General features: G+C 45.8%; 1 long non-coding RNA gene across 4 annotated transcripts; it reads right to left on the bottom strand.

Moving 5' to 3' along the window:
* Positions 1-14,720: 14,720 nt before the first annotated feature.
* Positions 14,721-48,302, bottom strand: LOC122549784 (uncharacterized). Of its 4 annotated transcripts, none has more exons than XR_015757089.1 (6): positions 47,728-47,955; positions 47,513-47,619; positions 42,945-43,044; positions 25,940-26,057; positions 21,387-21,952; positions 14,721-15,527 (listed from the first exon to the last, which is right to left on the bottom strand). It is a non-coding gene; the product is annotated as an uncharacterized LOC122549784 (long non-coding RNA). The 4 variants fall into 4 exon arrangements; XR_015757088.1 differs by lacking the exon at positions 14,721-15,527 and adding an exon at positions 24,747-24,958 and having other exon boundaries at positions 20,321-21,952; XR_015757087.1 differs by lacking the exons at positions 14,721-15,527; positions 47,728-47,955 and adding an exon at positions 48,257-48,302 and having other exon boundaries at positions 20,323-21,952.
* Positions 48,303-72,089: the final 23,787 nt, after the last annotated feature.

Consider the following 72,089-nt stretch of genomic DNA (forward strand, 5'->3'; position numbering starts at 1 on the left):
TTCTTTCTCTCTTTTCAGCATTGTCTGGGAAGTGGTGGTGCACTAAGGCTGCAGTATGTTTGAAAGAGTAGTTTGGAATTGCCCTGTTGTTAGTTGTGAGATCATGCCCTCGGACTGTCTCACATTTAGCATTCATGCTTCGCTGTTTCTGAAAATGCATTAGGTATGCCAGTTTTGTTTGTGTTCCGTGTTAAATGCTTTCTGTTTTGCGATTCGCCCAATACATTACGAGTTAACAGGGTTTCTGAGGTAACTTCCAACAGCAAAAATCCTCAACTGAGGGTCTGGGAAAATTTCACGGAGTATGGTCAGTCGGAGCAAAAGTAAGGAAGTCGTTCGTTTCTGCAGTGTTTCACAATACTACCTTTCCCGTGAGCAGTCGAACAGACTAAATGATTGTGCCACAGACTGCGACGGCAAGCTCCGCTAAAAAGTAATCCTTTAAAGCCGGTGTAAGCAACCCAACGTTATGGGAGGGTTGTCAACTGAGTATTTACGTGTTTTACCCAAGTTGGGGTCAGTGGAAAACTCGAGAGCATAGGTTTAAGGTGAGTGGGCTGAAATTGACAAAGGACCTGAGGCACATTTCTACACAGAAGGTTTTGCGTGTATGGGATGAGCTACCAGAGGAAGTGGAGGAGGATATTCCACTCAGAAAATTGCAAAGCTAATCAAATGAGTTTCTGGACAGGATGGGTTTAGAGGGCTGGGGGCCAAATGCTGGGGAACGGGACTTGTTTAATTTTGGCTATGTGGTGAGCATGGACGAGATACACCGAAGTATCTGTTTCCACGCGGTGTACCCCAATAACGTTGGGTTGCTTACACCGGCTTTAAAGGATTACTTTTTAGCGGAGCTTGCCGTCGCAGTCTGTGGCACAATCACTGCAGGGAAAGTCGTCCCAGCATATTCCACCTCGCCCTACGGTCCAAACATTGACGACATCTTTGTCTATATTTTGTCATCAATTTTACATGTCTTTTTTTTTACGTTTTCAAGATGTCAATTACACTGGACAACAACGAGCTATTGGAAACAGGAAGGTGAAACGTAGAATGGCTTCAACGTTCAGTGCTGGATGCCACTGAGCCGCAGGAGCGGCGCCGGCATCTTGTTTCTGTAGTGTAGTGGTCATCACATTCGCCTAACACGCGAAAAGTCCCCAGTTCTAAGCTGCTTTGTTCTTCAACTGTAGCCTTTTACATGGACAAGAACAAAGCTTTCTTGTTTGCTTTCCCATCTGCAAACCTGCCTTCGAATTTGCTTGAACAAATCTGCTCTCGTAGTGAAATGTAATGCAATTCCATTTCATTACTGTGCAAAGCATTGCAAAGTTTTTCTCCAACCTGGTTCTGATCATATGCCATTCTGTTTGAGAGTGTTGTTACCGCGTTCTGATCCGTCCACGAAAAGCAGTACCGTATTTGCATTCCTTGCGCAGGCGGCTCGGTTCAAACACAGGGAAGAAGCTGATGCGCTGGTGTCACAGCACACCACGAATTCCTGAACTTGTCTGTTTGTCAAATGTACCCCAAAGTCGTCTCTGAAAGGCCTCATTTGGAAACTATCTGTCGTTATGCAACCTGCGAGAATTGGCACCAGAGGTCCTGAATCATGTTTTGGAGCAGTTCGCACATTAGTGGCTCATTCAATCAGCAACAGCAATGAAAGAAGTTACACTCCCAGAGGAACCTTTGGACTTGTGCTTTCATAGCGTCGCTAGTATTAAGGTGTGCCCCGAGATCTAAGCCATGTTGGAACTGAAACGGAGGAATCGACAGAGAGGCTACAGAATGACATTTGGTTTTCTATAATTCACTGATGAGCAGGAAAATGTAAACGGGGAGGGCGAGTGGGAAAGTGAGGCAGTTGTAGCTCTGGTGAAACTCCTTCTTTGTGATTCACTCAGCACCCAGAAACGTGAAGGTGACTCAGGCATGAGAGTTCTTCACATCGAGAACAAAAAGCACTCAAGTGCAATTAGCACCTCTTTTGGAGTGGGGGTGGGGTGAGGTAATTACCTGTTGACTTCTGTTACTATGTTCAGAAACTGCCTTTTAGATTGATGTGAACAGAAACTGCATTTCTAATAAGCAGCATGGAATTTAGCAAAATTTATTGAGTCGCTTCTCGTCGATTCCCACACAGGTTTCCAACTCAGTTGGTATCCATGTGGCTCATGTCCAGGAATGAACATCTCTGCAGCAAATTGCATGGTTAAGGTAAAAGGCACAGAAAGTGGCATCCCGAACTGGCTCCGAGGTCAGAGCATCCTCACAATGTGATCTGTCGTTCTCGGATTGTAATGCTACCTCCGGTTTTAGGGTGGAGAACATTCTTTGGGACTCTTATTCGGCAAAACAGACACGGTGACTGAAACTATGCTGCACAGTATGATGTGGAAGACGGCCTGCTCAGCTTTGTGCATTTTCCCTGTAGTCCGATGTTGTTTTGTGTTCCGTGTAAACGTGAAAGTCGTCCTGTTTCGAGCAATGGGTGAAATCATTCAGCAAAGCAAGAATCGAAATTGCAGTAATGTCAAGCAGTTCATGGTTATTTGACCAAATCATAAGCGAACGTATATTCTCACGGACTCACAGATACATTTGTAGCTGAAAAGAGTCTGAGGAGATAGACACAGCTTAACATTGGTTTTTGTCTGTATTGATGGGCTATCATTATTGCTGCGAAATTGACATTGTAGCCGGGCATATCCCAGCAGCTGTGCGAGTCGGAGAGGGATCATGGAACCCTTTTCACGTGACTTTTCATCTGTTGTTATGCAGGAGCACAATTGGAATTTCAAGAAAATGGGGAGCATGGGGCCGGCTGGTAGTGTGGCCTAGCGGTCTGAGGTGCGGACTCCAGGTTCCCGTTTTGAAATGGGCGTGGATTCGCCTCCCACCACTACCTTTTCTGTCGATCGATCAATCAACTGCAGCTTGTTAAAATGTTGTTTCAGTCCCCACTTTTTTGATATTGAAAACAAAAGAAAAATGGGTTTGCTTCCCGGGGAATTAACGGTGGTGTGGGATAGTGCCTAATATTTCAAAATATCTCTGCTTGCATGATCGTGTTCGCCTCCCGCGCGGAAAATCGCAAGCAGCTCTGCTGTTCCAGGCAAGTTGAGCTTTTACTGGAACGGAATGGAGACTGTTATTTCATCGCTGTTGTGAAACAAAGTCCTGCGGTGGCTCGACTCGTCATTATTTGGTTTTCTGGCCAATGGGAAAATCGTTCCAATGAATTTCGATGTCGTATGTTATTGAATTTCTCCCATTTCACTCATTTCCGTCGTGGAGACATCGGAAAGGAAAGATAATCTAATCGAGACTGCGATTGGTGAAATTCACTTTTTATGGCCCATTCTTATTATGTTCTTTCTTTCTCTCTTTTCAGCATTGTCTGGGAAGTGGTGGTGCACTAAGGCTGCAGTATGTTTGAAAGAGTAGTTTGGAATTGCCCTGTTGTTAGTTGTGAGATTACTTTACAACTCATGCCCTCGGACTGTCTCACATTTAGCATTCATGCTTCCCTGTTTCTGAAAATGCATTAGGTATGCCAGTTTTGTTTGTGTTCCGTGTTAAATGCTTTCTGTTTTGCGATTTGCCCAATACATTACGAGTTAACAGGGTTTCTGAGGTAACTTCCAGCAGCAAAAATCCTCAACTGAGGATCTGGGAAAATTTCACAGAGTATGGTCAGTCAGAGCAAAAGTAAGGAAGTCGTTCGTTTCTGCAGTGTTTCACAATACTACCTTTCCCGTGAGCAGTCGAACAGACTAAATGATTGTGCCACAGACTGCGACAGCAAGCTCCGCTAAAAAGTAATCCTTTAAAGCCGGTGTAAGCAATACAATGTTATTGGGGTACACCGCGTGGAAACAGATACTTCGGTGTATCTAGTCCATGCTCACCAAACAGCCAAAATTAAACAAGTCCCGTTCCCCAGCATTTGGCCCCTATCCCTCTAAACCCATCCTATCCAGAAACTCATTCGATTACCTTTGCAATTTTCTGAGTGGAATAGCCTCCTCCACTTCCTCTGGTTGCTCATCCCAAACACGCACAACCTTCTGTGTGGGAAATGTGCCTCAGGCCCTTTGTCAATTTCAGCCCACTCACCTATGCTCACCTATGCTCTCGAGTTTTCAACTCACCCCAACTTGGGTAAAACACGTAAATACTCAGTTGACAACCCTCCCATAAGATCATGTTGCAGCCGTTACGCTGCAGGGAATGTCGTCCCAGCCTATTCCACCTCGCTCTATGGTCCAAACATTGGCGACATCTTTGTCTATATTTTGTCATCAATTTCACGTCTTTTTCTTTACGTTTTCAAGATGTCAATTACGCCGGACATTGGAAACTGGAAATTGGACATTGGAAATTTCCGAGCTATTGGAAACAGGAAGGTGAAACGTAGAATAGCTTCAACGTTCAGTGCTAGATGCCACTGAGCCGCAGGAACGGCTCTGGTGGCTTGTTTCTGTAGTGTAGTGGTTATCACATTTGCTTAACACGCGAAAGGTCCCCAGTTTGAAACTGGGCAGAAACTGCTTTGTTCTTCAACTGCAGCCTTTTCCATGGACAAGAACGAAGCTTTCTTGTTTGCTTTTCCATCTGCAAACCTGCCTTCGAATTTGCTTGAACAAATCTGCTCTCGTAGTGAAATGTAATGCAATTCCATTTCATTACTGTGCAAAGCATTGTAAAGTTTTTCTCCAACCTGGTTCTGATTGAGAGTGTTGTTACCGCGTTCTGATCCGTCCACGAAAAGCAGTACCGTATTTGCATTCCTTGCGCAGGCGGCTCGGTTCAAACACAGGGAAGAAGCTGATGCGCTGGTGTCACAGCGCACCACGAATTCCTGAACTTGTCTGTTTGTCAAATGTACCCCAAAGTCGTCTCTGAAAGGCCTCATTTGGAAACTATCTGTCGTTATGCAACCTGCGAGAATTGGCACCAGAGGTCCTGAATCATGTTTTGGAGCAGTTCGCACATTAGTGGCTCATTCAATCAGCAACAGCAATGAAAGAAGTTACACTCCCAGAGGAACCTTTGGACTTGTGCTTTCATAGCGTTCCTAGTATTAAGGTGCACCCCGAGATCTAAGCCATGTTGGAACTGAAACGGAGGAATCGACAGAGAGGCTACAGAATGACATCGCATCCATTTGGTTTTCTTTAAATCACTGACGAGCAGGAAAATGTAAATGGAGAGGGCGAGTGGGAAAGTGAGGCAGTTGTAGCTCTGGTGAAACTCCTTCTTTGTGATTCACTCAGCACCCAGAAACGTGAAGGTGACTCAGGCATGAGAGCTCTTCACATCGAGAACAAAAAGCACTCAAGTGCAATTAGCACCTCTTTTGGAGTGGGGGTGGGGTGAGGTAATTACCTTTTGACTTCTGTTACTATGTTCAGAAACTGCCTTTTAGATTGATGTGAACAGAAACTGCATTTCTAATAAGCAGCATGGAATTTAGCAAAATTTATTGAGTCGCTTCTCGTCGATTCCCACACAGGTTTCCAACTCAGTTGGTATCCATGTGGCTCATGTCCAGGAATGAACATCTCTGCAGCAAATTGCATGGTTAAGGTAAAAGGCACAGAAAGTGGCAGCCCGAACTGGCTCCGAGGTCAGAGCATCCTCACAATGTGATCTGTCGTTCTCGGATTGTAATGCTACCTCCGGTTTTAGGGTGGAGAACATTCTTTGGGACTCTTATTCGGCAAAACAGACAAGTGACTGAAACTATGCATGGTATGATGTGGAAGACGGCCTGCTCAGCTTTGTGCATTTTCCCTGTAGTCTGGTGTTGTTTCGTGTTCCGTGTAAACGTGAAAGTCGTCCTGTTTCGAGCAATGGGTGAAATCATTCAGCAAAGCAAGAATCGAAATCGCAGTAATGTCAAGCAGTTCATGGTTATTTGACCAAATCATAAGCGAACGTATATTCTCACGCACTCACAGATACATTTGTAGCTGAAAAGAGTCTGAGGAGATAGACTCAGCTTAACATTGGTTTTTTTCTGTATTGATGGGCTATCATTATCATTATCTGCTGCAAAATTGACATTGTAGCCGGGCACATCCCATCAGCTGTGCGAGTCGGAGAGGGATCATGGAACCCTTTTCACGTGACTTTTCATCTGTTGTTATGCAGGAGCACAATTGGAATTGCAAGAAAATGGGGAGCATGCAGCCGGCTGGTAGTGTAGCCTAGCAGTCTGAGGCGCGGGTTCCCGGTTCCCAATTCGAAATGGGCGTGTGTTCGAGTCCTATTTCTGCTGATCAATCAACTCCAACGCTGCAGCTTGTTAAACTGTTGTTTCGGTCCCCACTTTGTTGATATTGAAAACAAAAGGAAAATGGGTTTGCTTCCCAGGGAATTAACGGTGGTGTGGGATCGTGTCTAATATTTCAAAGTGTCTCTGCATGAGAGCTCTTCACATCGAGAACCAAAAGCATTCAAGGGCAGTTAGCACCTCTTCCGGAGAGGGGGGTGGGGTGAGGTAATTACCTTTTGATTTCTGTTATTATGTTCGGAAACTGCCTTTTAGATTGAGGTGAACAGAAACTGCATTTCTGTGATCTGTCCTTCTCGGATTGTAATGCTACCTCCACTTTTCAGATCGAGAATATTCTTTGGGACGTTACATCTGCAATACAGATGTCGTAACCATAACTATGCTGCACGGTATGATGTGGAACATGGCCTGCTCAGCTTTGTGCATTTTCCCTGTTGTCCGGTATGTTTCATGTTCCGTGTAAACCAACCTTTATCTTGCAGCAATGGGCGAAATCATTTACCAGGCAAGAATCGCAATTCCAGTAATGTCATGCAGCTCATGGTTTCTTTGTTGAATCATAATCGAATATACATTCTCTCATACAGACATCACATTTGTGGCTCAAATGAGTCTCAGAAGGTAGGATCAGCTTCCCATTGGTTTTTGTGTGGATTGAAGGGTTATCATTATCTGCTGCAAAACTGATGTTGTAGCTGGGCAGATCCCAGCAGCAGTGCGAGCAGGACAGGGATGGGGGAACTCTTTCCCTGTGACTTTGCTTCTGTTGTTTTGCAGGCGCATCATTGAAAGTGTAAGAAAATGTGCGACTGCGGCGGCTGGTCTTGTGGCCAAGTGGTCGGAGGCGCTGTGTTGTGGCTCGAATCTCTAATGAGGCGTGTGTTTGAATCCCACCATTTGTGTACTTTGCAGGTTTTACTACAGCGTGTTGATGTTCAGTGTTTAAATTCCAACACGACTAGCTTACTTTGCTTGTTGGAAATGTATCTCTGATGTGGGAGAGTGCACCCTCTCCAACCTGCCAGTGTCCACGGTGTTGTGATCACATTCGCCTCCCACACGAAAAGTCCGGGCCTCATGCGGTTCCACTACTGCTTCATATTCCGGCCAAGTTGTGTTGTTCACTGTTTTTGCTGAAACCGAACGTAGATTGATATTTCATCGCTGGTGTGAAACAAAATCCTGCAGTGACTTTACTTCTCGTTATTTGGTGTTCTGGCAAATGGGAAAATAATTCCGGTTCATTGTGATGTCATATGGTCTTACATTTCTCTCATTTCTTTCACTTCTGTCCTGGAGACGTGGGCAGCAGGCACTGCCGCATTGTTGATCGGATGGGCTAACTAATCTAAACGAGACTGTGTTTGGGAATATTCACTTTTCATGGCCCCTTCATATTCGGTTCTTTGTTTTCCCTAATTTCGGAGTTTTTCGGGAGGTGACGGTGCACTAAGATTCCAATATATTTTGGGAGCATAATATGGAATTGCTCTGCTGAAGGATCTGGGAGTCGTTTATGGCTGATTGCCCTCGGACTGTCCCCAGAACAGCATTAATGCTTCGAAATCTCTGAAAGTGCATTTTAAACAATTTCTCAGCATTTAGCCCCTATCCCACTAAACCCTTCCTATCCAGAAATTCACCCTTTGAAATCTTCTGAGTGTACTAGCCTCCTCCACTTCATCTGGTAGCTGATTCCATACAGGCACAGACTTCTGTGTGGGACAGGTGCCTCATATCCTTTTTCTATTTTACCTATTTCACCTTAAACCTATGCTCTCCAGTTTTCAACTCACCGTATATTGCCGAAAGCAAAAACTTAAGTATTCCGTTGACAAACCTTCCTTAAGGTCATGCCTGCCGATGAAAGGAAAATTGTCCCAGCATTTTCAGACTAGCCCTACATTCCAAACTGTGCGCCCCTGACAATTATACTTTGTGAGCAATTTCACGTGATTTTCTTATTTTTTCAATGATGCCAGTCACGCTGGAGAACAACCAGCTCCTGGAAACATAAAGATGAAGCGTTGAACGGCTGTAAATTTTAGCACTGGACAACTCTGAAGACCAGCTACTTGCGGGGATGCTTTCTGTCGTGTAGTGGGTGTTGGAGTCACCTCATACACATAAACGCCCCGCGTCAAAATCCGGCACGAATAGCCTTAATCCCGATGGCAGCCTTTCAGACTGACATGAGCAGAGCTTTCTAACTTGCTGTTCATATCAGCAAACGTGACTTTGAATTTTCTCGCTCATACATGCTCGAGTGGTGTAAAATAATGCAATCCTGTTTCATTACTAGGTGAAACATTGTTACGGTTTTCTCCAACCTGGTTCTGAATATGCACAGATGTGTACAACACTGATGACCATTCTATTTCAGAGTTGAGTTACCGTGCTCTGATCCTTCCACTAAAAGCAGTACCACATTTACTTTCCTTGGGCAGACGGCCCGGTTCAAAGCCAAGGAGCTAAGGTTCTCCGCAAAATTCCTCAGCTGAGGACCTGGGCATGTTTCATGGAGAATGGTCAGTGGAGGCAACATTATGGAAGTCCTCGGTTCTGCAGTGTTGCCAAACACTAAATTGAAGCGCGATTGGATTTTAGTATTCTGAGACATAATTTAAACTGATTGGTAAAATAGGAATTGTTTCCTAATTAGAAACCAACTCAGATTTGTTTCACAGCCAAATGTTACATTTTTCCAATTTTCCAGTGCACGCTGAGACTGCTAGTTGGTCATCACAGGTATTTGTCAGCTGTCAGTTCTGAACAGCATTCACTCTCATTTAAAGGTGGAGGGCACACCTTCAATGTCATAACACTGTTCTCATCACAAAATCCTGCAGCTTAGAAGCTGTTTTGGGGACAGCGGTTGGATTGCAGCCGTAACCGTATTAAATGTAAAATTTTCACACGGGAAGCGCCGTTCATGAGGGGGGAGTTTTTGTAAGCTGTGTCCCAGGGCTGTGCAGGGAGCTGCAGTTGCCACCTTTTGTTGACAGCGGGGGGACTGGAGAGAGCAGTGTTTGTCCTTATCGTACTCCGTGTGGGGTCAGGGAACACAGAATCATCAATGGTTTGGATTGCAATTCAATCTTGCCATGGATTTTCCGGTTTGAATGGAGGTAGAGTGGTATTCCCATAGTCTGATCTGGAACAACCCAAGCTCCATACCTGGATGGTCTCAAACTACCAACCTTTATCTTGCAGCCCGCTGCTGCTTATTTGAGCCACACAGCCTGCCACCAACTAGGCATGCCGATTTCTCTAAAGCAGGAAGGTTAGCGGGGATCTGAATGGCGGTGAACAACTGGAGCTCTCGCTGTCTTCAGAGTCTGTCACCAATTTTCTGCTTTCATCACCGAGAGTGTCAGAGAGTTTGAGGGGTCTGCAAACACACAGAGGAAAAGGAACAATCACAAACTGGAAATTACCCAGGCCCATCGATGTGACTATGTGAGGTACGTCACTTGTGGTTCTGGTACTGGGATAATTCAAACCCATGGTTTGACAGAAACTGGAGATTAAATACAGCGCTCCACGATGCTCAGCTCAACTATCTATCATTAAGATACAATGGGTATAGAATCCCTTCCGTGTAACCACTTCATCAAATCCACCCTGTCAATCAGTCCAAAATCTTAACGTTTGTATCTCATCAGTTGATAGGAATAATCTGTTTTCATCTACATTATCTACACCGATCATAAACCCATAAGCTCTGTCAAAACTCCCTTCAACTCTCCAATTCGCCAATGTGGTTGATCTGTTCCTCTCAGGGACACTGCCATCCTTCCCAATTTGCGAGGGATCTGCCCCCTCTCAGGTGCCCTGCCATTCTTCCCAATGTGTGGGTGATCAGTCCCTCTCAGGTGCCCTGCCATTCTTCCCAATGTGTGGGTGATCAGTCCCTCTCAGGGGCCCTGCCATTCTTCCCAATGTGTGGGTGATCGGTCCCCCTCAGGGACATGGCCAACCTTCCCAATGTGGGTGATCTGCTCCCTCTCATGGACCCTGCCATTCTTTCCAATGTGTGGGTGATCTGGCCTCTCTCATGGACCCTGCCATCCTTCCCAATATGTGGGTGATCTGCCCTCAGGGACCCTGCCAGCATTCCCAATATGTTTGTGATCTGCCCCCTCTCAGGGACCCTGCCATCCTTCTCAATGTGTGGGTGATCAGCCCCCCTCAGACACCCTGCCATCCTTCCCAATATGTGGGTGATCTGTCCCTCTCTCAGTGACCCTGCCATCCTTCCCATTGTGAGGGTGATCTGTCCCTCTCTCAGTGACCCTGCCATCCTTCCCATTGTGAGGGTGATCTGTCCCTCTCTCAGTGACCCTGCCATCCTTCCCAATATGTGGGTGATCTGTCCCGCTCTCAGTGACCCTGCCATCCTTCCCATTGTGAGGGTGATTTGCCCCCTCCCAGAGACCCTGTAATCCATTCCAATGTATGGGTGATCTGTCCCCCTCTTAGTGACACTGCCATAATTTCCATTGTTTGGGTGATCTGCCCTCTCTCAGGGACCCTGCCATCATTCCCAATGTGTTGGTGATCTGCCCTCTCTCAGAGACCCTACCATCCTTCCCAATGTGTGGGTGATCAGCCCCCTCTCAGAGACCCTGCCATCCTTCCCAATGTGTGGGTGATCTGCCCCCTCTCGGAGACCCTGCAATCCTTCCCAATATGTGGGTGATCTGCCACATCTCAGGGACCCTGCCATTCTTCCTAATGTGTGGGTGATCTGACCCCTCTCAGGGACACTGCCATCCTTTCCATTGTGTGGGTTTTCTGCCCACTCCTAGGGATCCTACCACCCTTTCCAATGCATGGATGTTCTCTCCCCTCTCAGTGACCCTGCCATCCTGCCCATTGTGTGGGTGATCTGCCCACTCTCAGTGACCCTGCCACACTACCCATTGTGTGGGTGATCTGCCCTCTCTCAGGGACTTGCCATCCTTCCAAATGTATGGGTGATCTGTCCCCCTCTCAGTGACCCTGCCATTCTTCCCATTGTGTGGTTGATCTTCCCCCTTTCAGGGACCCTGCCATCCTTCACAAAGTGTGGGTGATCTACCCTTCTCAGGGACACTGCCATCCTTCCCAGTGTGTGGTTGATCTGTCCCTCTCTGGGACACTGCCATCCATCCGACTTAGTGTGTTATCTGCCCCCCCCACAGGGACCCTTCCATCCTTCCCAATGTCTGGATGATCTTTCCCCTCACAGGGACACCGCCATACTTCCCAATGTGTGGGTGATCTGTCCCCTTCTCAGGGACCCTGCCATCCTTCCCATTGTGTGGGTGATCTGCCCCTCTCAGGGACCCTGCCATCCTTTCCAATGTGTGGGTGATCTGCCCTCTCTCAGGTAAACTGCCATCCTTCCAAATGTTTGGGTGACCTGCCCCCTCTCAGGGACACAGGCATCCTTCCAATTGTGTGGGTGATCTGCCCTCTCTCAGGGATCCTGCCATCCTTCCCAATGAGTTAGTGAATTGCCCCCTCTCAGGGACACTGCCATCTTTCCCAATGTGTGGGTGGTCTCTCCCGCTCAGGGGCACTGCCATCATTCTCAATATGTGGGTGATCTGCCCCCTCTCAGGGAACCTGCCAACCTTGCCAATGTGTGGTTGATCTGCCCCTCTCACGGACCCTGCCATCGTTACCAATGTGTGGGTAAGCTGCCCCCTCTCAGGTACACTGCCTTCTTTCCCAAAGTGTGGGTGATCTCCACCCTCTCAGGAACTCTGCCATCCTTCCCAATGTGTGGGTGATCTGCCTCCTCTCAGGGACACTGCCATCCTTCCCAATGTATGGGTGATCTGCCCCCTCTCAGTGACCCTGCCATCCTTCCCATTGTGTGGGTGATTGGACCCCTTCCATGGACCCTGCCATCCGTCCCAATGTGTGGGTGATCTGTCTCCTCTCAGGGACACCACCATCCTTCACAATGTGTGGTTGATTTGCCCCCTCTCAGTGACCCTGCCATCCTTCATAATGCATGGGTGATCTGTACCCTCTCAGGGAACCTGCCAACCTTCCCAATGTGTGGGTGATCTGTCCTCTCTCAGGGATACTGCCATCCTTCCCAATGTGTGGGTGATCTGCCCTCTCTCAGGGATACTGCCATCCTTCCGAATATGTGGGTAATCTGTCCCCCTCTCAGTGACCCTGCCAACCTTCCCAATGTGCGGGTGATCTGCCCTCTCTCAGGAACACTGACATCCTTCCGAATATGTGGGTGATCTGCCCCCTCTCATGGACACTGCTCTCCTCCCAATGTGTGGGTGATCTGCCCCCTCTCATGGACACTGCTCTCCTCCCAATGTGTGGGTGATATGCCCCCTCTCATGGACCCTGCCATCCTCTGCAATGTATGGTTAATCAGCCCCCATCAGTGACTCTACCATCCTTCATATTGTGTGGGTGATTGGCCCCTTCTCATGGACCCTGCCATCCTTTCCAATGCATGGGTGATCTGACCCCTCTCAGTAATCCTGCCATTGTTCCCATTATGTGGATCATCAGTCCCCTCTCAGTGACCCTGCCATCCTTCCCAATCTTTGGGTGAACTGTCCCCTATCAAGAACCCTGCCATCCTTCCCAATGTGTGAGTGATCTATGCCTCTCAGGGACATTGCTATCCTTCCCAATGTGTGCGTGATCAGCCCCCATCTCAGGTACACTGCCTTCCTTCACAATGTCTGGGTGATCTGCTCCCTCTCATGGATCCTGCCATTCTTTCCAATGAGTGGATAATCTGCCCCCTCTCAGGCACCCTGCCATCCTTCCAAATGTATGGGTGATCTGCCCCCTCTCAGGGAACCTGCCATCCTTCCCAATGTGTGTGTAATCAGCCCCTCTCAGGGGCACTGCCATCCTTTCCAATGTATGGGTGATCTGTCTCACTCTCAGTGACCCTGCCATCCTTTCCAATGTATGGGTGATCTGTCTCCCTCTCAGGGACCCTGCCATCCTTCCCATTGTGTGGGTGATCTGCCCCCTCTCAGGGACCCTGCTATCCTTCCCAATGTTTGGGTGATCTGTCCCCCCTCTCAGTGACCCTGCCATCCTTCCCAGTATGTGGGTGATCTGTCCTCACCTCAGGGATACTGCCATACTTCCCAATGCGTGGATGATCTGTCCCTCTCAGGGACCTGCCATCCTTCTCAATGTATGGGTGATCTGCCCCCTCTCAGTAACCTTGCAATCCATCCCAATGTGTGGGTGGTCTGTCCCCTCTCAGGGACCCTGCCATCCTTCCCATTGTGTGGGTGATCTGCCCCTCTCAGGGACCCTGCTATCGTTCCCAATGTTTGGGTGATCTGTCTCCCTCTCAGGGACCCTGCCATCCTTCCCAATGCGTGGGTGATCTGTCCCTCTCAGGGCACTGCCATCCTTTCCAATGTATGGGTGATCTGTCTCACTCTCAGTGACCCTGCCATCCTTTCCAATGTATGGGTGATCTGTCTCCCTCTCAGGGACCCTGCCATCCTTCCCATTGTGTGGGTGATCTGCCCCCTCTCAGGGAACCTGCTATCCTTCCCAATGTTTGGGTGATCTGTCCCCCCTCTCAGTGACCCTGCCATCCTTCCCAGTATGTGGGTGATCTGTCCTCACCTCAGGGACCCTGCCATCCTTCCCAATGTGTGGGTGATCTGCCCCTCTCAGGGACCCTGCCATCCTTCCCAATGTGTGAGTGATCTGCCCCCTCTCAGGGACCCTGCCATCCTTCCCAATGTGTGGGTGATCTGCCCCTCTCAGGGGCCCTGCTATCCTACCCATTGTGTGGGTGATCTGCCCCTCTCAGGGACCCTGCCATCCTTCCCAATGTGTGGGTGATCTGCCCCTCTCAGGAGCCCTGCTATCCTCCCCAATGTGTGGGTGGTCTGCCCCCTCTCAGGTTCCCTGCCATCCTTCCCAATGTGTGGGTGATCTTCCCCCTCTCAGGGACCCTGCCATCCTTCCCAATGTGTGAGTGATCTGCCCCCTCTCAGGGACCCTGCCATCCTTCCCAATGTGTGGGTGATCTGCCCCCTCTCAGGTTCCCTGCCATCCTTCCCAATGTGTGAGTGATCTGCCCCCTCTCAGGGACCCTGCCATCCTTCCCAATGTGTGAGTGATCTGCCCCCTCTCAGGGGCCCTGCTATCCTTCCCAATGTGTGGGTGATCTGCAACCTCTCAGGTACCCTGCCATCCTTCCTAATATGTAGTTGATCCACAACCTCAGACTATTTTTTGGGATATGGAGTTTATTGGTTTTAGGTGGCTCATGATTAAAATTACTGATGATATGCAGTTGGCAATTTATCACAATTTCCAAAGAATTTATTGAGTTTAAGAATGAATCATTTAACTAATTAAGAAATGAATGATATATGAAGAAAGTATCCCATTGTGACAGTTGGAAATGGTTCACTGATACAGAAGACAAACTGGCTGATGGCGAATAATGGGGCAGTCTTGTTATGGTTGTAGGTCAACCTCCTGCTCTCCAATCTATTTCTATATGCTATTCAAATATATATACCATATCCAGGACTGAACCCTGAAATACTCTGCTTCTCAGGCTGGTTTGTTACTGTGTCAATCAATTATTTGAACCCTCTTGTCTCATGGCTATGTGACATAGAATCTGGATAGTTAACTACTGGTTAACTAAAACTGCATGCTCACCATACATAGCAACAAAACTGCATGCTCACCATACATAGCAACAAAACTTTTATTAACCTGCACCTATCGAGACCAGGAGTGTGCCATTTGATCAACTGCTCCAGGTAATCATGTGCTGCATAATCAGTGTAAAAACACGCACACAATATTTAAACATAATGAAGCAGGTATACTGTTATACCTTATTAACAGTATAAGTTGCTTAAACAATAATGCAACTTTGCCTGAAATAAAACTTTGCTGCCCCGGTAAAATTGTGTGGTTAAGGAACTCCAACTGACAGTAGTTTGCAAATAGTGAAATTCGCATGTAATATAATTCTGGAGTTTAAAAAAGGTTCGCCTCATGGTATCCTGTCAATTGGTTTGAATTCCCATTTGGTTCACTCATACCCTTTCATGAAGGGAAGCTGCCATCTTCACCTGCTCAGGCCGACATGTGAATACTGAGACATGACAATGTGGTTGATTATTCAATATCCTCTGGATAGTTTGAATGGTTGATAAATGCTGCCCCAGAAAGGGATGCAATGATCCTGTGAACAAACAAAATCAAAAATCCAATCATTGTCATTCCGTGGGAACTCGCTGGTAATTAATTCACCAAGAATGACAGTGCATTTCTTCCCACATTCAGAGCAGGGGAACAGTCTCTCACCAATGTGGACCTACTAGTGTGTCAGCAGGTGGGATGTTTGAATGAATTCCTTGTCACACACAGAGCAAGGGAACAGGCTCTCCCCAGTGTGGGCTCACTGGTGTGTCAGCAGGTTGGAGGTCTGAATGAATTCCTTGTCACACACACCAGCAGAATGGAGCGAAGACACTGCTGAGCCAGGAGGTGAGAGGACTTTATGAATGCTTTCCCTCACTTCGACCAGGTGAACGTTTCTCCCTGATCTGACTGTACCAATGTGTTTACAGATTGGATGGGTAATTGAAAGCCTTCCCACAGTCTCCACGCCATATCCACAGTTTCTTGTCCATGTAACATTGGTTTCGTTTCAAAAAGGCACATGTTAACGTGAAGCCCAGACAACACAGAATAAGTACAGTTTCTCCTCACTCTAAATGTTCTAAAAGCTAGCACTATTCATTTTATATTAAATGAAGTATCTCTCTTTGATCTTGGGGTGATGTTTGATCTGTCTGTTAACTGCATGTCCCCATTTTGTAAAACACTTTAGAATTGACATAAATTTTTTCAATGTTTGAGATAAAGAATAAACTGAAAGGCAGCTTGTGAAATCAGGGGGAATTAATGTAGTAATTGGTGGGTTTGTCAGTAAGGAATAGTGACCATAAAACCTATCAGATTGTTGTTTAATTACCAAAGGATTCACTCATGTTCATCAGGGATGGGAACCTGTCACCCAGTCAGCACCCTCACCAATGTGAAAGGAGAGAGCACTGGGCAGGGGCTGAGAACAGTCCATTGGCTTTTTATACAGTCAGTGGGAGAGCTTACAGCCTCTGTATAGCGACCTGAAGGGGCTTCTTCTTTGCTGTTTTCTACACTTAATTTTTAATCCAATCAATTTAAAATAAACCAAAATTTAAAATAAACCAAAATCAGCAACAAAGTCCAAAACAACAGAATGGGACATGGGAAGCTGTCTAATTTAATCAGAATGTGTTTCTCCGTGTCTGTTGGACACCCTGTGTCCTAAGGGTCCAATAGTTCTGGAAGGTATCAAGTCCACTGCTTGTCCCCGCATACTTCATCTCGCTGGATAACCAGGCACAGACAAATGGACAGAGAAGAAGCAAATCCTGCCAGGAAAATGAAGAGAAGGCCACAATTGGGTGAGCTATGACTTTGATGAATGGCAGAGTGGACTTGATGGGCCAAGTGGACTCTCATATTCTCCGCTAACAATTGTTCAGACAGTAACCCGCCTGTCTCACGCTGTGCATTCTGGTTCTACAGATTAGTTTTAACCAAGTGAAGACCCTTCAACATCCCTGTGGCTTCCACCGTGCACAGCTCAGGATCAGGAACATGGAACTGATACGTCACTGAATGTTGGGAAGCTGACCATTCAGGGAACTGCACAGAGGCTAGAACCTGTCACAGTGAATATGTACACTGTCCATGGACTCCTCCTGACTGCAAATATAACCTGCAGCCTGGATGGAAGGGAAGCTGCTAAAAAGGAATCATAATCCAACTGTTCACATTTGTGAAAGAATCAAGAATGGTGAGGCACCGATGCAAGGTAATTGGCAACGATGCACATGCGACATTTAGGTTGAAACTTTATTGCTGGAACAGCACAGCAGGTCAGGCAGCATCCAGGGAACAGGAGATTCAACGTTTCGGGCACAGGCCCTTCTTCAGGCCTGTGCCCGAAACGTCGAATCTCCTGTTCCCTGGATGCTGCCTGACCTGCTGTGCTGTTCCAGCAATAAAGTTTCAACTTTGATCTCCAGCATCTGCAGACCTCACTTTCACATGCGACATTTAGACAAACCATTTTCATTCTGCAAAAGGTTGAGATTAGGAATCCACTGCTAATGGAGCCAGGTACAATGAAGTGAACATTAGATTCCCTACAGTGTGGAAACAGGCCCTTCGGCCCAACAAGTCCACACCGACCCTCCATAGAGCAACCCACCCAGACCCATTCCCCTACACCTAACACTACGGGCAACTTAGCATGGCCAATTCACCTAACCTGCACATTTTTGGACAGTGGGAGGAAACCTATGCAGACATGGGGAGAATGTGCAAACTCCACACAGACAGTTGCTCAAGGTGGGAATTGAACCCAGGTGGCAGGCGCTGTGACGTAGCAGTGCTAACCACTCTGCCACCATGCCTCCCTTCAACATCGGAAGAGGAAGAATGGGGAAAAGATAGAAGAAAAGCCTGAGGGAAGAGGATTCTTTGAGGAGCTGATGAGCCAAATCGCCTCCTTTTACACTATAAAAGTTCTGTGGTCACTTAATTCTGAGCCAAATAAGGGAAAATCAGAGCAGGTGAAGGAAAGTTTGGGAAAGAGGGCAAATTGAAGGAGTGTCTCACTGAGTAAAAGTGAATGACATACGGTTGAGGTTTGGGAATAGAATTCCAAATGGCCCCCAACATTACAGCAGTTAACAATGGGAATGCTCAAGAGTGAAACTGGATGAGCTCAAAAATACACAATATTGATGCAACTGAAGGGGACGCTGGTTAAAGATACCACAGTTAGTGTTTATTTCATTCCAGACACACCAGCCAGGGAGCACATCCTTCCTGTATCGATCCTATTGAGCTCTTTAAAAAAAATATTCATTTCAAGTGTTTCATGTTTAGATACGCTCAAGAAGACAGCCTCATTCTCCTCAATCTCTCCTGAGAGGGCAATGCTGCTGTTAGAAATCAATTCACTGGTGTATGTTACTGGCTGCTTCATGGATTGGAAGTGGCTACTGAGACTGTCAATTTACTGTATGCTGTATTGCCAGGTTGCCAGACATGTCAAGTGTTTTCAAAGAAAAAAACACATTTGGGAAATGAATGCCAGTTGAGGGGCACCCTCTTTCGATACGATCTATTAATAGTTGTTGGAACTGACTTACCTGGCTCCAACCAAGTGGTCAGAGAATTATAACTGTCATAGAAGCTGATATCATGGGTCAAGAAGTGTAAGTAATGGAGGAGGTGTCAGTTCTGCTGGTTAAGTGCACAAAGTTGTTTAAAATGTTGCTAACTTACTTTCAGCATCATGATGACAGTTGGACACATAACTGAGATCATTGCATTGTTCAAGTTTTTCACGTTCAAAGAACTAAAGGGAAAGCTGGAGCTGGGCGTTGTGGGATGAGCTCGGAGTCAGAGGGACAAAAAAATAACAAAAGTTGCGATTGATAAAAAAAAACTTAGTCCCACTCAGACTCTGTCCTGCAGTTTTGTCTTTGCTTCTCCAAAGCCTGGGAAATTCACTTCCTCAGTGATCCAGCCTCTTTTCCAGGTTCTCCCCATTCCCTTGGAGACACGAAAGCATAGCTACAGCTTTAAGTTGCTCATTGGAGCATGTGCAGAGGCTGGCTGTTTAAAGGAGCACTGTCCTTCACTGCTGTTCTCATTTAAAGGGATAGAAACAATGTGTGAGACGGACTGATGTTAACGAATAATAGAGTAAACTATGAACTGTTCTCAATTCCTCCTGCAATATTATTGCAATAAGGACAGAGATAAACTTGTTTCATAGCCAAATGATTCACAGATGGGAAATTCACACTTGAAAGCAATATGAGAGCCACCCAATTCCACAGGTCCTGATCATTATGGGTAATATGGAAGGGAAAGCAGCATTCCCAACCCAGAGAAACCATTCCCATGTTGTGTGCATGGTTGAGGATTTAACTGGACATGTGATCTGGGAACACACCATCATTACAGGACCAGCGTGAGGCTGTGTAAATGTGGGAAAGGAGGGAAGGAATTCACCTACCCCTCCCAGTGGGACACTCACCAACACAGTCACACTGCGGAGAGGCCGCTCACCTGGCTTACGTATGGGAAAGGGTTTACACGATCTTGCAATCTGCTGAGGCACCAGAGAGGGCACAGAGGATTGAGACCGTTCACCTGCTCCATGTGTGAGAAAGGATTCATTCAAATCTCTCATCGGCAAAGACATCAGTGCATTCCCACTGGGGATAGGCCCTTCACCTGTTCAGTGTGTGGGAAAGGGTTTACTCAGTCCTCTGACCAGCTGAAACACCAGAGAACTCACTCTGGGGAAAAGGTCATTCACTTGCTCCCAGTGTAGGATGAGACACACTCAAATGCCGCAGCTCTGAGACCCCAGTGAGCCCACACTGGGGGAGAGTCCATTCAGATGCTCAGTGTGTGAGAGGGATTCAGTGATTCATCCCTCCCCCGACACCCCAGTGAGCCCACACAGTGGAGAGACCATTCAAACGCTCAATGTGCGAGAAGGGATTCAGTGATTCATCTGGTCTGCTGAGACCACACTAGGTAGGAGCTGTTTACCTCTCTGTGTGACAAGGGATTTGCTGCATCTTCAACAGGACTGAGAGACCAGTAAGTGCACACAGGGGAGTGGTCATCCCCCTGCTCCGTGTGGGGTAGAGTTCACACATCACTGCAGGACTCTGATTCTGCAGTTACTGTTCATCAGAGTCAGGACTGGACCTTGTACATGATGACACTGTTGGAGTATTGATGTGTGGCTGTTAATAACATTAACTGGGCTGGAGTTGACTGAATTTATATTGCCACTTTCTGAACCTCGGGATGTCTCTCTGGGCATAAGTCTCCACAAACAGCAATGTGACAATGAGCAGGTATCATCTGTTTTGATGTAAATTGTGACTGTAGCACTGCTGCTTCACAGCACCAGGTACAAGTTTGGAGTCCAGCCTTGGTCAACGGCCCGTATGGAGTGCCCATATTCTCCCAATGATAGTGTGGGTCCCCTCCAGGTGATCTGGTTTCCTCCCACAGTCCAAAGATGTGAAGTTCAGGTGTATCGGTTGTGCTAAATTGTCCACAGGATCCAGGAATGTGCAGACAAGGTGAATCAGCCATTGGAAATTCAATGCTACAGGGATGGAATGCTCTGGGCGTGATGTTCTTCAGATGGTCGGTGGAGTTTGACGGGCCAATGCTCTCCTTCCACACTGTCGGGATTCTATTCTATGATTGAGGATAAAGGCTACACGGCAGGGTGTCCTTGGAGAAGGAGCATGTGGTGTGTATCAATGCTCTCGATGCCTTTAGATAGAGGTGGGCACCGCAGGGGATACAGTGCTTTATCTCCACTGCTGCCCAATCACCACAACTCTACTTTGATACAGTCCCTTCCCATTCTGTCACTTGTAATAGTTTGCTTGGCCCGTAATGGGTTTTGTTTGGAAAAATTCAATTGGTTTACAAATGGTTTACTGCCGGTGATTATATATTAACAAAAACCAAAACGGTGTAATGATGATGTTGATGGTGGGAAGGTTGCTCTGCCGTATGTGATAACACTTCTGTATAGAAGAAAAAAGAACGCTTCACAGCACACAGAACGCGAACTGAAAAGCAGTTAAAGCAAACCAAAGGTTCAGAAAGGGAGGGAATGTTTCCCTGGAGTGTGAGTAACTGGGTCGTGATGGTGTACGGGAGTAGACACGATTTTGTTCCAAAGGGCATTTGAAATTTTAAAACTTTTATATTTAGATATTCCGTGTCTTTTCTTTTAGATTTATTTATTGTGGAATAAACGTTTACATTTAAAGCAAAACAAAGTCACAAACCTTGTGTGAAAGACCTAAATGTTAAATAAAATCCATCAAACCATCCCTCACTGAAAACTGATGTGGAAGTACAATCGCCTGGAGAATCCCTGCCTTGCCGACTTCTTCCTACCCGGGCTCCATGGTTATGTACATACCTGGGAGATAGCAGCAGGAGGAGGCCTTTCGATCCTGCTCCACCATTCAATGGGAAGCAGCTGACCATCCAGCTCAGTCTCCTGCTCCTGCTGTGTTCCAATTTCCTTTGATGGTTTTTATCTCGAAGAACTATATCTAAGTCCTCCTTTGGCTTCACTGCCTTTTGTTCCAGTGACGTTGCTGTGTTACTGTGTGCGTATAGGCAGGGGTAATGTGATGGTGCTCTTCCTGGAGGATGCACTCAGCATCCCTTGTCATCCTGCAGTAACATCAATTGGGTTTCAGCAACTAGAGATAGAAACCGTTTCCAGGATATGGGCATCACTGGCTCAGCCAGCATTTATTCCCCATCTCTAGTTACCCTTGAGAAGATGGTAGTAGGCTGCTGTCTTGTACCATTCACAGTCCATTTGGTGCAGATAGACCGATAATGCTATGAGTGAGAGTGTTGCAGGATTTTGGCCGAGTGATTCTCCATCTTTGGTTCTTCAAATTCTGGTTAACTTTATCACAATCTGCACATGATGTTGAAATTTGAGTCTGCAAATCTTCACCACGTAGCATCCTATATAAAGGAATATGCACAGATTAGAAATTCAGAGCAGACAATTCTAGTTTCTCTGGAATATTTTTTTCCCCTTTCTTCCCCCAAAGCTGTAAGCCATCAGCCCACTTACTCTCTCCCACCATTCTGACTCTACTACCCCCTAATGTACACCCCCCCCATTCTCATGGTGTTGCTGATAAACAGATCCATGCCACCACTTCCCGTCCCTGGTTAGACTCTGCACCCTTTCTGGGTTCACTTCCTTTCCCTTCAGTTGCTGCAAGTCAATAATGTAACAGCAGAATGAAACAAAAGGAAACAGACAGGGAGGTGGCAGATCCTGGATGAAGAGGAACCTTCAGTCTGGGAGAATGGGTCAGATCCTTCTTTGTTTCCCATTAGTTGATTCCCACCATTACAATGAATTGGGGATAGAGAATGGTCCTCCATGGGTGTGGTGACACTTTGACCCCCCAACTGATCAATACTATAAGCAGATGCATTCTTCCTCCAGCCAATCACACAGTGTGAAATACTTTCCGCAAAGTATACTTCCCCAAAGCACATGCTCCAAAACCCGCCAACATTCTATACATGTACAGTGCTGGGTTTCCCCACACACGTGTGGTCCCTGCTTCAGGGATTGTGAGAGTTGTAGTCCCCATGAAGCCATTGGAGCCATGTCTCTGGAAAGAAAATTAAAAGTGTGGACTGGAGGGTGTTGTGTATAGGATCCCCATTCAGACACACAGAACATATGGACTGTCACTGGGTTTTACTGAGACATCTGCTTCCACAACCTGATTTTCTGATGTAAGGAATATAGATTCAGCCAACTGGGGCATGGGGTGGTTAATAGGAGGAGCAGACTTTAAACAGAGGTGGCTCAATAGTTAGCATTGCTGACTCACAGCGTCAGGGACCTGGAATTGATTCCAGACTTAGGCGACTGTGTGGAATTTACACGTTCTCCCCTTGTCTGTGCGGGTTTCCTCTGGGTGCTCCAGTTTCATCCCACAGTCCAAAGATGTGCTGGTTAGGTGGATTGGCTATGCTAAATTCCCACAGTGTCCATGCCTGTGCAGGTTAAGCCATTAACCATGGGAAATACAGAGAATGGGTGAGTCTGAATGGGATGCTCATTATAGGGTTGGTGTGGACCACTATAGGGATTCTATTCTATTTTCATGAAGAAGAATGTACTTATCTCAATGTGCTGTGAATCTGTGGAATTCCCTATTCAAAATGCGTTGGATGCCAGGACAATGAGCAAATTTAATGAGCAAATGAGATACAGATGTTTAATTTGCAATGAGTTGAAGGGTGAGAGAGAGCAGGCGGGAAAATCCAGCTGAGACCGAGGTGAGCTCAATCATCATGATATTAAAGGGTGGAGCTGGTTCGAAGGGCTGCATTGCTTCTCCTGTGCCCAGTGCTTATCTTCTTATGGTAATAACTGGAAAGCTGAATCCAAAACTCACCACCTTCACCAAAGGAGATTTTCAGATAATGCAGGATAGTCAGGTGGATTAGCGTTCCAAACTTAGTGCGGAAGCATGTAGAGATAATGCTTTTGCAATTTTAAACTGAGGAGAGTTAAAAATCACACAACAACAGGTTATAGTTTAACTGGATCATGATGAAGGAGCAACGCTCCGAAATCTAGTGTGCTTCCAATTAAACCTGTGAGACTATAACCTGGTGTTGAGATTTTTAACTTTGTACACCCCAGTCCAACACCGGCATCTCCAACTGGCATCTCCAAATCATGTAAACTGAGGGGCGACAGTGATTTATGGTTTTAGACTGTGTAGTACATTCACACCTTCCAGAATACTCTGTTGTGAATATCTATCCTGTACGTTATTACAAAGCCAAGGTCTCTGACAATGAAAACCAAAACACCCAGGTAACATCGCCTCACCTCGTAATCTGATAAAAGACTTGTGGTAAGTATGGTGGAATTTAGAATACAGTTGGAAAGCGGGAAGATTAAATCCAATCCTAAAATCCTGTGCTTAAACAAAGGAGACTATAATAGGATGAGGCAGGAGTTGGCTAATGTAGACTGGAAGCAAAGACTTTAGGTTGGGACAGTTGACAGACAGTGGAGGAATATCAAAGAATTTTTTCAAACTGCTCAGCAAAAGTATATATCAGTGAAAAGGAAGGACTGTAGGAAAAGGAGTAATCTGCCATGGGTGGCTAAGGAAATAAGGGAGTCTATCAAATTGAAATAGAAAGCATACAAATTGGCAAAGACCAAGGAGAAACTAGAAGATTAGAAAAACTTTAAAGATCAACAGAAAGCTAGATGGGATTGGGGGAGAAAAGTGATGAGTAGCTATCCCCAGGGCCAGAATAGCAGTTTACACTGCTAGAGGGAAACCTATTGTGTGGGGAACACATGGCCTCAGTAATTGTTGAAGCACGTAACTGTTACCATAGAGATAATCCTGATCAAGTTAAAAATCACAGCACACTCCAAAAGCTTGTACTTCCAAGTAAACCTGTTGGACTATAACCTGGTGATGTGTGGTTTTTAACTTTACCCACCCCGCTCCAACACTGGCTCTTCCACATCAGAATTCTGACAGACAGCCCCACTGAAACTGAACCGCCTGTCAGATACCTGACTGAGCCACAGGGGCGTGGGGGAGGGGTATGTGGTTTAACCACAAAGTGCTGAGCTGAACTCGACTTTTTAACTGCCATTTCCATGGCGATAATAATGAGAGACAGCGTCCATTCAAAACCACAAACCACAAAGGTATAAGAATGGGAGCGGCACATCGGACAGGCGGGAAGTTACCTGATGCTGCCTGGAGGTGTTCTGCATGTACACTATCCAGGTAGCTGCCATGTCTCATCAATAAAGACTCAAAGAAGACCTTTCAGAGTTCTGTGCCCAGTTATTGCTATCCAGCAGGGTGCAGGAATATGAGGACACAGCAGTCAGTCTTCACAGTGGAGGATACGAAGAACATGCCAGTAATTGACAAGGAGATGGAGGAAGGTGAGGACCTAGAAATAACCATTATCACGAGAGAGTTAGAGCTGGGCAAGCTAATGGAGCTAAAGGTAGACAAGTCTCTTTGCCCTGATGGAATACATCCCAGGATGCTACCAGAGATAGCGGGTGAAATAGTAAATATACTTGGAGTCAGAGTCCTACAGCAGAAACAGGCCCTTTGGCCCAAACTGTCCCATACCGGCCAAAATGTCCATCCACATGAACCCCATTTCCCTGCACTTGGCCCATCTGCTTCTGACCCTTTGCTATCCATGTATTTGTCCAAATGTCTTTTACATGTCGTTAATGTACCCACCTCAACCACTTCCACTGGCAGCTCAGTCCATAAAACAGTTGCCCCTCAGGTTCCCTTTCATAATTTCTCCTCTAACCGTAAACTGATGCCCTCCAGTCCTTGATTTCCTGGGAAAAAGACTGAGTGCTTACCTTACCCAGGCCTCTCATGATCTTTTACACTTCCAGAAAACATCCCCCCTTCTGTTTCCACTGCTCGAAACAAAAAAAAATCTTCGCTTGTCCAACCTCTCCTTGCAACTCAGACCCCTGAGACCTGGCATCATCCTTGTAAATTTCTTCTGCACCTTTTTACAGTTTAATAACTGAAACCTACATTACATTCATCACATTTCCAGTGTTTCCCCACAGCATTGGAACTGACGTGACAACGCCAATGGATTACAAACCATGATCGAGAATTAACTCCTTTACAACAATTCCGTTTTCATAGCGTTTTCCATGCTGCAGGTATCCTTCTGTCTTTCTGGTTGCATGATTAATTTAAAACTTGTCCTCATACAAAACAAATCTGTAGCTTAATTGTTCCTGGGAAATGTGCCATGTTTTTTCAGACTTTTAAAAGCAAATGAACTCTCTCTCCACAGTCACCATGCTAACATGGACTTGGCTGCGTCTCAGTAATTTTTCCAGACACACTGACATTTGAAATATTCGCCCACGGACAGAATACACACCTTTCCTTCCACATGAAAAGGCCAATGATATTCAGATCGGCACGGATCAAGTAACCAGCAAAACTGAACAGGAAGTTCAATTTGAATTTCTCATCCACAAATCCGCCCTTTCAGAACCCTACAATAGAGAAAACAGGTCACCACTGTTAACACAGGATGGAAATTCATAAGACAATTATAGTATTAAATTGTAGTTTCTTTGTTTCCCCCAAAGCTTTTGTGGTCGGCATGGTGGCACAGTGGTTAGCACTGCTGCCTCACAGCGCCTGAGACCCGGGTTCAATTCCCGCCTCAGGCGACTGACTGTGTGGAGTTTGCACGTTCTCCCAGTGTCTGCGTGGGTTTCCTCCGGGTGTTCCGGTTTCCTCCCACAGTCCAAAGATGTGCAGGTCAGGTGAATTGGCCATGCTAAATTGCCCGTAGTGTTAGGTAAGGGTTAAATGTAGGCGTATGGGTGGGTTACGCTTCGGCGGGTCGGTGTGGACCTGTTGGGCCGAAGGGCCTGTTTCCACACTGTAATGTAATCTAATCTAAAAAAATCTAATCTAATCTTTAAATCTCAGTCTCACAATTTCTCTCTTCTGAGAGCTGAAATCCAAACCAATCTCCTCACTCCTTCCCTCTACACCCAATTCTAACACTCTCTCCTCTCTTTGAATTCAGTTTTCTCGCTCCTGTCTACAGACTAAGAACCAAAAAAAGGGGCGGCATGATGGCACAGTAGTTAGCACTGCTGCCTCACAGCACTAGGGTCCCAGATTCGATTCCAGCCTCGGGCTCATTCTCTCAGTGTCTGCGTGGGCTTCCTCCGGGTGCTCTGGTTTCCTCCCACAATCCAAAGACTGACAGTGCAGGTCAGGTGAATTGGCCATGCTAAATTACCCATAGTGTTAGGTGCTTTAGTCAGAGGGAAATGAGTCTGGGTGGGTTGCTCTTCGGAGGGTCGGTGTGGACTGGTTGGGCCGAAGGGCCTGTTTCCACACTGTAGGAAATCTAATCAAATCAATGAGTCTGACTCGGAGCCTCCGGGGTGTTGATGAATCCTCCTCCCACCTCCCAGGGTGTCCTTCCTGGCCAGACCCACATTGATTATTTCCCCCAATCTGGAACCTCTTATTTATTTCCCCCACTCCGGTCCTCTGATGAGAACCATCCTGCACACACTGGCCAAATCATATCTGGTTGAACTAAAATGAAATAGATTAGAACTCTAATTACAGGCCGACCCCTGTCCCTCTCCATAACATTCCTGAAACTTCACAAGAGTTCTGATAACATTCTGCAAAATGCTTCCCCATTGATACTTTGACCACTCGTCAGGATACCAGGGGAGGGGCCATTCCCCTGGGTCCTGCTTTCAGAGGGAGGAACTGCCAATGACAGATTAATCCCACACACCCACAGCCTCCCTGGCACTGACCCATACTGCACATACACCAACAATTGGCCAGCACTGTGCCCATGCACTGGTCTCCCCTCCTACAGAGCATGCTCCGGATCACACAGGAGCCTGGTTGATTGACAGCAGCTGCTGCCCAATAGAGTGGAGGGGGTGGGGCTGGAGGACTGGGACAATGGGATTGTAAACAATGAATGAATGTGGAGGACACTGGGGGATGGACAGGTCAGTGAGGGACAGGAGCAGTGCAGCAGCAGGAGATTCTGGACAAACTAAGCAATGGGAGAGTCTGACAGGAGAGAAACTACAGGAAGATTCTGTTTGGAGACTCAGGCAGGGACAGCTGGGAGACAGCATGGCCTGGTGGCTTGGGCACGTTTTCCAATCAGCCTCTTCAAAGATGCTGTTACTCAACTCTGAACCCGATTCTCCTGGTCCAGAGGTAAGGACGCTACCACCATTTCTTGGTCGGCTAGTGGAAAGAAGGGAAGATATTTTCTCATTCTCACTCACATGGAAACTCCATGAGCTCTTCCCACTTACTGTCTACGGTGGGGATGGAGGAGACAGAGCAGATGGCAGGGGGATTAGGAATATAGGGACTGCCTTTTAAAAGGAACTCATCTGTGTTGGTGTTATTAACAAGACTCAGTACACAGTCACCAACAGAAAGCTGGTGTACGGGACCTTTATCCAGAATATTAACACCCATAACTGGGTGACGCAGACCCCAATGTACAGAGTTAAGTCCTGGATATTAATAATGGCTTTGTGTGTGATAAATCACGTCTCATGAACTTGAGTCAATTTTTTTGAAGTAACAACAAAGTGGATTGATGAGGGCAAAGCAGTAGAAATGAGCTACATGTACTTCAGTAAGGTGCTCAACAAGGTTCCCCATGGGAGACTGGTTAGCAAGGTTAGATTTCATGGAATACAGAGCACGGTGGCACAGTGGTTAGCACTGCTGCTTTACAGCGCCAGAGACCCGGGTTCAATTCCCGCCTCAGGCGACTCTCTGTGTGGAGTTTACACATTCTCCCCGTGTCTGCGTGGGTTTCCTCCGGGTGCTCCGGTTTCCTCCCACAATCCAAAAATGTGCAGGTGAGGTGAATTGGCCATGCTAAATTGCCCATAGTGTTAGGTGAAGGGGTAAACGTTGGAGTATGGGTCTTGGTGGTATACGCTTCGGCGGGTCGGTGTGGACTTGTTGGGCCTGTTTCCACACTGTAAGTAATCTAATCTAATCTAAAACTAGCCATTTGGATACAAAACTGGTTCAAAGGCAGAAGACAGAGGGTGGTGGTGGAAGGTTGCTTTCCAGGTTGGAGACCTGTGACCAGTGGGGTGTCACAAAGGATCGGCGCTGGATTCACTAATTTTCATAATTTATATAAATGATTTGGATGTGAACATAGAAAATATTGTTAGTAAGATGACATCACAATTGGAGGTGTAGTGGATAGTGAAGAGGGTTATCTCAGATTACAATGGGATCTTGATCAGATGGTTGAGGACTGGCAGATGGAGTTTAATTTAGATAAATGTGAGGTGCTACATTTGGAAAAGCAAATATTAGCAGGATGTATACACTTAATGGTAAGGTCCTCGGGAGTGCTGCTGAACAAAGAGACTTTGGAGTGCAGCTTCATAGCTCCTTGAAAGCAGAATCGCAGGTAGATAGGATAGTGAAGAAAGTGTTTAGTATGCTTTCCTTTATTGGTCAGAGCACTGAGTATAGGAGTTGGGAGGTCATATTGCGGCTGTACAGGACATTGGTTAGGCCACGCTTGGAATATTGCATGCAATTCTGGTCTCCTTCCTATCAAAACAATATTGCGAAACTTGAAAGGGGTCAGAGAAGTATTACAAGCATGTTGCCAGGGTTGGAGGATTTGAGCTACAGGGAGAGGATGAATACACTGTTTTCCCTGGAGCATCAGAGGCTGATGGGTGACCTTATAGAGGTTTATAAAATCAGTAGGGGCATGGATAGGGTAAATACACAAGGTATTTTCCCTGTGGTGGGGAGGAGGCACGATGGGGGATGGAAGACAGAGGGGGGAAACCGAGAGGGGAGGGTGACCGTTATTTTGTAGATTACAACACAACCCTGTTCCTGTTTTCTCCCTATCCCCTTCAATCCCTCTGAAGGGCTCAGAACAAGTGCACAGTCCTTGGAAAGTAGAGCTTCAGGGTGATCAAGTGCTGAAAGTTGCATTTGGGACGCTGACCTTTATTGTTCTGTGCACTTATCAATAAATGGACCTGGGTTCAATTCCACTGTCCTGGATTCATGTCTGTGGCCACAGACACGCCTGTCTCTGACCCTGACTACTGGATCCCCTGTCACTATAGTTCTGCCATTCTCCTTCCTCCAGTTCTGTGCAGCGGAGCTATCTGTGGTGTCATGAATCTGGCTGTTGTTGATTTCCCCTGAGAGGCCACCCCCCCCCACCCCCCCTCACCCCCCACCCCCTTATAGAATCCCAAGCGGTGCACAATATCTGTATGAGAAGGGAATAACCGCTGGGGAGTCCTGCACTTCCTTCCTGAGCCTTTTACTTGATCTGATGGTCACCCATTCCCTTTCTGCCTGTGTAACCAGCTCACTAAACATGCTGTCCATAACATTCTCAGTATCGCAGATTCTCAACAGTGAGTCCACTCTCAGCTCCAGGTCTGAAAAGCAGTTTCCCAGTAGATGCAGATGGACACACTTCCTGCACACATAGCCGTCAGGGACACTGAAAGCGTCCCTTATTTCCCATATTGTACAAGAGGAGCACACTATAGGTCTGAGGGCTCCTGTCACAACGTCTCTCGAGTTTCAGATCGTTACTCTCATTAACAGAATTTAAATGAGCTAGCAACCTTTCTTCACTTCAAACATTTCCATTATAATCTAAAGCTCTGATCTTTACTTTTGCTGACATTTTATACTTTTAAAAACTTTTTAAAAACTCAGCAGGTTTCACTTACAAACTGCCTGTTCCGATTGGGACCATGTGAATTTCTGAATAGCCTGAACTATAACTGAAGCTGAGGTTCACCTTCTCCCTGTCTGACCTCGCTCTGTCTACACCCAACTCCAAAACACACTCATTGAGCCAAGCAGCCCTCACAGTGCAGCCCTGTCATTTTCATTGTCTGCTCATACCTACACTGCCCTCAGCCTCCTGTACTGTTCCAATGCACCTCAATAGGAGCTCAAAAACAACATCTCATCTTTCAATTCAGCCCTTTGTAACTCCAGAGTCAACATAGACTTCTGCAGTTTCTGGATGAACAGACAGTTGTCAGAATCTGGGACATTCCACCTGAAATGGTGCTGGAATTTGAGTCCATAAGGAATTTTAATGAGAAGTTTGCAGGGAATTGAAAATAAGGAGTTTACAGGTTAACATCATGAAGTGGGTGACTGGGACCAATCTGACAGGTCCTACAAAGAGACTAGGTGTAATTTGGATAAATCTGTGCTCCCTCTCAGGGCAATATCTCCTTCCTCAGCTGCAGAGCACAAACCTTAGGGTGATCCAACCACTAATTTGAACATCTTTCTGCTTTTTACTTGAAAAATAATAGATACTTTCCCACAGACAGTACAGACACACCTTTCTCCTTCCACAGTTAATGTCAATAGTATTCAGATCCTGATGACCCTGCTGACGATAGAAAATTGCTTTTGAGATCTCTGTCTCAATTATTCTTAATTAATATCCTATAAAATGAAATCACAAAAAAGCTCACAGTCAATGCAAGATGAATAGTGAAGGCAAACACTTCTCTTGGTGTGTGTTTGATGTGTCAATGCCCCTCTTCAAATCACCCCTTCCCCACCCAGGAAGAGGACATGTCCATGCGCCTTGCTGTACCTTGCACCCAATAAAGATGGCGACCATAACCCAGGACCTATCACTGTCTGAGGGCCACAGCCATTTTCCCATTTGCTGTAAACGTGGGACCAAGAGTTTCTAATTCAGGCCTAACTACCTGTTCAGAGTGTAAATAAACCCTCCTAGTCTAAACTGGATCCAACTCCCCTTTCCCGTTTTCTCCTCCTGCACACACCAAGGGTCATTCTAGGTCCAGTAACCTTTCCTCAGAACCGACGGCAGCTGGGAAAATTAGAATCCCTACAGCGTGGAAACAGGCCATTCAGCCCAACAAGTCCACACCCACCCTCTGAAGAGTTTCTCAACCAAACTCATTCCCCGACTCTATTATTCTACATTTCTTCTGAATAATGCACCTAACCTATACATCCCTGAGCACTACGGGAAATTTTGCTTGGCCAATTCACCTAACCTGCATATCTTTGGACTGCAGGAGATAGGGTTTAAAGAGTAAATAATAGGTGGGGACAGAGCCCAAAGAGAGACAGGAAAGACAAAGGAGTGGATAACAATCTGGCTGGGAGGGTGCATAGCTGTTAATGGAGGGCAGAGGAACCTGTGTCTGGCAGCATCTCAGTGGAGGTGCTGGAAATGGCAGCTGATGATCTAAGTTCTGCTGCAAAACAGACCCTGAGCTTCCAGTTGCCTGTCACTTTAACACACGAGTCTGTTCCCTGGCCAACATCTCGGTCCCATGCTTACCGCAGTGTTCCAGTGAAGCTTGATGCAAGCTGGCAGAACACTCCAGAAACATACCAAAACACCCCGTATTTCAAGGACTGCAATTTCCCCTCCCATGTGGTCAACAATACTCTCCAGTCCATCTCCACTTCCCACACCTCGCCAACTGCCAACAAGGATAGAATCCCCCAGTTCTCACCTTTCACCCAGATACAATGCATCATCCTCCGCCATTTCCACCACCTACAATCAGATCCCACCAGAGGTATATTTCCATCTCCATTCCTTTCAGCATTCCACAGAGACCATTCCCTGTGAATTCCAAGTAAGATCCATGCTCCCCAACAACCCCACTCCCAGCCCCTTCACTTGCCAATGCAAGAGGTGTAAAACCTGTGCCCACACCTCCTCCTTCACCTCCAAAGGACCGTTCCACATCCAGCAGAGATTTTCCTGCACATCCAAACACCTCACCCATTACGGCCTTTGCTTTCGACGTGGTCTCCTCTCCACTGGGGAGTCAGGACACCAACTTGCGGAATGTTTCAGGGAACATTTCTGCGATGCATGCACTAATCAACGCCACCATCCTGTGGCCGACTACTTCAACTTCCCCACCCACTCCACCAAGGACATGCAAGTCCTGGGCCACCTCCACCACGAAATCCCAGCCACCCGACGCCTGGAGGAAGAAAACCTCATCTTCCACATTGGGACCCTTTAACCACAGAATCAAGGTTTCCTCATCTCCCCTCCCCTGCCTTATCCCAAATCCAACCCTCCAACTCGACACCACCCTCTTGAACTGTCCCACCTGTCCATCTTCCTTCCAATTATCCACTCCACTCTCTCTCCATTACCCTCCACCTACATCAACCTATTGCTTTCCTAGCTCCCTTCCCACCAACCGCACACATCCCTCTTATTTATCTCTCAACCCTCTTACTACTCCCCCTCCCCCTCCAATCCCGGCATTCCTGATGAAAAGAATATGCCCAAAACGTCGATTCTCTTGCTCCTGAGATGCTGCCTGACCTGCTGTTCTTTTCCAGTGCCACACGTTAACGCAAGCTGGAAGAACACCACCTCATATTCTACTTGGGGACCCTGCACCCATCTAGCCCCAGTATCAAATTCAATAATTGTAGGTCCTGAATTCTCCAATGTCCTAGCGCACTAGCCTCTTAACCCACATACCAGGCCTTGGTATTACATAGCCTACCATTACACACTACCTATGGTTAGCCACTAACAGTCCCCATAAACAGCTATTCACCCTCCCCCAGCCAGATCGTTATCCACTCCATTGTCCAACTGCTCCCATCTCTTTGCACTCTATCACCACCTAACATTTACTCCTTAACCCCTATCTTCTGCATATAAATCGACATTTCTTTTCAGTAACATCAGTTATGAGGAAGGGTCAGTGGATCCAAACATTAACTCTGATTTCTCTTCACAGATGCTGCCAGACCTGCTGAGCTTTACCAGTACCTTTTGGTTATTGTGAGAGATTTACAGCATCCGCAGTTCTTTTGGTTCTAATTTACCAGGAATTTCTAATTCAGGTCTAGCAGCCTAAAACTGTGCGTTTATAAACCCTCCCAGTCCACAATAGCTCCATTTCTTCCCCAGACTTTGCAGTCTCTCCCACTCCCTTCACACTCACTAGGTCCCCCCTCACCGTGACACTGCGCCTGCACAGCTCATGGCCACGTGTTGGCCTGCTGGACCCACCCCAATTCACTCCCATTGGCTGGAGGATCACGCCAATTCTCCTATTGGTCTGAAGTTGCTGTCAATCACCTGGGCCCCATTGTGACATGAGTGGGCTCCGCCCAAGAGCATCGGATGCTGAGGGTTGACCTCATAGAGCTTTATAAAATCATGAGGAGTATGGATGGGAAAAATAGACAAGGTCTTTTCCCTGGGGCGGGAGAGTCTAGAACGAGAGGGTGTAGGGTTTAAGGTGAGAGGGGAAAGATTTAAAAGGGACCCAAGAGGCAACTTTTTTCACACTGAGATTGGTGTGTGTATGGAATCTTCTGTTCAGGGAAGTGGTGGAGGCTGGTACAATTACACCATTTGGCATCTAGATGGGTATGTGAATAGGAAGGGCGTACAGGGATATGTGCCAAGTGTTGGCAAATGGGACTAGATTAGGTTGGGATATCTGGTTGGCATGGACCAGTTCGACCAAAGGGTCTAATTCCATGCTGTATGTCTCTATGACTCTGCCCTGGGATGATCTTCAACATTCACAGTGAATGGGGCAGTAACACAGAGCACAGGGATTTGGGGCTATTCAGCCCATTGGGGCTGTACTCTTCCCCCTCTGGAGATGGTGCCAGTCTATCCCAACTCACCTCCCATTTGTCTGTAGCCCTCCAAATCCTTCCTTAAAAAAGTTAAATTCCAAATTTTCCTTGACAATAACTACTGAATCTGCATCCAGCTGTCGGTCAATCTGTTCCAGATGCTCAGAACTTAGTGAGTAAAATAATCTTCACATTTTTAACCTGCATTATTTGCCAGTTACTGAAAGGTAGTTACTAAAAATTGTGGCGTTAATAATTTCTCCCTCTGTCTCTCTGTAAATTAAATATCCTGGAAACAAATCTGCTCCTGGTCGAAATCACTGCCTAACCTTCTCAGCTCCAAGGAGAATTATCTGATCTTCTGCTAACTCTCCAACAAAGAGAAACCCATCTTAATTTTAGTAGTGCCATAAAGATGTACAGCAGAGAAACAGACCCTTCGATCCAACTTGTCCTTGCCGACCAGATATCCTAAATTAATCTCAACCCATATGCCAGCTCTTGGCTATATCCTTCTAAACTTTTGCTAATCACATACAACATCTCAAAGGCATAATTGGGTAATTGTACCAGCCTCCACACTTCCTCTGGCAGCTCATTCCATACACGTACCATGTTCAGCTGGAAAACATTGCCCTTTAGATCCCTTTTAAATCTTTTCCCTCACACCTGAAGCCTGTGCCCCCAAGCTTTGGACTCACATATCCTGGGAAGTAAGACCCTGGAATTTCACCCTACCCATGCCCCTCACAATTGTATCCGATGCTCCAGGGAAAACAGCCCCAGCCTATTCACCTTCTACCTATATAGCTCAAACCCTCAACCCTGGCAACATTCTTGCGGATCTTTTCCGAACCCTTTCAAGTTTCACAATATCATTCCAATAGCAGGGAGACCAGGACTGAAAGCAGAATTCCAGAATTCAATGTGCTGTGCAGCAGCAAAATGACGTCCCAACTCCACTACTCAATGCACTGACCAGTAAGGCAAGTACACCAAACACCTTCTTCACTACCCTTCCTATGATTCCACTTTCAAGGAACTATGAACCTGCACTCCAAGGTCTCTTTATTCAGCAACATTCCCCAGGACCTTCCCATTAAGTGTATAATTCCTGCCCTCATTTGCTTTTACAAAATGGAGCACCTCATATTTATCTGAAATAAACTCGATCTGATAATCCTCAGCCCATTTGATTGAAGTCCCATTGTACTCTGAGGTAACCTTCTTTGCTGTCCAGTGCGCCTCCAATTTTGATGTCTACTGTAAACCCACTAACTATACCTCATATATTCACATAGAAATCACTGATATAAATGATGACAAGCAATGGACCCAGCACCGATCCTTACACCATATTGCTCATCACAGGCCTCCAGTCCGAAAAGCACTACCCTCCGTCTCCAACCTTCCAGCCAATTTGTATCCAAATAGCTGATTCTCTCTGTATCCCATGGTGTCTAACTTGCTAACCAGTCTATCATGTGGAACCTTTTTGAATGTCTTTCTGAAGTCCAAGTTAATGATTTATGTATAAAGCCATGCTGACTAAACCTTATCACTTCTTGCCTTTCCAATTACATGTAAACCTGTCCTTCAGAATTCCTTCCAACACCTTGTCTGCCACTAACTTCAGGCTCACCAGTGTATTGTTCCCTGGCCTTTCCTCATCACCTTTCTCAAATAATGGCGCCTGTCTTGCAGCACCTAACCTGTGGCTATCGGTGATAGAAATATCTCAGCGAGGGGCCCGGCAGTCACTTCCCTAACTTCCCACAAAGATTTGGGATACACCTGATCAGGTCCCACAGATTTACTCAGCTTTATGTATCAGACATCCAGTACAACCTCCTCTATAATATGGACAGTTGTCAAGTTATCACGATTTATTTCTCCAAAGTCTCTCGCTTCCATATCCTCTTTCACTAAAAGCTGACATGAAATCCTCAGATAGTATCTCTCTCACCTTCTGTGGTTCCACAGACAGCCTTGTTGATCTTTGAAGGTCTCTATTCTCTGCCTGGTTACTCTTTTGTCCTTAGGTGTTTTGTAGAATTTCTTTGGATTGTCCTTAAAATCTCATGTATCGTTTTTGCCCTCCTGTTTTCCCTCAAGTGTACTCCTACTGCCCCTATACTCCGAGGGATTCACTCAAACCCAGCTGTCTGTACCTGCCATATCCCTTCTTCATCTTTTTGACCAGACCCTCAATTTCTCTAGACACACAGCATTCTCTACACCTACCAGACTTGGCCTTAACAGGAACATACTGTCTATGTACTTTTGTTGTCTCATTTTCACAGGCCTATGGAGGCAATGGCATATGAGGACATGGAAACAGTCATTCTTAGTAAAGAGGCAGTGTTGGGAAAGATAACAGCCCAAAAGTACATGGGTCCCCGTGACCAGGGGACTAAAAGAGATGGTGATGGTTATGCTGCAGCTGTGCAGGGTGCTGGTGAGGCCACACCTGGAGTACTGTGTACAGGTTTGATCTCCTTACATCAGCAAGAATGTACTGGCACTGGAGGGGGTGCAGAGGAGGGTCACTAGTTTGAGTCGGGAGTTGAGAGGGTTGGTGTATGTGGAGAGACTGAATAGACTGGGACTATACTTGTTGGAATTTAGAAGAATGGGAGGTTGTATTGGAAAAACTAAAATTAAGAAGGGAATAGGTAAGATAGAAGCAGGGAGGTTATTTCCACCGGGGAGGGGGGGGGGGGGGGGGGGGGGGGGGGGCAACCTAGAGAGCATAGCGTCAAAATAAGGGGGTATCTGATTTAGGATAGAGTTGAGGAGGAACTTCTTCAGCTAAAGGGTTATGAATCTGTGGAATTCCCTGCTGAGTGTAGCAGTTGACATTATCAACTTGAATGTCTTTAAGGCAAAATGTAGATTTGCAAACAGGAAAGGAATTAAGGATTATAGTGAGAGAGCAGGAATGTGGAGCTGAGGCCATGAAAAGATCAGCCCTGACCTTACTGAATTGCAGTGCAGGCTTGAGGGGCCAGATGGCCTACTCCTGCTCCTATTCCTTCTGTTCTTATGTTCCCACTTTCCAGCCGTCCCTTTATCTGGGGGTTGCAAAGAAATATTGAAAGTTCTCACCTTGTACTGTCAAAATTCACCTTTGTTCAATTTTGAACACCAACTTTTAGATCTGGTCTATTATTTTCTGCAACTATTTTAAAACTAGTAGAATTATCGTCAGAGAATCCCAAGTGTGGAAGCAGGCTATTCGGCCCATCACATCCACACTGACCCTTAGATCCTCCTACCTTACCTTTGTGATGCTGCATTTCCCATGGCCAATCCCCCTAGCCTGCACATCCCTGAACACTGTAGGCAATTTCCCATGGCCAATCCACCCAACCTGCACATCCCTGAAAACTATGGGTAATTTCACATGGCCAATCCACCCAACCTGCACATCCCTGAAAACTATGGGTAATTTCACATGGCCAATCCACCCAACCTGCACATCCCTGAAAACTATGGGCAATTTCACATGGCCAATCCACCCAACCTGCACATCCCTGAACAATATGAGCAATTCAGCCTGGATTATCCACCCAACCTGCATATCTTTGGACTGTGGGAGGAAACCAGAGAACCCGGACGAAACCCACACAGACAACCTCAATAAGGTGATCATCCTGTTCTTATTTCCCAGTTCCACCCAAGTAAGTTCACCGGGCGAACTCCCATGAATATCCTCCCTAAGCACAACAATAATGTTATCCCTAATCAAAAACACCATTCCACCTTCTCTCTTATCCCCCTTTCTATCCTTCCTCTTACATCTATTCCCTGGAACATTAAGCGCCCTGTCCTTTTCAACTTAAGCCACGTTTCTGTAATACCCACTATATCCCAGTCCCATTTTCAAAACCATATCTTAAGCTCATCTGCTTTCCCTGTCAAACCTCTTGCATTGAAATAAATGCAGTGCAGTGCTATCAAAAGGACAGACTGATGGGCAGAGGGGGTGGGATGGCCCTGTTGGTGATGGATGACGTTTTGCCCCTTGAGAAGGGGGAGACACAGAATCAGGAGATGTAGAGTCAGATTGGAGGTTGGCTAATGTTGTCCCACTTTTCAAGAGAGGTGGGAGAGAGAAAACAAGGAATTATAGACCAGTTAGCCTGATGTCAGTAGTGAGAAAGATGCTGGAGTCAATTATAAAAGATGAAATTATGGCTCATTTGGATAGCAGTAATAGGATTCGTCAGAGTCAGCATGGATTTACAAAGGGGAATATACTGACTTGGATTGAAAATTGGCTGGCCGACAGGAAGCAAAGAGGAGTGATAAACGCTTCCTTTCGGAATGGCAGGCAGTGACTAGTGGGGTGCTGGGACCGCAGCAGTTTCCAATATACATTAATAATATAAATGAATATATTAAAAGTAATATTAGCAAATTTGCTGATATCAGAAAGCTGGATGGCAGGGTGAAATGTGAGGAGGATGTTATGAGAATACAGGTTAACTTGGACAGGCTAGGTGAGTGGACGGATGCATAGCAGATGCAGTTTAATGTGGATAAATGTGTGGTTATCCGCTTTGGAGCCAAGAACAGGAAGGCAGATTACTATCTAAAAGGAGTCAAGTTTGGTAAAGGGGAAGTACAACGAGATCTAGGTATTCTTGTACACCAGTCAATGAAAGCAAGCATGCAGGTACAGCAGGTAGTGAAGAAAGCTCACTGCATGCTGGGCCTCATAACAAGAGGAATTGAGTATAGGAGCAAAGAAGTCCTTCTGCAGCTGTACAGGGCCCTGGTAAGACCGCACTGGAATTTTTGTGTGCAGTTTTGGTCTCCACATTTGAGGAAGAGCATTGTGGCTATTGAGGGAGTGTTGGGTAGGTTCATGAGGTCAATTCCTGGAATGGCGGAATGATCATATGTTGAAAGATTGGATTGACTGAGCTTGTATACACTTGAGTTTAGAAGAATGAGAGAGGATCTGATTGAGACCTACAAGATTATTAAAGGTTGGACACTCTGGAGGCAGGAAGCATGTTTCCACGGATGGGTGAGTCCAGAACCAGAGGACACAGTTTAAAAATAAGGGAAAGGCCATTTAGAACAGAGTTGAGGAGAAATGTCTTCACCCAGAGAGTAGTGGACACATGGAATGCTCTGCTCTAGAAGGCAGTGGAGGCCAAGTCTCTGGATACTTTCAAGGAAAGAGATGATTAGAGCTGTTAAAGATAATGGAATTAAGTGTTATGGAGATAAGACAGGAACAGGATACTGATTGTGGACGATGAGCCATGATCATAATGAATGGTGGTGCTGACTCAAAGGGCAGAATGGCCTATTCCTGCACCTATTGTCTATTGTACATTGTCAGTCCTACCTCATTCTGTGCCTTGCTGTTGCCTGTCTAACTTCTCAACTGTACCAGCCTCAGACTTACCTCCTTTCTCACTATCTCTTTAGGTTTACCCCCACTCCCTCACTGGCTTAATGCCTCCCGAGTAGCACTAGCAAATCTCCCTGCTTGGATATTAGACACCTTCCAATTCAGGTGTAATCCATCCTTCTTATGCACATCAATTCTACCCCAGCAGAGATTCCAATGATCCAAAAATGTAAATCCTTCTCCACTGTATCAGATTCTTGGCCACGCATTCATCTGCTCTACCCTGCTATTCCTACTCTCACTAGCATGTGGCACCGGGAGTAATCCAGATATTACTACCCACAAGGACCTGCTTATTATCCTCCAGGCTAATTTGCTATATTCTCTCATCAGGACTTCATCCTTTTCTCTTATGTCATTGGTACCAATGTACAGCGACCTCCCACTGATCATTCTCCCCTTTCAGAATATTCTGCACCCTCGGAGCCATCCTTCACCCAGACAGTCGGGAGGCACCACCCTATTCTGATGTCTCACTGTCAGAAACCGCAGTCTGTGCTGCAGACTAGAGAGCCCCCTATCACCCTCGATCGCGTGGAACCTGATATACCTCACATTACACTAGTAACTTGTCTGTCAGTGCGATATTCCCCTGAGAGTCTGTGACCCCCGACGCTTTCCAAAACAGTATACTTGTTTGAGATGGAAATAACCACAGGAGACTCCTGCACTACTTGCCCTCCACTCCTCCCTTTCCGAGAGGAAACCCATCTACCTGACTGGACTGGCAGTTTTCCTATCTTTCTGAAACTGCCACCTATCTACCTGCAACTCTATGTTCATGGAAATATGAACCTGCACTACAAGATATCTTTGTTCATCAACACTATCTAGGAATTTGCCACTAAGTGTATCAGTTCTGTTAAGATTTGCTTTTCCAAAATGCAGCATATCACATTTATCTGAATTAAACTCCATCTGCCACTTCTCACCCATCTGAACAACATCCTGTTGTAATCTGAGGTAACCTGCTTCGCTGTCCACTATACCTCCAATTTTTGTGTCATCTGCCAACTTACTAACTATACCTCCTATGCGCATATCTAAATCACATATATAAACGACGAAAAGTAGTGGACCCAGCACTGATCCTTGTGGCATTCCACTGGTCACATGCCTCCAATCTGAAAAACAACCCTCCACCACCACCCTGCCTTCTACATTTGAGCCAGTTCTGTATCCAAACGGCTAGTTCTCCGTGTATTCCATGAGATCTAACCTTGCTAACCAGTCTTCCATGGGGAATCTTGTCGAGCGCCTTACTGAATTCCATAGATCATGTCCACCTCTCTGCCCTCATCAATCCTCTTTGATACATCTTCAAATCACTCAATCAATTTTGTGAGGCATGATTTCCCACGCACATAGTCATGCTGACTATCACTAATCAGTCCTTGCTTTTCAGAATACACACGCATCTTGTTCCTCAGGATTCCCTCCAACAACTTGCCCAGCATCAATGTCAGGCTCACTAGTCGATAGTTCCCTGGCTTGTCCTTACCACCTTTCTTAAATAGTGGCACCACGTTAACCAACCTCTAGTCTTTCAGCATCTCACCTGTGACAATCGATGATACAAATATCTCCGCAAGAGGCCCAGCAATCACATTCCCAGCCTCCCAGAGTTCTCGGGTTCACCTGATCAGGTGCTGGGGATTAACCAAGCTTTACGGGTTATAAGACACCCAGCACGTCCTCTTCTGTAAGATGGACATATTCAACATGTCGACATCTATTTCCCCACATTCTATATTGCCCATGTCCTTCTCCACAGTACACACTGATGCAAAATATTCAGTTAGTATCTCTCCCATCTCCTGCGGCTCCACGCATAGGCTACCTTACTGATCTTTGAGGAGCCCTATTCTCTCTCGAGTTACCCTTTTGTTCTTAATGTATTTATAAACACCCTTGGGATTATTCATAACCCTATTTGCCAAAGCTATCTCATGTCCCCTTTTTGCCCTCCTGATTTCCCTCTTAAGTATATTCCTACTGTCTTTAATGCTCAGGGTTTTTTGGGATTTTTGGATTGGAATAAATGCAAAATATTACATCTTGATAAAACAAACGAGGGCAGACTTACACTAATTAAAAAAAGGGCCTCGAGTAGTGATATGGAACAAAGAGGCCGAGGGGTTCGGGTCTTTCAAGTCTGTGTCACATGTAGACAGGGTGGTTAAGAAGGTGCTTAGCACACTTGCCTTCATTGCTCAGACCTTTGAGTACAAGAGTTGGGACGTTATTTTGGATGTTGGTGAGGCCTTTCTGGAATTCTGTGTCCAGTTCTGGTCATGCTGATATCGGGAGGACATTATGTAGTTGGAACGGATTCAGAGGGGATTTACCAGGATGTTGATGGGAATGGATAGTTTGAATTATAAGCAGAGGCTGGATAGGCTGCGACATCTTTCACTGGCGCGCAGGAGGCTGAGGAGTGACCTTGTTAGACGTTTCTCAAATCATGGAGGGTTGGTATCAGTAATGTGAACAGGTGTCCTTTCCAGGAAGGTACACGATTCAATACTGGGTGCATACCTTTTAAGGTGACAGCAGAACGGCTTTAAAAAGGCATTCGGGAATTTTTTTTTATTTTTGTTCAGACAATGGTTTATGTGTGGAATGAGCTATCAGAGGAAGTGGTAGTTGTGAATCAAATTACAATTTTAGGGTGGCACAGTGGCTCAGTGATTAGCACTGCTGCCAGGTCCCCAGGTTCAATTCCAGCTTTGGACAATTGTCTCTGTGGGACTTTCACATTCTCCCAGTGTCTGCATGGGTTTCTTCCAGGTGCTCCAGTTTCCTCCCTAATGAGAGAGCAGCCTTATGGTCTGGTAGGACAATGCTGCCTTTACCTTTTACACAGTGATGCCACTGTGTCTCTGGGATGGGGAGAGGGAATGCTGAAGGTAGTGGATGGGACACCACTCAGGCACAATGCTTTGTCCTGGAGGATGTTCACTTTCTTTAATAGTGTTGGGGGCTGCACTGATGCAAGCAAGTGGAGAATGTTCCAACACAATCCTGATGTGTGCCTTATAGAGAGCAAACAGACATTGGGGAATCAGGGGTTTGGGGAAACTGAGGTGTTCTCCTTTTAGCAAAGGCAATTGAGAGGAGCTGTGGCAGAGGCGTTTAGAAAAGTTACACGTTATAATAATAAACCTTATACCCATCAGCTCATTATACAAGGATTACAGGACACACATTAAAGGTTTGGGAAGATTCAAAGGAGAACTTTTATGCAGCAAATGGGATTCAGATGGAATACAATACTCACACACAATGCAAATATCCAGGTCCTGATGAATTGACTAATTCAATCAGAGTTAGATGTTACAATGACTGAGATTACCATCTGAATGTCCACCTGTAGTATCCTGTAATACAAGTTTATAAAATCCATCACTGTCAGTTCAGATTAGAAACTTGCATCATCCCCTCCTCCTGGCCCAGGATGACTGGACACATTACCCCTTGTGGAGGTCAGCAGTCAGATCAGGTGGAAATCTATCTGGGTTTCTAGGAGTTTCCACCTTGGAATTTCATGCGACTAAACAGGGCAGATCTTTGACACATGGGACAGAATATTTCAAGAGTCAGTGAGATGTGGAGAGCAGGATTTGCTTTTTTTTTCCTTCTGTGCTGCCGCTGTGCCTCATCAATAAGACATGCGGTGTGAAAGGCTCATGCAGCTCGATGGGCAAGTTGCCTCCATTCTGACCAATGGGCAGCAAGCTCCTCCCATAGAGTATCTCTAAAAACAGAGCAACTCTGCATGCTTCACACTTCCCAATGCTCCCAGTAAATGGTTAGAAGAATGGGGGGGGGGGGGGGGGGACGGACACTCCTGGAAAAGGCATAACTGTAAAGTTCTAAGAGGATTGTGAAGAGAGAGAGATGCACAGGAGAAGGGGGCAACAAGTTGTCAGATGGAGTATAATTTGGGAAAAAGTGAAGTCGGTCATTTTGGAGGGGACAATAAAAGAACAGAGTGCTATTTACATGGTGGAAACTGTAGAAAGCTGCACCACAAAGGAATCTGGGGGTAATTGTGCAGGAAACACTGAAAGCTAGCAGATTCTGGGTCAGTCACGAAATCAAGGGTTCATTTCAGATTCATCAAGTTTAAGGTAACACCGACACGGGTAAGGGGTTTCAGTAGCAATGGAGCTGGGGTGAGGTGGAGACAATCAACATTTTAGAGATTGGAATTCCTGGTGTTTGTGATTGCGTAGATGTCTGATCAGAAGGTCACCTTGGGGTTACAGATATGACAGCAATGTTGTGAAGAGTCTAGTTCTATCTCAGACTGCACCCAGTGAGAGGGAGGGGCTCAGCAGTAAGGGAAAGGAATTTGTAATAGCAACTGAAGGTAATGGGTTTAACAGTAACAATGTTTCTTTGGAGGAAATTGCAGTTAATCGAGTAGTGGGAATATGATAAGCAATTTGGTAACTGAGTAACAGTGGAGCAATGGAGAGGGATGGTGGGGAGGGAGAGCTGGACATCGTCAGTGTACATGTGAAATCTCACACTGTGCTTTTGGACGATGTCACCTCCTGGCAGTGCGTAGGTGAGAAAGAGGAGGGACCAAGGATAGATCCTTGAGGGACACCAAATACAAGGAATTCAGAAAGGAAAGGGAAAGTGGAGATGGAGCAGGACTTACAAATGATGGGGAGGTCAAATGTTAGGTTTTTTTGCAGAATGAATGAGAAGGACATAACCAGAAAAGACAGACAGACAGAACAAGGAACAATATCTGTGAATTGGCGAGGGGGAGTGATGAGGAGGAAACAGAGTTGGAATGTCTGTAGTTTAGTGAGACTAGTAAAAGATCAAGATGAGCTCTGATAAGGCTTGACAAGAGACTGGAGAAAGATGTAAGTTTGGGACAAAAATCAGGAACACCATGTGAGACAGTTTGCCTCGGTGGGCTAGTGGGAGGGAGGGAAGCAGCAGAGGCAGCTGATTGGATTGTCTCAGTCTTAGTGACAGAGAAACTCAATGTGCTCCTTGCTCTTGTTGTTGGAGGGAAGGATGAAGGAGACAGGATGATGGACAGTGTTTTACAAAGAAACAAAACCAGGGTTAGTGATATTTAAAATGAGTGAAAAAACCTAATATATTTAACTTTTATCCAGAATATTAAAATGTACAACTGAAGTCTTTGTTCGAATCCCAGCTCGGCAGATTGTAGAATCTGAATTCAAGAAAAAATAACGAATTAGGAATCTCCTGATCTCCATGGAACCATTGTCAATGGCAAAAAATTCCTGCCAACCTGACAGTCACCCAACAAGCTACTCACTGTATTAATCACTGCAAAGTCTCAACAAAGGAATGAAACTGGATGGACCACTTGGCATCTAACAAGGCATTAGAAAATACAACCACAGAATCAGCCCTCTCGAATCTGCAACATCCTGCTCACTAACATCTGTTTTTTTTGGGCCAAAACGTGGCGAGCTGTCTCACAGACTAGTCAAGGAACAGCCTGACATAGTCATACTCACAGAGTAATCCCTTACAGATAATGGCCAGACACCACCATCACCATCCCTCGATAGAGAGTGTGATGATGGAAAAGCACAACATGTCAGGCAGCATCCAAGGAGCAGGAGAATCAACGCTTCGAGCCTAAGCCCTTCATCAGTCTGACCTGCTGGTTTTTTTCCAGCACCACACTCTCGACTCTGATCTCCAGCATCTGCAGTCTTCACCTTCTCCTGAAATCTCTGGATATGTCCTGTCACCCCAGCAGGACAGACCAGGCAGAGGTGATGGCACAGTAGTGTACACACAGGAACCATTTGCCCTGGGAGTACTCAGCATTGACTTTGGACACCAGGAAGTCTCATGGCTCCTGCTGATTACCACGTACCGTGCTCCCATAGCTGATGAATCAGTGCTCCTCCATATTGAACAACACTTGGAGGAAGCACTGAGGCAATAAAATGGTGACAAGCCTACTCTGGGTACAGGATTTCAATGTCCTCTACCAAGAGTAGCTCAGCAGCAGGATTACTGACTGAGCTGGACGGGTCCTCAAGGACATAGCTGCTCAACTGGGTTTGCAGCAGGCAGTAACGGAACCAGCAAGAGGGAAAAACATACTAGATCTTATCAGTATGAATCTGCCAGCTGCAAACGCATCTGTCCATGACAGTATCGGTAAGCGCGACCATCCCACAGTCTTTTTGGAGACAAAGCCTCACCTTAAAGTTGAGAAAAACCTCCATTGTGCTGAGTGGTACTATCACCATGCTTAATTGGACAGATGTAGGAACTCAAACTGGACCTCTCTGAGGCACTGTGGGATAACAACAGGAGCAGAACTGTACTCCAGCACAATCTGTAATCTCATGGGTTTGTAAATCCCGCACTCACCCATTACAATGGACAGGAAAGGAGGGCATGCCATGAGCAGCAGCAGGCATAGCAGCAGGCATACCTAAAAATGAAGTGCCAACCTGGTGAAGCTACCAAGCAGGACTATCTGCACATCAAACAGCATCAGCAGCAAGCAACAGAACTAAGTGATCCCACAATCAGTGGATCAGATCAGAGTTCTGCCACACCCAGTTGTGAATGGCAATGGACAATAAACAACTCGTTGCAGGAAGCACCACAGATATCCCCACCCTTACTGATGGAGGGGTTTCATACATCCATGCAAAAGATAAGATGGCAGCATTTACAGCAATCTGCAGCCAGATGCAAAGTGAGATGATCCATCTCAGCCTTCTCCAGTGGTTCCTAACATCACAGATGTGAGCTTTAAGCCAGTTCAATTTAGTTCGAACAATATCGAGAAATGGTTAAGTAGTGTAAAGACTATGGGTCCTGCTAACATTCTGGCAATAATACTGATGGCTTGTGCTCCAGAACTTGCCACCCACCAAGCCACGGACCGCTCCAGCACTGGCATCTACCGACAATGTGGAACATTGCCCAGGGATGTTCAACACAAAAACACAGGGCAAATCCAACCCAGCCAATTTCCCTCTGTCAGTCCACACTCGATCAGCAGTAAAGTAATGGAAGTAGTCATCAACAGGGCTATCAAGCAGCAGCTGCTCAGCAACAGCCAGCTGAGCGACACTCATTTTAGGCTCCACCATGGCCACTCAGCTCCGGATTGTGTTACATCCCTGATTCACAACCTGACAACCAGCTGAATCCCAGAGGTGAGGTGAGAGTGACAGCCCGGTCCCACTCCAACACCACTATTTCTAGCTGATTCCACCCTCATCTCAGCTCATATACTGAAACTCTCATCCATCGTGTGTTATCTCCAGACTTAATTATCCAAACACACTCCTGGCCAGCTTCCCAAATTCAACCTCCCTGTAATCTCAAGAAAAATTGAGATCACCCACGTGCTCACTTCTCCCCAAACATGTTCATCCATCAAAAGACAACAACAATTTCAAATTCTCATTCTTGATTTGATTCCTGGCTGTTATCATCCCCAGCTCCCTGCACTACACATCCTTTGAGACCTCGACAACTCATTTTCTTCGAGTCTCCCAACGATTTGTTAATTCATTACTTCAACTGTGTGGCTGATTCTACAGTTACTAAAGCAACATGGTCTGGAATTTTCAGACAAAACCTCACAGGTCTGCTTTCCACCTTTAAGAAATCCCTCAAAACCTGCTTTTTGGCAATGCTTTTGGTCATCTGACCTAAAATCTCCATCTCTGGCCTTATATCTAAAGTTCTCAATAGTATTTTTGTGAAATTATAAGCATGATAATAAAACTACAAACTGTTCTTGATTTGGACATTATCTTCAAATAATCACTGTTGATGTAATGAATAATCTGTAATGTCTCTTACCCAACCACATTGTGGGAGCACCTTCACCACATAAACTGCAGCTGTACAAGGAAGTCAAACATCACACTCTCCACAGGCAACAGGGCTTTGGCATTAATCACTGGTATCTGTGGAAGGAGAAACACAGTTGATGTTTCAGGGAGTGCAAAATGGATCACAGGGAATGAAAATGGTGCAGAATTTGATAGTCAGAAATGGAAGGAAAATACACTTGCTTGTTGGAAAAAAGAATTCTTGACTGTCAAAAATATTCAAGAAAAAAGTAATCTGATAATAGAGCAGCACATGGTCAGGGCTGGGCCGCAGTGAAAAACTCATTTGCAAAGGGTCTATAAAAGTAATAATACAGTAGTAAACAGACAAAAAAATGCACCCATGGTTCGAGACTGAGGAAGCTAGATATTGACAAAGTGGTCATGAGGGAGCCCAGAGGTGAATCAGAGCAGTATTGGCTGCGATGATCCCAATGACTCTATACTAGAGAAAGGCTGCACATTCGCCTGGCTGCACCTTGCCCCCTAAAAAGATGGCGGCGGTGCACGTGTCCAATGAATCGTTGCCCCGAATAAAGATGGCGGCGCTCACTCAGGCCTGCAGCCGCGCTGAGGCCATTCCTCATTTACTGCAAACACGGGACTGGGAGGTTCAAATTTGTGTTTTCCGACGTGCACAATGTGTTTGTAAAACCTCTCCGCTCATGGCAACACAGTTTTCTCCCATTTCCCTGTTTATTTCTTTCCTTACCGTATCCTTTCTCTCCATAACTTCCCGAGCATTCATTACAGCGACTCTGCGCCGCGAGTGAGGGTGATCACATGGTTTAGTTTAGCTCCGCCCTTCTTTCACTTTGGTTGGAGGACCAACATCCCGCTAGGTCCTCCAGCTCCGCCCACCATCCTTTCATTGGTCCGATGCTGACATCAATCACTCGGGGGTCCCTTTGTTGGCTAGAGCATGCGCAGTGTGTCCTGCTTTAGCTGATATGTTGGGTAATGTGATGGGAGAGTTTGCTGAGGGTAAGAATTCCCTTTGTGTGAGCTCAGCAGTAGATTTCCTATATTCATGGAGGGAATTGCCTTCCTACTCATGACTATATAGCTGTGACTGATGAATTAATGCCATCTGAACCAGTACATAAACACCCCATTTTCACATCTGAGATCTTTAGCACATTGTATCACGCTCTTCTTTGGAGACAAAAAAACATGAAATGGAGCCTCAAGGAATAGGAGCAGGCTTAGGGCATTCATTCCCTTCAGCTTGTTCCCCCATTCTATCAGATCATGGCTGGGCCAACCCAGACCTCAACACCTCTTTTATGCTTGATCCGCATAGCCCTCAACTGCTCAATATTTCAAAAATCTATCTGCCCTCTTCTAAAATAATTTGAGATAGAATCATAGATTCCCTACTGTCATAACTTTCATAAAATTTTGGGCGAGAAAATTCTAGCCATTCACTGAGAGAAAAAAATCTTTACTTTTTCTAAAATGAATGTTCCCTTATGTAATGTCCCCATTTTGGGATGTCATTTTTAAAATATATTATTTTCAAAGTTAATCACAATTAAGAATGATCACTTGGTGCTGTCTGCATAACACAGTATGAAAAGGAATTAACAGAAAAAAAATTATAACCCAAATTCAGAGTCACAAATTCATTGATTATTGCATGGGTCCAGCATTTATAAGTAATCGATTTTTAAAAATAAATACAGATACATTTACTAACTATATTGGAGTACAATCAAGTTTCTTACTGAACAGTGACAGGATTGGACAGAGTCCGCATGGATTTAAGAGAGGGGAATCATACTTAGCAAATCTACTGAAAGAACCCACAGAGTTCCCTTCAGCTTGTTCCCCCATTCTATCAGATCATGGCTGGGCCAACCCAGACCTCAACACCTATGTGAAGGCTAAGACATTACTAAATTATTGTCAGTAATTGAAACCGTGCTGACAAAATTGTGCAGTATCAGTGCCTCACCTTTAGAGTTAAATACTTCGAGGAGGAAAAGGAGAATTTATGCAGAGAATGCACTTGAAATGATGATTGAGGTATATCAAACTCACATTATTTCATGACCTTTTCCTCTGGGTTCTTCAATGAACAAACTTATTTTATTAGCTGAATAACTATGTATCATGTGATTTGTTTCACACAAAATATTTTGTTAGGATCTAGTGAACTATTAAGAAGTGTTCATTTTTAAAATTTAGGCAGCTTGATTGTTAAGCAAGAAAAGGTTAGCGTTTTACTCCCACTGAATCATTGCTCTATAAAAGGTAACAAGCTTTTTATCTTTTCTGGGCACTGAATATATGGAAGTCAATTCTGAAGGAAAAAATCCTCGTCGGTAATGTTCCCACATATGGGGAGTAATTGCTTCTGGTAACTCTTCAGGTTATAGAGGCTCGGAAAGAAATGAGTTGGCCAAAGTTAGCAACATCATTTGGATGGACTATGCTCATTGGGGAAACTTGCAAGATCTGGAGAAGAAACACATGTTTCAGAGTGTATGCAATAAACCTAAACATTGTTATTTTTTCACAGAGCTTGGGACTCGACTGGAGCAGCAATGAAGCTCGTATTGTTTCTTAAATTTCCGAGCTTGCCAAATTATTGTTGGGAAATGCAGGTGACTTTATCAAAGCACATTTCACATGCCCCAGCTAGGAATTTGGTCCCAATTCTGTCAGTCCATCCATTCCTATGGATCACAGGTATTTTAAATGTGAGCACTCCATTTAACTATTTGAATTGAATACTTCAGTGATTAAGTCCGCTTGGATTCTTAATTTCAAATTACTCAATGTGATTTTTTGTCTCCCCTGAATTTCCACTGATCATTGCTGGGCAGGAGAGCCAACGTTTATTGGGAACAGACAGGAGACGGATATTCAGACACATTGGAATCAGCCATGAGCATTCTAAATGGTGAAGCCAAAAAGCCAACTGCTGCCCATACGCCATGTGCTGTTCCCTCAATTCTCCCTCGAGGTTGTTAAAGAGATCTACTACTGCCCCTACCCCTTGTGTTCTTCCTCAATCCAAACCTCGAGGCTGTTACAAGGTAGGGAAACACCCCATTTAGACAGACAGGATTGTTACAATGAGACGGGAGGAGACCATTCTGCCACTCGAAGGAGTTGCACAGGAATATAGGATGAAGTAATTGATCTCGTTGAGTACATTAAACAGCCAAACAGGAGGCCATTCAACCTGCCTGAGCCTCTACACAGGTACAAGGAAGTTGTCGCTAACAGGAAATAGAGACTAGAGATAAACGTTTATTTTCAGGTTTCAAAGCTGTAACTAGTGTAGTGCCGCAGAGATCACTGTGGGGCCATCAATGATCTATATTTTTTATCAAAATCTGGAGGAAGAAGACTGATTGGCTTGAAGCTCAACTAGCTCATAAGCCAAGATGGTCATTCAGTATGTCGTCCAATGGAGGTAGTGAGTCTACATTGTGATATAGACAGGGAAGGTTAGTGAGCAAGACTTCAGCAGAAATAACAGAACTTGAGTTGTCTATTTTTGGCAGGAAGGATAAAACAATAGTAATCAACTTACATGGAGAGAGATTGCAGAACTCTGTGATACAGGCGGTTTCCATGTTCCTGGTACATGAATCATATGAAGTCAATCTGCAGATGCAGCAAGTGATTTGGAAGGTAATTGGAACGATGCTGTTTCTGGCAACGGGTATTGGGTTTAATCAGGAATGTTTCACTGCATCTGTACAGGGCATTGCTGATACCACATCTGATACACTGTGTGTAGTTTTGATCGTCTAAACTAAAAGAAAGCATATAATTATTTTAGAAGATTTTCAAAGATATTTCCCTTTACTCATTCCTGGATTTGTTATGGGGAATTATCAGTTTCGATCTTAGATGAGAAATCTTATTGAACCATTCATGACAATCTGGAAAATGTAATAGCTGGATGCATGTTTTCTCTTGTTAAGGAGAATAAAGCTAGAGAATGTATTTTAAGGCTGAAATGTATTGACAATATCACACATATTATAAAAGACATCGATCGATATTTACAAATTACACAGACGCATATAAACATGTCATCACATTAGAAAGCGGGGATATGTTTTGTTCATGAAAATTGCTATGTACAGTAACAAAAATGATGCCTCTGCATATAGTCCATAATCATCCATTACAGAGAATATTCATGGAGAGCGCACATGGTGCAGTTTGGTGTTCAACTGACATTATTTTATGCTCCAACACAGAGAGGGAGAAAAATGTTCCCTGCCTGAGAATCAGCAGCTGATTGATCCGTCTCTGTTACTTTGTTCCACCGAATAGCAAAGTTGGAGACCATAAAAAGCTTGGGTCATCTTTACCACTTGTAAAGTTTCTCAGCCTTTCCTTATAAGACCCTCCCTCCAGACCAGGCAACATCTTGGTAAATCTCCACTGCACCTTTTCCAATGCATCCACACCCTTCCTGAAATGGGGCGACCAGAACTGCACATAATATTCCAAGTGTGGCCGCTCTAGCATTTTGCATAGTTGTAGCATGACATTACAGCTCTAGACCTCAATAACTCTACCAATACAACCTAACGCATCGTATGACTTCTTAACAGTACAATCAACCTAGGTAGCAACATTCAGGGATCTATGTACATGGAAACCAAGATCCATCTGCACATCCACATTACCAAGAATCTTTCCATTGACCAAGTATTCTGCCTTCCTGGTATTCTTCGCAAAAGGAATCACCTCATAGTTAGCTGCATTGAAACTCCATTTGCCACCTGTCAGCCCAATTCTGCAGTTTGTCCAAGTGCCCCTTCAACACGTAAAATATTTCCACACTGTTCACTACTCCTCCGATTTTAGTGTCATCTATAGACTTACTAACCAATCCACCTATGCCTACATCTAAGTCATTTATAAAAATGACACACAGTAGTGGCCCCAAAATAGATCCTTGTGGCTCACCATAGTTAACGGACTCCATGCTGACCACCACTCGCTGCCTTTTACAGAAAGCCAGTTTCTAATCCAAACTGCTAAATCACCCTCAATCCCACGCCTCTGCATTTTCTCCAACAGTCTACCATGTGGAACCTTATCAAATGCTTTTCTGAGGTCCATGTACACCACGTCAACTGCTTTACCCTCTTACACATGCTTGGTCACCATCTCAAAAACCTCAATGTTGTTTGAGAGACGTGACCATGTTGACTATTTGCAATCAAATTGTTGTTTGCTAGATGATTATAAATCCTATCTCTTATAATCCTGTCCAAAATATTTCCTACACACACATAAGGTTAACTGGTCTGTAATTGCCTTGGCCATCTGTACTACCCTTCTTGAACATGGGCAAACATTTGCAATCCTCCAGTCCTCTGGTCCTAAACCTGTAGATAATGAAGACTCAATTATCAAAGCCAAAGGCTCCAACAACTCCTTCCTAGCGCCTCAGGCGAATCTCGAATAAATCCCATCCGACATTTTCACTTCCACTCCTTCTCGAATTGATAACACATCTTCCTTACCAACCTCGATCCTTTCTCGTCAAATATCTTGCATCTCATTCTTCTCTATAATATTCTACTTTCCCTGAGTGAAAACCAATGAGAAATGTTTGTTTAACACCTGTCCGATCTCCACAAAATCCACACTCAACTTCCCACTTCTGTCTTTGACTGGCTCTATTCCTACCCTAGTTATCCTTTTCTTCCTAATGTACCTATACGAAGCTTTAGGATTCTCCTTTATTTGACCTGCTAAAAATGACTCATGTCCTCTCTTTGCACTTCTTAATTCTCTCTTTAAATCCTTCCTAGCTAATCTGTAACTCTCCATCGTCTCATAAGCCTCCTCCTTCTTCTTAACATTAGAGTAATTTTTGTAGTAAACCATGGTTCCCTTACATTATCACTTCCTCCCTGCCTGATAGGGGCATGCTATTTAAGGACACACGATGTCTGTTCTTTAAACCAGCTTCACATTTCGATTATCCCCATCCCCTATATTTTGCTACCCTGTTCTATGCATCATAAATTCTGCTTAATCGCGTTACAATTGCCCTTCCCCCATTGATAACTCTGGCCTGTGACATGTAACTATCCCTTTCCCTCACTAAACGAAATGTGTTTTTGAAGGTTATATCCATAAGAAAAGGTAGAGGTACTCGAGAATGCCAGAATTATGGGGCGGTATGGAAATGCTGGAGGAGGTTACGAAGATCATGAGTCTCGTGGTTGGATGAGGTTTACAAAGGTCGGGAGCGGGGCGTGGCTGGACAAGGTTACAGCGACAGAGTATATGGGAGAGCAGCTTAGACAGATATGTAGGGTTTGTAGGGGCTGAAGTAAGTCATAGATAAAGGGTGATATATAGATGATGGAGTAGGTTAGAGAGATAGGGAGGAATGTAGGGTTTGGAGGTGCTTAGTGAGATAGTGAAGGGTGTAGGGTTGGGAAGACGTTACAGAGATAGGGAGGGATATAGAGTTTGGAGGAGTTTAAAGAGATAGTGAGGAGGAAGGTTCTGCAGATATTTACAGTGATAGATTGGTTGATGAATGGGCAGACAAGGGACAGAGAGTATTTGAAGGAGTGAGACCTTGGAGTGTCCAATCACGAGAGCCAAGGAGTCAGTGTCATCCACACAGGAGAGGCCCTTCTGCTGACTGTAATAAAAATAAAAGGCACTGTAGACCGTGCAAACTCCTCCTTCCTAATGCCTTGGAGCTTATGCCAGAATGGAGAGAGATGTCCTCCAGACTGTCAAGCAACAATGTGACATGACAAAACCTCATGGGTTCATATCAAAGCCTGACATGGAAACCTCCTGCTGACTCCCCTCTCTCACCCTCACAGTGTCAGATCAAACACTGACACTGAAACCTCCTGCTGACTCCCCTCCCTCAGCCTCACGGGGTCAGATCAAACACTGATATGGAAACCTCCTGCTGACTCCCCTCCCTCAGCCTCAGGGTGTCAGATCAAACACTGACACAGAAACCTCCTGCTGACTCCCCTCCCTCAGCTTCACGGGGTCAGATCAAACACTGATACGGAAACCTCCTGCTGACTCCCCTCCCTCAGCCTCACGGTGTTAGATCAAACACTGATACGGAAACCTCCTGTTGACTCCCCTCCCTCAGCCTCACGGTGTTAGATCAAACACTGACACGGAAACCTTCTGCTGACACCCCTCCTCAGCTGGTGGATCAGTGTCCCTCTACATTGAACGACACTTGGAGGAAGCACTGAGAGACTGACAAAGCTGGAGAATGTATACTGGGTGGGCCATTTCAAAATTATCACCAAAAGGGTCTCAGCAGAAGCATTACTGATCGAGGTGGTCGGGTCCAAAAGGACATAACTGCTTCACTGCGTCTGCACCGGGTCGGGGGGAACGACTGACAGGGAGAAACATCCTTGACCTCATCTTCACCAACCTCCCGGCTGCAGACACATTGTTCGATGACCGTATTGGGAACGGCGACCTACCGCACACAATATTTCTGGAGACAAAGTTCCACTTTTACATCGTGAAGACTCCCTGTGTATTTGTGATACCATCACTGTGCTAAACAGGGCAGATTTCCAATAGATTTTGGAACTTTGCATTGGCCTGTGTGAGGCACTTCGGGTCATTACCAACAGCAGCAGAATTGTACTCCGGCATAAGTTTCACTATCACTGCCTGGTGTATGCTCCACTTTATCCTGACCATCAAGCCAGGGATACAGCCTTGTTAAATGGAGAATACAGGAGGGCCTGCCTATAGTATCACCAAATACACCTCAGAATGAGATGAAGTTACTAAATCGGGCCACTTACTCACCACATGGTATAAATAGAAAATGATACACAGATCTATCCTATGAATCAGGACTCATCTCTGCAATCCTCTCATATACAGTCTGGGTGAGTGGTGGTGGACAATCACACAACTCACCGGAGGAGGAGGATCCACAAATATCACCTTTCTCAAAGATTGAAGAGCCCAGCACAATAATAGAAAAGCTAAGGCTGAAACTTTCACTATAATGTCAGACAGAAATACCGATGGGAGGATCAACTTTAGTCTCCTCCAGATGGCAGTCTTCAGCTAAATGATTTACAACAAGAAAACACACAGCTGAATTCGAGAGGTGAGGTGACAGTGACTTCACTTTTAACATGATCATAATTGCATTTGACCAAATGTCGTTTCCAGGATTAACGGCAAACCTGGAGCAAATAGGAATCGTCTGCATTGTCAGAAGTTACACCTGGTACAAAGGAAGGTGGCTAGGGTGGGTGGAGAGCAACCATCTCAGCTCTGCCGCAGTTCCCCAAGGGAGGGGTTTCTGGGTAAGCCTGTAGCTCCCAGGAGGACCAGTTCAAAATACGCACAACACAGACGGCCTCCTTCTTCAAGGACCGCAATTTCCCCCCCGACGTGATCGACGATGCCCTCCACCGCATCTCCTCCACTTCCCGCTCCTCCGCCCTTGAGCCCCGCCCCTCCAACCGCCACCAGGACAGAACCCCACTGGTCCTCACCTACCACCCCACCAATCTCCATGTACAGCGCATCATCCGCCGTCACTTCCGCCACCTCCAAACGGACCCCACCACCAAGGATATATTTCCCTCCCCTCCTCTATCAGCTTTCCGTAGAGACCACTCCCTCCGCGACTCCCTTGTCAGATCCATACCCCCCACCAACCCAACCTCCACTCCCGGCACCTTCCCTTGCAACCGCAGGAGGTGCAACACTTGCGCCCACACCTCCCCCCTCACTTCTCTCCAAGGCCCCAAAGGAAACTTCCATATCCGCCACAGATTCACCTGCACCTCCACCCACATTATCTACTGCATCCGCTGCAGCCGGTGTGGCCTCCTCTATATTGGGGAGACAGGCCGCCTACTTGCGGAGCGATTCAGAGAGCACCTCTGGGCCACCCGGACGAACCAACCCAATCACCCTGTAGCACAGCATTTCAACTCCCCCTCCCACTCCACCGAGGATATGCAGGTCATTGGACTCATCCACCGCCAAACCACAACAACGCGACGGTCGGAGGAGGAGCGTCTTATCTTCCGACTGGGAACCCTCCAACCACAGGGGATGAACTTGGACTTCACCAGTTTCTTCATCCCCCCTCCCCCCACCTTGTCTCAGCCGAATCCCTCCAGCCCGGCACCGCCTTCCTGACCTGCAGTCTTCTACTTGACCTCTCCGCCTCCACCCTACTCCGACCTATCACCTTCACCTTGACCTCTTTCCACCTATCACATTTCCAACGCCCCTCCTCCAAGTCCCTCCTCCCTACCTTTTATCTTCTCCTGCTGAACACTCTCTGCTCATTCCTGAAGAAGGGCATGTGCCCGAAACGTCGAATCTTCTGTTCCCTAGATGCTGCCTGACCTGCTGTGCTGTTCCAGCAATAAAGTTTCAGCTGTAGATCAGAAATGGAAAGGTAAGGCACCATACCCCGACAGGATGATTGGGCTGCTCTCTCGTTAGACAGAGACGACTTGGCGGTAGATTAACTGGACAGTCATCATGCCTCAAGTGAGGGAGAGCTTGAGTAGGACAGCCCTTATCATACACCTCAGTCAGTGCAGGAATTAAACCCACACTGTTAGTATTAATCTGCATTACAAACCAGCTGTCCAACTAACCAAGTCATCACTCAGCTCCATGTGGTAGGTTTTGTAATATTATTCCATTCAGATATGTTGCTAAACACCTTTGGAGCAGGTGGAACTAGAAGCCAGCTTCCTAGCTCAGAGAGAGGGACAGCATCAGAGAGCTGTAAAAGTGCTCTCTGCCCTAGGCCCAATAATTTTAGGCTGCTTCATAAATGGCCATCCCTACTCAAGTGAAGTCACAGCTGGGCTTGTTTGCCCATGATTGGACAATATTCACCACTATTAGTGATTTACTCTGATACTGAAGCAATCCTTATCCAAATGCAACAAGGACCTGGAAATATGAAGGTGTGTGCTTAACAGTGAAAAGTACAATTTCCATTGCACACATGCCAGACAACGACTACCTCTAATAATTAAAAATGGAATCATATCCTATAACGTTCAATGTCACCACCATCACTGAACTCCCAACGACCAATATCCCGCGGATTACCGTTAACCAGAACTGGACTGACCGTATACTTTCATTACCCATTCCTGTAAAGGCCTTATGCTAAAACGTCGACTCTCCTGTACCTCAGATGCTGCCTGACCTGTTGTGCTTTTTCAGCGTCACACTTTGACGCATATAAATTAATTGGCTACAAAAATATCTCAAGGGCTAGGAATCCTGCAGAAATAACATACCTCATGATTTCCAAAAGCCTGTACACCATCTATAAGACACACATTGAATGTGTGTGTGATGAAATACCCGCCCCCTCCACATTTTCCCTGTGAATGCAGCTTCACCCCTCAACCACTGACACTGAGGAACATCAATACCTGCCATCTTCACGGTGCTCTGCAGAAATTTAACAAGGCTTCTGACACGTACCTCTGAAACCATGACCGTCAAGAAGGACAAGGGAAACAGACACATGGGATTATCATCATGTTCGCTTTCCGTTCCAAGCCAACCACCATCCTGATTGGGAAGTATATTGCCATTCCTTCAGTGTCACTACTTCAAGGTCCTCCCCTAATGGTATTAAAACATAGAACATAGAACAGTACAGCACAGAACAAGCCCTTTAACCCACAACGTTGTGCCGACGATTGATCCTCATGTATGCACCCTCAAATTTCTGTGACCATATGCATGTCCAGCAGTCTCTTAAATGTCCCCAATGACCTTGCTTCCACAACTGCTGCTGGCAACGCATTCCATGCTCTCACAACTCTCTGTGTAAAGAACCCGCCTCTGACATCCCCTCTATACTTTCCTCCAACCAGCTTAAAACTATGACCCCTCGTATTAGCCATTTCCTGCCCTTTGAAATAGTCTTTGGCTATTGACTCTATCTATGCCTCTCATTAACTTGTATACTTCAATTAGGTCCCCTCTCCTCCTGCTTTTCTTCAATGAAAGGAGTCCGAGCTCAGTCAACCTCTCTTCATAAGATAAGTCCTCCAGTCCAGGCAGCATCCGGGTAAACCTCCTCTGAACCCTCTCCAAAGCATCCACATCTTTCTCATAATAGCGCGACCAGAACTGGACGCAACATTCCAAGTGCGGTATAACCAAAGTTTTATAGAGCTGCAACAAGATCTCACAACTCTTAAACTCAATCCCCTGTTAATGAAAGCCAAAACACCATGTGCTTTCTTAACAACCCTGTCCACTTGGGTGGCCATTTTAAGGGATCTATGTACCTGTACCCCAAGATCGCTCTGTTCCTCCACACTGCCAAGAATCCTATCCTGAATCCTGTACTCAGCTTTCAAATTCGAACTTCCAAAATACATCACCTTGCATTTATCCAGGTTGAAGTCCATCTGCCACCTCTCATCTCATCTCTGCATCCGGTCAATGTCCTGCTGCAGCCTACAACAGCCCTCTATACTGTTAACGACACCTGCAACCTTTGTGTCATCTGCAATCTTGCTGACCCATTCTTCAATCTCCCCACCCAAGTCTTTAATAAAAATTACAAACAGTAGAGGCCCAAGAACAGAGCAGTGTGGAACACCCACTCACTTCCAGGCAGAATATTTTCCTTCTACTACCACTCGCTGTCTTCTGTTGGCCAGCTAATTCTGTATCCAGACAGCTAAGTTCCCCATATCCCATTCCTCCTGACATTCTGAATGAGCCTACCATGGGGAACCTTATCAAATGCCTTGCTGAAGTCCATATGCACCACATCCACAGCTCGACCCTCATCAACGTTTCTAGTCAGATCCTCAAAGTATTGTAAGTCTAATTACAGCACATCGACTGTAGTGGTTCAATGTGACAACTCACCCTCACCTTATCAAGGGCAACGAGGGATGGACAATAAATATTGGCCCAATCATATTCCATGAATAAATGAAATGAAAATATTGTCCAGACCTGCCCAATGTTGGACACTGTGCTTTGGATTTTGTGAGCTCAGGCTGTTAGTGTCTAGGCAGTAACCTGTTTGTTGTAAACAGCTGAAGGGATGTGCTGTTTTAAACAATCTGTCAGTCTCTCAGAGGCATGGCCTACGTACCGAGCATCACACAGACACTGCCATTCACATCCCATATTACTGAGCTCTGAGAGACAGAAGCAATTCAAAATGTACCCAGATCTGACTGTAACATGTTTAAACACGCAGTGATATTGTTGCCATGAAAATGATTATGAGTGAATATTAGCAGGGAGAAAGTGAGGACTGCAGATGCTGGAGATCAGAGTCAAAAAGTGTGGTTCTGAAAAAATAGCACAGCCATTCATGTAGCCGCTGAGGAGCAGAAGAGTTGACTATGAGTTCACAATATTAATAAAAGGGAAAATAAATGTATATTTTCAAATTCCTTGTACTTAACCATAATTTGGTCTTGGGTGCAGTAATGAGACTCATCATTTCAATGCTCCTTACTGTGAGTTGGGCACTGTTTTCATCATATTGTTGTTATAAAAGTGAACTGAATACATGGGTGAATTTTGTGCTTATTGGACAATCTAAAAGTTGGTATTACGAAAGGATGTTGGACCTTCAGTAAAGAGACTTTGCTGTTAATGGTTAGAACAATGCTGCAAACATTTACACAGAGATTTCCAGCTCAAGTCACACACAAGAACGTTGGTCTGGGATGATGCCGGCCATCAATAGAGCTGCACAATTCTGTTTGGATACTGACATTGTGGGGCTAACATACACTGGCTATGGTTTATGATGGATTCATTGTAAGATGCCATGTGCTGCAGGAGCCCATCACCTTTATAACATCTCCATTCAGGATCAGGTCCAAGGTGCAGAATTACAGAGTTTAGGTGCCATACCAGAAGCGATATACTTGCAAGACATGGTTGTTTACAGATCATTTTTACAAATGTTGAACTGTGCCATGTGCTAGTCCAATCTTTCCCACACACCTCTCCCCGTTGTTCAGGTATGTCTCTAACCAGTCTATTGCGTGAGTAACTGCCCAGCTCCAGTTTGGAAGCACTCTGGACAGATTTTGGAGATGGTCAGTGTTTTGGAGGTCATTGTGAGGGCCAGTAACACTGTCTGAATTCAGGCTTTTCCTCAAAGTCATTTCCAACAGCTTTGCTGCCTGCAAGATGGTGTGTTCACTGATCTGAACATGAATCGGCTGTTTACTACAGTCACTGAATTGTGTAATAGTCAAGTGTGCGCTCTGGTATTTCAATTATTGTTCATTTCAATTGTTTTCAATTGAACAATATTGATGTTTGGCTTATTTTAAAATATGTAAGAAACAAAATGATATTAACACTTCATTATACAAAATGTAAAAGTGACCTGTTGTATATTTCCCACGAACTAATCAAAAAAACAGTCAGATATTGCCTGTAAAGCAGGATCCTGTGAACAGGACTATGTCACTGGCAGCTTCACCACCCTCTCTGGTAGGTTCTGTCCCACTGACAGGACATAGCCAGGCTTTGGGGGCAGTTCTTGGCATATAGTCAATACAATGCTCAGCATTGATGCAGGATCCTGTGGCTGCTACACTGCTCTGCGGCAGGTTATGGGGGAAATGAGTAAAAGGGAAACATATCATTGACCACATCATCACTGATCTGCCTACTGCAGACACACTTCTACATTTCATATATCGGTAAGAATGGTCACTGCACAGTCCTTATGGGGAGCAAGGGCTACCTTTACATTTTGTAGACCCACTTCACCATGATATGGGTTCCTAATAGGACAGACGTTAAACAGATTGAGCAACAAAATATGATGCATCTATGAGGTATAATGGGCCATCAGCAGCAGCAGAATCATACTCTGTACAATTCAGTCTGCAACCTCACACCCGACATACTTGCCACTGTACAGTAACCATCACCGCCAGATATACTTGCCACTGTACGGTAACCATCATGGTCCGGCATACCTCCCACTGTACAGGAACCATCACAGCCTGGCATATCTCCCACTGTACAGTAACCATCACCGCCAGATATACTTCCCACTGTACAGTAACCATCATGGCCCGGCATACCTCCCACTATACAGGAACCATCACAGCCTGGCATATCTCCCACTGTACAGTAACCATCACCGCCAGATATACTTCCCACTGTACAGTAACCATCATGGCCCGGCATACCTCCCACTGTACAGGAACCATCACAGCCTGGCATACCTCCCACTGTACAGTAACCGTCATGGCCCGACATACCTCCCATTGTACAGGAACCATCACAGCCCAACATACCTCCCACTGTACAGGAACTATCAAGAGCTCAGCGGTTAGCACTGCTGCCTCACAGCACCAAAGTCCTAGGTTCAATTCCGGCCTTGGTGACTGTCTGTGTGGAGTTTGCACATTCCCCCCGTGTCTGCATGGGTTTCCTCCGGGTGCTCCGGTTTCCTCTCATAGTCCAAAGATGTGCAGTTCAGGTGAATTGGCCATGTTAAATTGCCCATAGTGTTAGGTGCAATAGTCAGGGTAAATATAGGGCAGGGGAATGTGGTTGGGTAGGTTACTCTTCGGAGGGTAGGTGTGGACTGGTTGGGCTGAAGGGTCTGTTTCCACACCGTAGGGAATCTAATCTAACCTCCAAGGTTCAAGTCAGGAATATGATGGAATAATCACTTGTCTGAATGAGTGCAGCTCCAACAGTATGCTAATATTGACTTACTAGCAACAGGCAACGCAGTTGTGTGGGGAATATCCTGTCTCACAAACTTGATTGATTATTTTGAGGAAGTAACAAAATTGATTGATGAGGGCGTGGGGCTGGATGTTGGCCGATTGGATATGGTTGCTTATGGCAGGCTCATGCAGAAGGTGAAGTGAAATGGGATCAGGGTTCAGTTAGTAAGAAGGATAGAGAACTGCTTTGTCATTGAAGACAGAGTATTGGTGGAACAGTGTTTTTGTGACTGGAGATCTGTAAATTGATTGGCGGAGTTGCAGATTGTGAGGATGATTGCCAGAGAATACAGCAGGATATAGGTCAGCTGCAGACTTGGACAGAGAAATCACAAATGCAACTTTATCTGGACAACTGTGATGTGATGCGTTTTAGAAGGTCTAATGCAGGAGAGAAGTATAAAGTGGATGGAAAAACTACTGGCCGCATCAACATCCGAAGGGATCGAGGTATACAGCTCCACAGTTCCCTGAAAGTGACAACACGGGTGGATAGGGTGATCAAGAAGATTGACGGCAAACTTGCAGACACGCTTCGGAGCATGCAGTATGAAAATTAGCAGGTCACATTGCAGCTGTAGAGAAACTTAGTTTGAGCACATTTGGAATATTGTGTATGGTACTGGTTGCCACACCAGCAGAACGATGTGGAAGTGTTGGAGAGGGTATGGAAAAGTTTTACCAGCATGAAGTCTGGTTTGGAGGTTATTAGCCAGAAGGAGAAATTGAACAAACATGGTTTGTGTGCACCTGGGCATCATTGGCTATGGGGCTACCCAATAGATATTTACAAAATTATCAGAGGCATGGATAGAAGGACAGTTAGAGGCTTTTTCCCAGAGTAGAAATATCAATTAGTCAAGACCGTAGGTTTTTGGTAAAAGGGAGAAAGTTCGGGAGGTATGATCGGCAAGGTTTATTTTTGCTGTTCCAGACAGAATGTGCAAGTGCCTGGAATGCACTGATAGAGGAGAAGGAGCTAATATAGCATGGTTGAAGAGGGATCTTGGCACAAATATGAGTAAGTAGGGAACAGAATGACATAGAGGGTGTCGGAGCAAAAACTTTCTTTTTAACTTTAGAACGGCATCATGTGTCAGTGCGGGCTTGCTGGGCTGAAGGGCCTGTACCTGCGCTGGACTGATTTCTAAAACAAGATTTGAGCGGGGGAGTGGCAAGATGTTGACTGAATGATTACTGATGTTCAACAGCCACATTCAGTGGATCTCTCCTCAACAACTTACAGCTTCGTACCCTCCCTCCAACAGGAGGGAAACTCAATATGGAGAATTGGATGTGAAAGTCAGAGCTGGTAACTGGTGACTCCATCTTGCCCCTCGCTCCTGCAGCCTTCTATCTTGGACATCAACGTCTCGGGGCACACTGCACAGAAGCTGCATGTAATCCACACCCACCAATGCTGGCACCTGTCACATGCCAGCCTCACCATGCCATCCCAGCACATCTCCGACCCACTGACAGTATACATTTGTACTTCAATGCTGCAGCTCAGGGTGCACTCACAACTCTCATTGCAATTCTGCTGCAAGGACACTGTGCTCAGAGGCACACACCCAGCTCATGGACTGTCACTCTGGGGTGCTCATTCGGTGTTTGTACGTGCTCAATGCTGCCGCAAGGACACTGTGCTCAGGAACACACCCAACTCATGGCCTGTCCCTCTGGGCTGCTCACTCGGTGTTTGTACACACTCACTTTGAACTGACTTGAATGCTCACAGAATGATTGCCTTGTCTTACCCTGCCCTCAGCAGTGTTTCCCCTCAGCCAGAGCTACGAGGCTCACCCACCTGCAGTACTGTCTTGGTGTTTAGCACAGACAGAAAACGAGGAAGCCTGATATCGTTGTCCACAGTCAGTCACGGTGCCCAGCACAGTGAGTCAAGGAGAGTCTCAGATCCCAGTCAGCGAGCTTGGACACGGTCAGTCAGCCTCTCATGGTTGTTAGGGTCAGGATCCTTCCCTGTGATAGAGTGAGGAGCTGAATGTTCGGGAGCCCCCTGTCCGTCTTGGCTCTTTCTGCTCTTGTGTGGGTTGGTTCCTTCCGAAATGTGAGAATTACCAAACAGTACTAAGGGAGGTGGAATTATTTGTAACAACTGGTACAGCTGGGGGAAAGGTAGCGAGGTGTTCCGGGTGAGTGAGTAGGCTCTTTCTCTTGGGCGCCTTAACTAATGCTAATCAAAACCAATACTTCCACCTTCATCCTTTCCCTTCCCTTCTATAATTTCAGAATCCCTGATACTCAGCAATATTTAACACCCAGTCCTGCCATTCCTTGAGCTAGCTCTCGGTGATCAGTCCATCAGATTTCCACACACCAATCTGCATCTAGAACTCTCCAAACTCCAAGTACTCATGTCCATGCAGAGTACCTCAGATTAAGGCTTTCTTTCTTTCTCCATCTTCCACTGATAAACTTGTTGTTGTAAATTAGTAACAACTGTATCTCCCATTATTTTGAGAATCCTGGTAGTCTCCTCTACTATTCCTTTTTGGATCCTATGCACCCGCCAAGTTATTTTCAATCCCTCCCAAACACCGCACAAGGAACTCAGTCCCAGGTCTGTCACGTTAGCCCATCCAGCTCGTACAGTTGCTGCCTTCCCCAGAACCAGTCCCAATGTCCCAGGAATCTGAAGCCCTTCCTGCTGCACCATCGTTCCAGTCACACTTTCATCTACCTAAAACTCCGAGTTCTGTTCTCACTTGGACACGGCACTGGCAGTAACCAAGAGATTGCTAAATTTGAGGTCCTGCTTGCTAACCATCCACCTAGCTCCCTAAATTCTGATTCCCAGACCGCTTCACCTTTCCTACCCAGGTCATTCCTACCAACATGGACATGACCTTTGACTGCTCACTGTCCCCCAGATGAATGTCCTGCAGACACCGTTATATTCTTAACCCCACTATCCTGGAATTACAGAAACACTGACACCTTCTTCAATTTCCTGACTCCCCTGTGACTATTGCTCCTCCTTCCTTTTCCCTCCCCTCTTGCACAGTCAGGCTGCTTGTGGTGCCGCAGACATGGCTCCGACTGCCCTCCCCTGAACAGCCCACACCTTCATCAGCTTCCAAACCAGGAAACTGAATTGGGAGGGAGATATCAGGATATCCTTCCATTCCCTGAATTTTTCTCTTCGATTGTCTCGTCCCCTATTGCCTTTCCTCTTCTTGGCTGTCATGTCTGCAGGGTGATCTGCTCTCTGTGTGAGCTATTCACCTAACTCTCAGCATCACAGATGTCCCATAGAGTCTCTATTACTATCTGAGCTCCAAGACCTAGTGTTAATCTAGGACATGAGCAGGAGCTATGACTTCCCAACGTAACAGAACATATTTTCCATCTAACAAACATGTCTTGTCATGTCTTAAAATGGAACATGTCTAGAGGAACTTAATTAATTACTTAGAATTAAATTAACATCAGGGAAAAAAAAACAATATGGTTAACTCCCTTATTCAACTGTGGCTTACTGAGGGTAATATATATATTGGCTCAGAATTTCACTTCTCCCTCTTATTTCTGAGTTCAACCCTTATTTCAGAAGTTGAAAAAATAAATTTGCTAACTTCTATCGATTTACTGACAGTCGCTAATAATGGTGTATTATCTGCCAATGAATTTACAGTCTTTTCTGTGAAGGCTCTTGTACTTCTTCCAAACTCAGTGCAGGCCCGTCCCAGCAGCAGAAAGTTATCGGTGTGACACCCAAGTACATGTAATCCTCCAGCTCCCACTCCACTCTGCTCCCTCACAGGGTCACCGTCTCTGTGACACCAGGTACGTGTAATCCTCCACCTCCCACTCCACTCTGCTTCCTCATAGGGTCACTGTCTCTGTGACTCCCAGGTACATGTAATCCTCCAGCTCCCATTCCACTCTGCTCCCTCATAGGGTCACTGTCTATGTAAACCCTCCCAGGGATGTGTAATCCTCCAGCTCCCACTGCACTCTGTTCCCTCACAGGGTCACCGTCTCTGTGACTCCCAGGTACGTGTAATCCTCCAGCTCCCACTGCACTCTGCTCCCTCACAGGGTCACTGTCTATGTAACTCCTCCCAGGGTCGTGTAATCCTCCAGCTCCCATTCCACTCTGCTCCCTCAAAGGGTCAACGTCTCTGTGACTCCCAGGTACGAGTTAGCCTCATGCTCCTACTCCAAGTTGCCCCGTCACATGGTCACTCGCTGTGAGTCGGTGCTGATTTTGAGCCTCCTGCTCTGCTGCTTCTCCAACTCCAAATTCTAGTCGACCTCGATCCTCGCTGCTGATTGATATTCTCCCGCTCTATGCTGCTCTCTCTCAGGTTCTCTCCCTTTGTGACTCCCAGATAATGATAGGCCTCAAGCCTCAGCGAAGATTAATAATATCCCATTCTGCACTGCTGCCTTACAGAATCGCTGTTGTGCCTGGAAGACAGTGGGAAAGAGGAGGATTAGACAGAGCAGAGAGTGTTACAGTGATTGAGTGAGCTATATGGGATGGAACAGGTTATCTGGGGAGCTAGGCAGACCTGCAGTGTCGAAAGCAGGTTACTGGAAGATACAGCGAGAGTTGCAGACACTGAAGAAGGCGAAGGAAATAGAGATAGTAGCTTGTTCATGACGGAGCTATGTTGAGTCAAAAGTGCTTTTTTCTGTGCTGCTTACAGAGATGTGTAGACTTCAACAAATACAAATTGAGAGCCAGCAAGTGTTGTATAGTAGTGGAGACTGTTGGATGTTAGAGTTGGAAGCCTTGCAGTAACTGGGGAGGAATATAAACTTTTGGAGCACTAGTAGTGTTCAAGGACCCTCAGGACATGAGGAGGTGCAGAGAATGGGAGCATTACAAATAGTGGGATTGTGGGGGCTGGACGTCCTGAGATGGATAAGGAGGATGAAAAGTGCCAATTTACCACACACAATCATTGTAATTATCGAGATTTAAGGAAGGGAACCTGTGCTGTCATTGATTACAGCTATATGGAGAGTTACAGAAACTGTAACTGGGGAGAGATTTTAGGTGATCAGAAATTTAAACAAGAATAAAGAAATTTCCCATCTCTAACATAGATGGGAATGGAAGAGGTGAGATATTGTGAGGAACTATAAGAGTTATAAGTCGGGGAGGATGTCAGATATAAAAGGGAGAGCTGCATTGTCTGTGTGCAGTTAGAGACATGAGGAGTGTTGTAGCGCCTGCTGGAGGCTACACGGATAACAACAGTTCCAACGGCTGGTGCAGTGGCTCAGGAAGGCAGCTCACCACCACCTTCTCAGGGACAACTCCAAATCAACAATAAATGCTGGCTCAGCCAACAAAGCTCATGTTCACCAATGAAGGAAGGAATAAAAGATCTACAAGTAGCACTGAGGTCACTCAGGCAGGCCCTTTCAACAGCCCTTCACAAACCCGGAACCACTATACGCTGGAAAGACAGGACCTCAGGGTGCACGGGAACACCAGCATTTCCAAGGTGCCCTCCAAGGCACGCTCCATCCTCCCAGCACTGTGTCTGTCCCTACACCTAAAGGACTGCAGTGGGTGAGGAAGCCAGCTCACCGCCACCTTCTCCAGGGAATTACAGATGGGAAGGTAATGGTGAAACTCTGCTGTTTACAGCCAGACAGAAAAATAAATCCAGCAGTGGGTGTGAAATGAAATTTCCGTTTCAGAACAACATGCTTAGCATGGATAGAGGATTTGTCTGATTGGCACAAGGCAGAGAGTGTGAAGAAAGGGGTCTTTTTTCACGATGGGAACTGGTGATGAGGGGAGCTCCGCAGGAGACAGTGTTGGGACTACACTCAACACAGTATTCATTCAGAGTCTGAACAAAGGACATGAAGGGGTATGAGAAATGGGTTTTCAAGAAAGATTTCAGGGATGAAATTCGTGTCATATGAGGAGCAAGTGAAGTCTCTGGGTCTGCACTTGATGAAGTTTCAGAGACAGTGGCAGAATCTCATTCAAACTTACAGAATACTGAGGGGCCTGGATGGAGTGGACATGGGCAAGATGTTTCCACGAGCAGGAGAGACTAGGGGCCAAGGGCACAGCTTCAGAGTGAAGGGACGACCCTTTAGAATAGAGATGTGGAGGAATTTATTTAGCCAGAGGGTGATGGATCTGTGGAACACACTGCCTCATGGGGTTGTGGATGCTAAGTGATTCAGTGTATCTTACTCAGAGATAAGAAGGTTCTGGATGAATAAGGAGATCAAGGGTTACAGGGAGTGAGAGAATGGGGTTGAGAAACAATTCATACACAATTGAATAGTGGAATAGACCTGATGGATTGAATGGCCTAATTCTACCCCTATACATGATGGTCTTGTGGACTGCGCTTATTCAATAAGTTTCTAAGTGTGCAGTTAGTATTTATGGCATATCGTTTAACATACATTTCTGCACTTTCGTGATTATTGCTGTCAGCCCTTGGTTTCAGATCAACTGCAGAAAGCTACGGCGTAACGTGGGAATCCTGGTGTATAAATCTCAGAAAGGTAGCATACAGGGCCAGCAGGACATAGAGAAGGCAAATGGAATGTTGGTATTGATTTCAAAGGGAATGGAGAATAAAAATAGGGAAGGCTTGTAATAAATATAGAGGATTCCAGTCAGCCCGCACTGAAAATACTGTGAACAGGTTTGGTCCCCTATCTGGAGGGAAAATGTCCTTGCATTGGAGGCAGCCCAGAGAAGGTTCACCAGGCTGATCTTCAAAATGGAGGGATATTGATGAGAAGAGGTGGAGAAGGTTGAACTTGCAGTCGTTAAAATTTAGAAAATGAGGCAAATTTATTGATAACCAAAGATTCTTGTGTTCTTACAGATTCGGTACTGAGACATTGTTTCCCTGAGCAAGGATCTGTAACAGGAGATGAAGGGGAATACAGTTACCAGAGAAGCTAACAGAGAAAAGCTGGGCTGTAGAGACTGGAGGATGTTACAGAGTTCGGTGGTTTGATATCACTGTTGGTAGTTAGAGATCAGATGGTTGTTGGGCTGAAAAATGTCAAGTAGAGTTACAGGATTATCAGTTCTGAAGGATTTACAGAGATCGGGAGGAATATAGGGACTAGGGATTGCACCGTAGTAGTTGGAGCTACAGAAGTTTTTAGAGAAAGGGAGGGTTATAGGCACTGGAGAGTAGACAGATGGGGTGGTATTTGGAGCTACAGAAGTTTATAGAGAAAGGGAGGATTGGAGAGTACACAGGTAGGGGTGGTAGTTGGAGCTGCAGGAGTTTATAGAGACTGGGAGGATTGTTGGTGCTGGTAATTACACTGACATGGCCAAGAGTTGGAGCTGCAGGAGTGAGTGAGATAGGGAGGTTTGAAGGGACTGGATCAGTTCACACAGCCAGGGAGAAGTGTAGGGATTAGAGGAGCCAGAGATGCTGAGGGTTGTAGGGCTGCAGAAGTTCAGAGAGTTACTGAGGACTGTAAAGGCAGGTTTACAGCATTCCCATCAGTTACACAGAAATGTGGAGTGCTGTTCTGGAGTGGGTTACAGAAATCGAGAGGGTTGCAGATACTGGAAGATATTACAAAGACAGTGAGCTGTAGTATTTGAGGAGGTTACAGCGACAGGATGCATTGAGGAGTTGGAGGCTGCTACAGGTGTTAAACATGCTGCAAGGGATCAAAACCTTACATCGAACAGGGGGATTGGAAGCTCTGGAGATAAAGAATGAGAATTGCAGTAACTGAAGAATATCACAGAGATGGGGAGTAACATATGAGTTAGAGGAGTTATAACATGAGATGGGCTGTATTCAATGGAGTCAGGGAAGTTACAGGGAGATCTGAAGGGACTACAGGTGATCAAAAGGATAGTGAGGCTTCTCACTGTCGGATTGGGTCAGTTTATGCAGGCATGGAGTATTTTACGGAATTGTGCTACTTACAGAGATTAAGAGAGTTGTATAGAATTGAGGAAAGAACAGAGATATGGAAGGCTGTAGTTAATGAAGACTTTTGTTGATGTCAGATGCTGAGGTTCTGGAAAGAATATGGACCGGCAAGCTGTACAATCTGTCAGAGCTTACAGAGACAGGAACAGCAACAGATCCTGGAGACACAAACATAGGTAGGGAGTATTGCAGACACTGGAGGAGGTTTCTGTGTTAGGGATAGTTGTAGGGGAGTGTAACGTTTACACAGATAGGGGTGTAAGAGCTAGAGAAGTTTATGGAGATGATTAGATTGATGGGGAGACCGGAGGAGCTTACATTGACTGGGCGGGTGATAGCGACGGGAGAATGTTACATAGATAGTAAGTCTTGTAGAAACTGATCGGGAGAGTCACAAGCATTGGAGCTGGTTCCACAGATCGGGGGTTTTACAGGGTTCTGAGAGGATTACGCAGATAGGGAGGTTTGTAGGATGTCCACATTTTCAGAGTGTTTCAGGAATGGAAGAGGTTACACAGTTAAGGAGGGATGTTGGAGCTGTGGGAGTTCAAAGAGACTCGGAGGTTTGAAGGGGTTGCGGCTGATTTTTGGATAGAGGGATATATTTAGGGCCAGTAATATGGAACGCAGAGGGAGAGTTTAGATTAGATTCCCTACAGCATGAGAACAGGTACAAGTCCACACCAACTCTCCAAAGAGTAATCCACCCAGACCCACTTCTCTCCGACAATGCACCTAACACTATGGACAATTTAGCATGGCCGATTCACCTGACCTGCACATCTTTGGACTGTGGGAGGAAATTGGAACACCTGGAGGAAACCCACGCAGACACAGGGAGAATGTGCAAACTCCACACAGACAGTCACCTAACGCTGGAATCGAACCTGGGTCCCTGGCACTGTGAGGCACCATCGCTCACCACTGAGCCACCGTGCTGCCCAAATTGCAGAATTACACAAAGAGAGAGTGTTTGAGGTGCTGGGAGGACTGTAGGGAGTGGACGAGCAAACAGAGATGTGGAGTGCTGCTGTGACTTGAAAAGGGTCTGGAGGTGTTCATATTGGTTAGGAGGTCGGTAGGGTTGGGAGAAGGTGACTGTGGAAGTGTGGTGTTATAGGCCAGGAGGCAAGAGTGTGATCGGATCTGCAGAAGGTTACAGTGATATCATGTTTTCTTGGGGCTTGAGGAAAGTACACAGGTGGGCATTTTGCTCCAGGCTGGAGGATTTTACAGAGATGGGTGCACTGTAAGTATTGTGCAAAACTACAAAAATGGGAATTATTGTACTGAGTGCAGGATGAGATTATTGAGATTGGGCATGTTATGGACATTGGAGCAATTTACATCCAGGGAGAGTCGTCAGCATCGGAGTAGGTTTCAAATATACAGCGGGAATTTGGGAGGGGTGGAGGTTACAGAAGTAGGAAAATTTCTGGGAATTACAAGCATTCAAGACATTGACACAAACAAGTTAGACCGAAAGGCATGTTTCCTTGCTGTATGACTCTATCACATGACAAGAGATAGCGTGAGGAGGGAATATAGAACAGAAAGATCCCAGGTTTCAATACCATCTCCTTGAGGGAGGCCTGCTTTCCCCTCTGTTGTACTGATCCTCACTAAGACAGCACAGGCCTGAATTGATAACTGTCAACTTACTGTATTGACATAGTTAAAAATCACACAACACCAGGTTATAGTCCAACAGGTTTAATTGGAAGCACACTAGCTTTCGGAGCGACGGTCCTTCATCAGGTGATTGAAGGAGCGTCGCTCCGAAAGCTAGTGTGCTTCCAATTAAACCTGTTGGACTATAACCTGGTGTTGTGTGATTTTTAACTTTGTACGCCCCAGTCCA

This window comes from Chiloscyllium plagiosum, unplaced genomic scaffold, assembly GCF_037043375.1.
Source record: "Chiloscyllium plagiosum isolate Xiang-an unplaced genomic scaffold, Cpla_swu_hap1 HiC_scaffold_5, whole genome shotgun sequence".
NCBI lineage: Eukaryota > Metazoa > Chordata > Chondrichthyes > Orectolobiformes > Hemiscylliidae > Chiloscyllium > Chiloscyllium plagiosum.